Source organism: Bactrocera dorsalis, chromosome 5 (genome assembly GCF_023373825.1).
Source record: "Bactrocera dorsalis isolate Fly_Bdor chromosome 5, ASM2337382v1, whole genome shotgun sequence".
Lineage (NCBI taxonomy): Eukaryota > Metazoa > Arthropoda > Insecta > Diptera > Tephritidae > Bactrocera > Bactrocera dorsalis.
The window spans coordinates 61,406,511-61,478,599 of NC_064307.1; the positions used below are offsets into that span (position 1 = coordinate 61,406,511).

At 35.2% G+C, this 72,089-nt stretch overlaps 1 protein-coding gene across 1 annotated transcript; it reads left to right on the forward strand.

The window, feature by feature from the left end:
• Nucleotides 1-1,083: 1,083 nt before the first annotated feature.
• LOC105222120 (somatostatin receptor type 5) lies at nucleotides 1,084-43,509 on the forward strand. The gene is made up of 2 exons (XM_049457891.1): nucleotides 1,084-1,198; nucleotides 41,139-43,509. Exon 2 carries the CDS (start codon nucleotides 41,342-41,344, stop codon nucleotides 42,890-42,892), a length of 1,551 nt encoding a protein of 516 aa, XP_049313848.1. The 5' UTR covers nucleotides 1,084-1,198; nucleotides 41,139-41,341; the 3' UTR covers nucleotides 42,893-43,509.
• The last annotated feature ends 28,580 nt before the right edge of the window (nucleotides 43,510-72,089 follow it).

The window sequence follows — 72,089 nt, forward strand, 5'->3', positions numbered from 1 at the left end:
GCGAAAAAAAATGCAAAAAAATTACAAATTATTAAAATTATTATTATAAATTATTATAAATTATTATAAATTAAAAATTATTATAAATTACAACAACAAAAGCAACATTTAAAATAAATATTTTCCAAAGTCATTTTAAAATAAATAACATTCATAATTTTAGGTCCAAGAAACTATTAAAAATTATTATAAATTACAACAACAAAAGCAACATTTAAAATAAATATTTTCCAAAATCATTTTAAAATAAATAACATTCATAATTTTAGGTCAAAGAAACTAAGAATATATTAACTCAAATATATGAAATCTTCTTCTTACATCTTGTCAACAATTACAGTTAAAATAATTTGTTAATACATTTTTAAACTAAATGTATAAATTTAAAAAAGTCGTGTTACTATAGAAAATATCTCACAAAAGTTGCAATTAAAGTACGACCTAAAAGGAAAAAAACAAAAAATATAAACTTCGAAATTTTAATTAAGTGTTTAAAGTCTACATTAAATGTAAAAAACTGCGAAAGAAAAAAATTAAAATTAAAAAAAAATATTCAAAAGTAAAAAATTAATTTAAGAAAATAAAAAATTAAAATTAAAAAAAAATATTCAAAAGTAAAAAATTAATTTAAGAAAATAAAATATTAAAATTAAAAAAATATTCAAAAGTAAAATAATTAATTTAAGAAAATAAATAAAAAAATTAAAAAAAATAAGAAATTAAAAAAAAAATTATAAATTTAAAAAAGATCAAAAAATAGCTATTAAAGCTTCAATTATCGTCGACTTTAAAAATCAAAAAGGAAAAATAATAGTAATCAAAAACTATGCTGATTGTGTCAAAATCCCAGTGTTAAAAAATCATAATTATTTATACAATTTCGTTGCAAAAAATTTCTTGTCAAAAATTACTGTTTTATATATTTTATTAGAATTAAAGCAATTCGCACACAACGTTAGACAAATTTACAACAGTGTTGGCAGTTGTTTTAAACTTGAAAAGTTTGTAACTAAGTATTACAAAATACCTTGTTCTATTTGAACTTCAAAACTTTATTAAAAATAAACAAAAACAAAAAGCGAAAGAGAAATTAACGTAAATAGCAGATTCTTCATTTCTTTACCTTTGATCTTAACCATAAATATACGGACGCCTATATGTATGGTACATAAAGCATCAGCGCGGCAAACCATATAAAGTGAGTACCTAGAAAGGAAACAATTTTAAATTAAAATAAATCTAAACAAGAAAAACTGTTAGCTTAATTGCACCGAAGCTTGCATAATTTTCACAAAAAAATAAGTTTCTATACAAGAACAAGATTTTCATCAAACGGTTTGTATGGCAGTTATACGCTATACTAGGTAGACCTGAAAAATTTCTTCAGTTATTGTAGCTTTGATTTAGTAAATAATATAATGCAAATTTCATCAAGAAATAAAATGAAAAAGTTTTCCATACAAGTTCTTGAGTGGGATCAGTAATTTGTATGGCATCTACTACTATGAACAAAATGTAGTTAGACTTGACTAATAATTTAAAAATACTTAACATATTTTTCAAAATTTATGTGGTTACCTTTAAAGTAATCAACCTTGGCCCCAATACTCCTCTGCCAACATTTTTCTCAATCCTCCAAACAGTTTCTAAAGTCAACTTCCGGAATAGCCTTCAATGCGCGTGCGATTCACGTTTAATACTGAATAGTCCGAAGTCACGCCGAGCCAAATCTGATTTATACGGTGGGTGCGGCAAGATTTTTGTTGAAAATTTGGCGAGAAACTTATAAAGATTCAATGCAGTATGCGACATTGCATTATCGTGGTGAAAAAACCAGGAGTGATCGGCCCATTTTTCCAACCACTTTTTAGGAATACTTTCACGGAAATGGCGCATAACGCTCAAATAGTATTCCTTGTTGACAGGAAGGAATTCGTGGTGCAGCACACCACGCTAATCAAAGAAAACTTTCAAGATAGATAACTTTGATTTTTGACCTACTTTGACGTGTTCTTTTCGGCTTCGGTTCACTTTTGCCACGATATTGCGCCGATTGATCATCTTCTTCGCCGTCGTATGCCTAGATACAAGACTCATTGCCAGTAATCATACGTTTCATGACATTCTAGTAGTCGGGGAGCATTGTCTTAAAGACGTTAACGCGACGCTGTTTTTCGGAAAAAATTTAGTGATTTTGCAACCAATTGTTCTTTCACTTTTTTTAGACCAAGTTGATCTTGCAAAATAGTTTTCACTAATCCTTCTGATATTCCAGTGATGCCAGTAAGATCTCTAAGTGTTAATAGTCGACTCTCCAGCAGCAATTCCTTTATTTTTTTGACGTGTTGATCATCAATAAAAGTAGATGGCCGTCCTGGACGTGGTTTGTCGCCAACGCCTTCTTGAACCTCTTTGAATAATTTTAACCAATCAAAATACATTGAACCGGCGCAAAAGGCGGTTTTCGTCAGGACTGATGGTCAGAAATGTTTTGTGGTACGTTTGGTAGGATTTACAGGGTATCATATTCTATATATCCCTTTATTATGCCTTAACTCTTAATTGCGGCTTGTACAAACAACAATTAGACCTTCCGAAAGAAGTAATTGGTCAGAAGCGACCAGCCATGGCCAGAAGCAAAGATATTGTGTTCCATCGAGATCTTTAGTGACTTGCCAGAATCTCTGCTATCAAGTCTAAGCCAAATGATTTTGCGTACAAAAAGATTGTCTCAAGAGAAACTTATGAAAATCGACTGTAAGAGTTTTTTTCCAATAAGTACGAGCAAATATTTTTATTAGGAAAAACATTAAAAGGGCTAAGTTCGGGTGTCACCGAACATTTTATACTCTCGCATGATAAAGTGATAATCGAGATTTCATTATCCGTCATTTACATATTTTTTTATTTTGCTGTAAAATTAATTACAAATAAATTCTGGGAGATTTACCGATATTTTCGGTGAAAAATTAGGTTAGTTAGGTCAGGCACTGAGTTCTTCGTGTTCAATATCAGGGACCTTGAAAAGTTATAGTCCGATCACGACAATTTTTCCACAAGGGATACCTCAGCTCAAATACCGTATTTGTGTAAAGTTTTATTATTGGAAAGGCGTGGTTGTGAACCGATTTCACCCATATTTCGTACATGTCATCAGGGTGTTAAGAAAATATATACCGAATTTCATTGAAATCGGTCGAGCGGTTCCTGAGATATGCTTTTTGGTCCATAAGTGGGCGACGCCACGCCCATTTTCAATTTTTAAAAAAAGTCTGGGTGCAGCTTCCTTCTGCCATTTTTTCCGTAAAATTTTGTGTTTCTGACGTTTTTTGTTAGTCGGTTAACGCACTTTTAGTGATTTTCAACATAACCTTTGTATGGGAGGTGGGCGTGGTTATTACCGGATTTTTTCCATTTTTGAACTGTATATGGAAATGTCTAAAGGAAACGATTATGTAGAGTTTGGTTGACATAGCTATAGTAGTTTCCGAGATATTTACAAAAAACTTAATAGGGGGCGGGGCCACGCCCACTTTTCCAAAAAAATTACTTCCAAATATGCTCCTCCCTAATGTGATCCTTTGTGCCAAATTTCACTTTAATATCTTTATTTATGGCTTAGTTATGACACTTTATAGGTTTTCGGTTTCCGCCATTTTGTGGGCGTGGCAGTGGACCGATTTTGCCCATCTTCGAACTTAACCTTCTTATGGAGCCAAGAAATGCGTGTACCAAGTTTCATTATGATATCTCAATTTTTACTCAAGTTACAGCTTGCACGGACGGACGGACAGACAGACATCCGGATTTCAACTCTACTCGTCACCCTGATCACTTTGGTATATATAACCCTATATCTGACTCTTTTAGTTTTAGGACTTACAAACAACCGTTATGTGAACAAAACTATAATACTCTCTTTAGCAACTTTGTTGCGAGAGTATAAAAACATTAAAATCACAATTTTTACTCAAGTTATCGCTTTTATGGATGGACGAACAGATAGTCTCTCGGATTTGAACTCGTCTCGTCATTCTGATCAGATGTATGTATATACAATAACTCCATATCTACCTCGATTAGTTGTAGGTGACACAGAGAAATCGCTGTGACATGTTCTTTTTACAAGCAAACAACATACCACAAACATTTTATTACAAACTTAGAATATTGCTATCCAACTGTTGATGTCGATCGGTTACTGTTGTTGAGGGTCAAGTTTCTATTATTCTAACGATCAAAAAAAATTCGGAGTCCTGCTTATTTTAGTCCTTGAAGGTCAACTAAAGTAATATTTTCCTTCAGTTTCCTAAAAAAATTCTGACAAGTCAAAGAACCTGCAAGTTTAAGTATGAATACGCCAATTTTATGTTTACTTCACTTATTCCTATTTCTTTGATTCCTTTCGGCGCTTCGCCCGAGCTTCACTTTGGAATTCATTTTTAATTTTTCACTTGTAATATTTCCAAAAAAAAAACAGGAATTTAATTTACCTGACAATCTTTATAGTACTGAATTGTTGGTATTGTTCAGCCAATCGCTACTCACAGCTCAAATTTCATTGCGTTGTCAAGTTGAAGCGATTTGCCTAAAATTTTCCTTCACTGATTTCGATTTTACATACTTGACTCGCAACCTAAAACTCAGTTGGTTACCAAGGCGGCCGACGACACACCCATCGGGCCAAATGTTGAACGAAATTGGCAAACAACTACAAAGTAAACCAAAGTCAATTGCAAACGAAGTCGCCGATCAGCGAGCGAACAAAGAAGCAGCGGCTGGCTAACGCCTTAACGCCGCTTTCGGTCTGAGACAGGCAACTGCCAAACGTCACGCATACATACACACATATGTATATAATACATATACACTTATTTAATATAACAACCAAACAGTATGCACAGCACACCACAAAACGCCTTTCTAGACAGTCAAATTCCTTGCGAGTCCTTTGCGCCCTCCCACTGCCGCGCACTCACCTTGAGCTGAGCGCGCAATTTACTTACACCGTTAGCTGCTTGCTGCTTTCTCATTATATTCCCTGACAGTGCGGTGTTTATTACCGTTGCAGCTGTCACCACAGAGTCATCAGCGCTGAAGTTGTTGTCATTTGAGAGCTCTTACCAGCCAAGCACTCGTGAAAGCACACACACAAAGCACTCTTCGCATCGACACCACTCACCCAGCTTTCACCGATTCGCTCACCAACTCACTTAGAAATCGTTTATAAAGTTTACGTGCAACGCTGCGCAAACCTGTTGCCCATAATTGCGTACAGTGGTGTGGCAAGTATTACGACTGAGCGAGTGGAAGACATAAAAAGAGGCACGCAAGCGAAATATTATTTAAACGCGCGCGAGTTACGAGCGCATTAATGTGGAAATTCGTATGTATTTATGAATATGGATGTACTGCGTTCCATTTTTTCGATAATGACAGACTTAGCCACCGACAGAGCATGAAATGAGCCGCCACACCTGGTGATAGACGTGTTAAGCCGTTGCCGTTGTCCAAGGCTATAGTGGCAGCCATTGTCATTGTCAATGTCAATGCGTTACTAAGCTGTCATACTTTACGCCACATGCTACACGCTTTCGCTCTATGATATTATAGTTGCGATTTCATTCAGCTATAACCACATAACGACACAAATAAAGACATCAAGGAGTTTTAATGTAGATTTCAATTCAAATGTTTATCTGTGTCATTAGGAAACTAAACAAATAATGGAGATATCTGATATTCATTTCAAGCATAATAAACATAAACATATGAATAATCTTCGATGAACGTCAGCTATAGAATTTAATGAATATTTATGTATTATAACCATGGTATCTACAGATAATAACTCTTATCCTTTCGTTTGGCCATGTTTCACAATTTCGAGTTGTATAAGTATTTCTTTGATCCCAGTGAACCGTAATTACTTGCTACTTATCTGTCTAAACATGGTATGATTGACACTGATGAGCCCAAACTATAACTACAGTGAGGTAAACAATGTGATCTATTGATTTGAAAAAAGGGTGTTTTTTATTTAAGTGTAGATTTCTATAAGCCAATAATTTTCTAAGAGTTGGTCCTTTTGATAGCTATTATATGATTTAAAGGCCAGACCTGCAAGAGCGATGTAATGATAAAATTAAATATAATTCTCAAATTTATTCAAAATGTGTTCTGTTTTTTTTTTTTTTTTTTTGAGAAAATAATTTTATGCCATTTATGATTTGTCGGCCAAATGACCTCCACTGCTCCGTTTACATTTTTTCATCAGTTTACGCCAATTTTTTTTATACTAGGTGGGAGCATCGAAATCCGGAGGCAGAACGTTAAACCGCTAAAAGTAACCTACTTTAACTCATGACTCTACCACGGAACATGCGTTTAAGTTTTACTCAGTGGAAAGGACAAGCGTTTAAGTCTCCTCTATTGTGCAAACTGACGGACGTCTAATCTGCTGAAAAAGTCTCAGTTTTGTCATTATGAATGTTGCCGCGTCGATAACAGCTTTCCATTCCTCAGTCGATTGACATACGAGTGTCGTTACGACCGTAAAACTACCACCGAGTGTTATTTTTATACTCTCGCAACAAAGTTGCTAAAGAGAGTATTATAGTTTTGTTCACATAACGGTTGCTTGTAAGTCCTAAAACTAAAAGAGTCAGATATAGGGTTATATATACCAAAGTGGACAGGGTGACGAGTAGAGGTGAAATCCGGGTGTCTGTCTGTCCGTCCGTCCGAATGTCCGTCCGTCCGTGCAAGCTGTAACTTGAGTAAAAATTGAGATATCATGATGAAACTTGGTACACGTATTTCTTGGCTCCATAAGAAGGTTAAGTTCGAAGATGGGCAAAATCGGCCCACTGCCACGCCCACAAAATGGCGGAAACCGAAATCCTATAAAGTGTCATAACTAAGCCATAAATAAAGATATTAAAGTGAAAATTGGCACAAAGGATCGCATTAGGGAGGGGCATATTTGGACGTAATTTTTTTGGAAAAGTGGGCGTGGCCCCGCCCCCTACTAAGTTTTTTGTACATATCTCGGAAACTACTATAGCTATGACTACCAAACTCTATAGAGTCGTTTCTTTCAGGTATTTCCATATACAGTTCAAGAATGGAAGAAATCGGATAATAACCACGCCCATCTCCCATACAACGGTTATGTTGAAAATCACTAAAAGTGCGTTAACCGACTAACAAAAAACGTCCGAAACACAAAATTTTACGGAAGAAATGGCAGAAGGAAGCTGCACCCAGGCTTTTTTTTTAAATTCAAAATGGGCGTGGCGCCGCCCACTTATGGACCAAAAACCATATCTCAGGAACTACTCAACCGAAATTCGGTATATAATATTTTCTTAGCACCTTGATGACATGTACGAAATATGGGTGAAATCGGTTCGCAACCTCGCCTTCTTCCAATATATCGCTACTTCTCTGTATAATATATACATTAGGAACCAATGATGATAGCGGAACAAAACTTTACAGAAATACGGTATTTGAGCTGAGGTATTCCTTGTGGAAAAATTGTCGTAATCGGGCTATAACTTCACAACTTCAAGGTCCCTGATATCGAACACGAAGAACTCAGTGCCTAACCTAACCTAACGTAATTTTTCACCCAAAATATCGGTAAATCTCTCAGAATGTAATTCTAATTAATTTTACAGCAAAATGAAAATCTCGATTATCACTTTATCATGCGGGAGTATAAAATGTTCGGTGACACCCGAACTTAGCCCTTCCTTACTTGTTAGTTTTTACCTTGTGTTTCAAAAGCGAAGGCAATAAGATGATAGAGTTGTTTTATATACTCTATACATGTCGGACAATTCGAACTAATGCCATTGTGGAATATGTAAAGATAGCTTCTAAAGCATGCCCACTAAGTATTTGGGTCAAATGGAAATCCAGGTCCGCATGTCGCCTATTTATCCACAAATGGATGTGCGGCATAGTTCTGTGGGTCCAGCGCCTTTGGATGAGGAATGCCACCACTGCTGCCACATTTTGTTGTTCTTTTTCCTCCCCTCTATCTTTGCCGCTTCTACTTTAGGCGCTGAAAGCTGATTTAATCGCTCGAGTTCATCTTCCAGGATGTAATATTATGGTAAGATGCAGCATTTCGGCTATTCTGTGTTGAATGTTGTTTTCGTGCACCTCGAGCGTTGCTGACACATTAAATTGAATGATCTTCTCGACTTTTTGACCGTTGCATGCAGGAGCAATCAGTGGTCTATATTTATTCAAAAATCAAGCCGGGCATAACGTTACAGGCAATTTGTTACAATATAGATATATCATTAACGACTCTTTCGTATCTGAATTGGCGGATGTTGATTATTCGCTATACAGCAATTTATTGAAGAATACTTTTGGTGAGCGCATCATATCGCGTGGGGAGACTGTGGCGTGGTCTCCAAGATCTTGCGATTTAACCCCGCTGAACTATAATTTGTGAGGAGTGTGTAAAGTCGCTGTCTACATAGAGAAACACGAGATGAATGTTGCCTTGGGAGTGGCTTTTCGACGCTATTGCTGACATACAGCCTCAATTACTATACAAAGTGGTCGAAATTGGTACTCTCTGGTGGAACTTATACCATCCAGTTGCGTGGCTTGTTTGCCCGAAATTATTTATAAAACATAACATTTTATGAAAAAGTTTAGACCTTGGCCATAATATTAAATTATACGTTTTTTATATCTTCTTGAAAACCACATTTCTAAAAAAACACGCTTTACTTAGTCCAAAATGTGTGCAGCTCTATTAAAAACGATAATTTTCTAATAGCTAAGAGCTTTTAGCTATAATTTCGAATTAAATTAAAACAAAGATAAACATTTAACACATTTTCTTATTAGCCATAAATTTACGCAACACAAATAACAGTAAAATAAGTTCTCATAAAAAAGGATTACAAATCTTGCGCAAAGAAAAACTTGCGGCTTGCTGATACTTGATAAATTCGTTTAACTTTCCACAATCAAAATGCAGTTATATAGCAAAGTATATATAGCTTGGTGCATATAGTATATACGTACCAAAAATAAGCTGCGCTTGTCGACCATTAACTGTAGATACAAGCTAAAAGCTGCAGCTGCAACATTTTAAAATTTAGCTTTTCAGCACACCATTGAGACGGAAAAAGCAGAAGAAAATCTTGCCGGCGACGCTACTGCAAGCCAGCAACACAACTACACCTACTACATTTGCTGCTGTTAATTTGGCAATTTATAGCCAAACTCTGAAGCTGCAGAAAAAAATGTGGATTTTGTGAAAGGAAGTATAAAGTTGCCACCAATAACGTGTTGTTGTTGTTGTTCTTGCTTTTGTTGTAGCGTATTTTAAATGGCAATTTTTAGTGGCCACCGGCGAGTTGCCGAAATCTGTGTGCAACACAAACAAAGCGGTACTCGTTAACTAAGCAAACCACAATGGCTTGCAGCAGGACGCCGGGGCGTATGAGTGATAGCGTTTTTAATCACAATGAACGAAGAACGCTTTGTTGTGGTGAGTGAGTAATATAAAACGCGCTGAAAAGAAAAAAAAGTAAATAATATACAACCAGAGTATACAACGCAGCAGATGAAGCACAAACATTGTCGGCAACCACACGTTTGCACGCACTGCGTTGCACCAATAACACATTGCTTGCCAGTACAAGCCACACGGCGTTGCCAGTTTCTCACAACTACCCATGCTACGTGTATTTGCAACGCCTTTCAGTTATTTTCATTCTTTGCACCAAATACCCCCTTTGGCCTTTGGTCTGTCTGCACTCGTGTTGCCCTTCTAGTTGTTGTTATTGTGTTTTTGCATTACAGTGTTTTCCCTTTTGTAGGTCACTTAGCACCAGTGCAATAATGTGGCCGCCAGTGCGCACCCGCTTTCTTTGCATTATGTTGCATTGGTTGCTAGTTGGTAATAATGTGGCAAGTTGTAGCTGCAGTCGAGTTTATCTGCTGTTCAAGTTAGTTGGGTAAATTGCTTGCCTTTCCTAATGCAATTTAATGTTGTGGCAAAATTGCTTCACTTTGAGGGCAGAAAGGCTAACAAGGTTTAAGATTTCAAAATGGGTTAAGGGTTAGAAAAATATTTTATTTATTTTATTAAAATATTTTATGTAACAAAAATTATTTCCCATTGAGGCGAAGTAACCATTAAATAGCCATAGCTTACAGCCTTAGCTATCTATGGTTGTTACTCAATCCTTAGGGGAATACACTGAACCCTCAAATGTCTTGGTGAAAAAACTAATTCCAATACCAGTTAATTTCCCTGAATGTCGGAACACTTGATAGCATTTCCACTCTCTCTGCTTGATAACACTGATTGAACCATACTGCAAAGTCGCAGTAGGCATTTTGTAGGTCTTCAAGTACCTTTCTCTCACTCGAATAAATATTATCAAGATAGAAAAATTGCACTTTTTTCGTCTTTTTCTTGCCCAACGCTTATTTAAGATTTTTATAAAGATATGCAATATAGCTTTGAAGATATTTTCCACAAAACTCTTGCTTCGATATATAGTTATATGCTCAAATCAGCCTAATTTAACTCTAACTTAGTATCGATCAAAGAGCTAGAAATTAAATTTTATTTACAGGTCAACTGGAAAGTTAGCGACCTGACACATACATGGCGCTACTAGAATTAAGTACATATAATTTTTTGTTAGCCCTAACCTTCAAAAGACATGTGTATAAATTTAACAGTTGTCATTAGTTTATAAATTATACCTCAAAGAATGATCCCTGAAATAAAATCGCCGAAAGTGACGCCTCTTTTGAACCAAAAGAAGAAAGCAGCTTGCAAGAGTCAAACCCAGAAAAATACGTCAAGGTGTGAAACGTCAACCAAAGGGTCGGAATCCACACAGTTATATATACAGATGAACTTCCCTAACTCGAATCACCAAAATACTCCAAAAATACTTCGAGCTAGATAACTTCGAGTTACGGAAGGAAATTTGTACGGTTCTTCGATAGTGCCGGCCGTTTTTAACGGATGTTCACACGCAAGCGCCTCAATACGATCAAATAGAACTCCATGATGCATCAAACCACGAATATAGAGAAAACAATGCGCCTCACCTTGCTTTTATAGCGGCTTTGGCCTTCTTTTTTTGGTTTTCATCATGTTTTTCCCCTCCATCTCGATGATTATTGACTTGTTTGTATCGACAGTCATAACGCTCTTTATGAATGTAGGATTGGAGGTCGCTGAAGATGTCGAAGGTCGTCCAGAACGAACCATATTTTCAACCATCTCTCGACCGTCTTTGAAGACTTTGTACCACTCGTAAGCTAGTGTTTTTGATAAAATTGAATCGCCGTAACCCTTTTCCAACATTTGCAACGATTCCACACACGTAATTCGGTTAGGAATACAAAATTTGGGACAAATTCTTGCTTCGATATTTTTATCCTTTGTAAAAATCGCAACGCACTACTGAGGTGTACCGATTTAAGAAGCAAGTGTAAACAAAAATGTTGACAAATCGCGCTCATATTGGCATAGAATCAAGGACAATCCTATCAACTTAGCAAAATACTTTTCTGTTTGAAATATCATTTACCCAGGGAATAATTAATTTTCCGTGTACTTTTTTGTCGCAACAAATATAATCCTATATCTATCTCGATTAGTTTTAGGTGATACATACAACCATTAACGTGAACAAAACTATTGTACTCTGTAGCAACATGTTGCAAGAGTATAAAATGTATTTTGCTATAGTAGACCGGCGACTTAATTTACTCGTACTTTTACCTGAATAGAAGAATGCCACAACAAGTCACATAAACTTGAAGCAGTTTTAGAGTATACTGAAGATCCTTTTCAATTCATCAGCCGAATTTTTCATGAAGATTCACATCTCCGTAGCTCTTTACATTCAATAAGAATGCTGGGTCGCTAACCACAATTGTACACAGCTTTAAAAAAAAGCTAAATATTTAAGAAAAATATATTAATCTTCTTTTGAAACTCGGGATATACCAAACCAAAGCTACGCTACTTCTTTCAAGGTTCTTCAAAATTGTGCAGTAAGTTGCCACCAACCTGTTAAAATTATAAAAATAATTATTATTCATTAAAAGCAGCATGACCATAAACCAATAACGCTGTAATTAAACTAATAACTAAATATTAGTCCAAGGTCTTCATCCGGCGGAAAGCGGATCACCGTATGCACATACATATACATGTTAGAATGTAATTATACCTATAACACAATAGCTCCATAATAAGTACATTTACGTATAAAACATGTAGATATGTATGTGCTTGCACATATTAACACTGAATTGTTTGTTGTTTTAGCAGCACACTTCGCCCACTGTGAACTTTGTTTGCCTTAGTTCAGTCAGTTCAGCGGAAGTTTGTTAACAACCGGATATGGGTTTGGTGTATACAATAACACTTTCTCTTCTATTGTAGACTTGTCTGTGTTTACTAAACTCTTGTTAACATTTATTAGCTACATAATTAAAATTCCACGAACACTCAGCCATCGGGTGATACGCTGAAGCGTCAGAAGTGAAGCGAAGTATCTCATGGGCATACGCAAACATGTGTGAAGACTTGGTGTATTATTCTAGCTGGCGACTTTTAGATGTCGACGTAAATATATACGTCTAATACATGCTTTTTTCTCCTCATCTTGCAAAATTTCATTTAATTTGCAAAGCCGAAAATGAGTTAAGTGTATACTTAAGCAACACTTATTAGGTTTGCCAAAGGCTGGCGGCAATTTCATCAAGATAAATAAAATGTGAATAAAGTGCATATGTCGTTTAATGATGGCTTAATCATACAAACAACAACGCCAGAGGGATGTCTGTATTTAATTACAGTATATGCCAAAGTTGGCTCTAGACTATACAGGGTCTCTACTCGTATTTTATAACACGTATTGGCAAAAAATTTTGAGAAAGATGGTGCTAAGAAAACCCTCCAATTTTACTTGGTTCGCGGTTCGCGTAACTTTACTTTAGAATTTCCCAAAAGAGAGTGAAATAATATTTCTGCGCCAAATTCGTAAAACGAGTTCGGTTGGATGAAGCTCCTCAGCTTGATTGTACGATGATGTGGCTGCAGATAAATTGAATGATGCTGTTCAAGTTTCCTTGATAAATTGAGAAAGGAACAGAGCACGAGAGACAGATATACATAGATAGGGATACTACTAAATAAAGAAAACGGACAGACAAAGAAATATGCTGTTCACGTTTCATTGATAAAGAGAGAAATAGACAGAGATTCACAGATACATATGCTACTGGACGGTTTTTATAAACAAAAGAGACAGACAGAGAAAAATAAAGAAACATATACAAGTAAAGAAAGTAAAAAGCAAGTGAGAGCAAAAATGAGAAGGAAAATATGTTAATTAGTGCAGAAAGTTCAATATGTTCTATTATTATTCATTTTAACCATAAAAGTGAATAGCTCAGCGGTTTCTCTCAAAAACCCACTCGCACCTATAGATATTTTTAGGTCAAGATTTAGCAGAAATCGAAAAAGTACTGGTAGTGAGAACCATGAGCTTTGTTTAGCGTCACAAATAAGTTGCGAATCGGAATTGATTATTTTTTAGTCTTCCGCATTGAGTTCTAGAACGCTTTCACTCCAAAAAATAGTGAAATATTATATACGAAGAGTTACAAAATTAGCATTATATTGACATTTATGGTATATAACTGGCACTTACATCTCTGACGTATGCTTGACCAATCTATTGTCTTCAGTTTAGCTGCTAAGGAGTAGACTTATCATTTGTGATTTAGAAGTTTGACAGTTATTACTAAAGGTCAAGCTTGAAAGTAATATCTCAAGCGAAAGTTTAAATTTTAATGTGAAAACTATAGTATATAAACTTACTGACGAATATATATTTGCTTGCCACTTAATTAAGTTCAGTTAAACTTAGATCTTTAATGATAATTCTAAGAGATATAGCCTTTACAGTCGGCGAGTCTCTTCACTATTGTCCAGTAGGTTAATGGCGTTTATGTTGGGGTATAGCCTGGGCGATTAAGATATCTTGAACTGAGTTTCTGAATCTCGCACTTCACCATATCTGATGTACCACGGAACAATTGCGATCAACCTACATGAGTGTTTTCGGCTGATATTTTGTTCCACATTCGATTTGCTTGCAGTTTTTCAGTATTGTATTCCATATGTACAAATCGTTCTAAAATGCTTTTATATAAGATCAACTTATTTTTATACTCTCGCAACAAAGTTGCTAAGGAGAGTATTATAGTTTTGTTCACATAACGGTTGTTTGTAAGTCCTAAAACTAAAAGAGTCAGATATAGGGTTATACATATCGTCCCCTCAATATAACAATAGCGTATAATTTTTTTTGGGTTTTGAGAAAATCGAGTTTAAAGTTTTTTTCAAATCAGATGTCTATACACTTATTGAAGGAAATTTTTGAAAATGAAATTATACAACCATTTCTTCTAATGACATTTTGACCCACTTTGTGGAAGTAGAATTTGACGAAATTTTGACCAGACATAGAATCAATGATGGAGATTCTAAATATGCAATAAAACAAATAATGGCGTATCAGCACATACGCTATTGTTATATTGAGGGAACGATATATAACAAAGTGATCAGGGTGACGAGAAGAGTTGAAATCCGGATGTCTGTCTGTCCGTCCGTCCGTCTGTCCGTCCGTCTGTCCGTGCAAGCTGTAACTTGAGTAAAAATTGAGATATTTTTGTACATTTCTTGGCTCCATAAGAAGGTTAAGTTCGAAGATGGGCAAAATCGGCCCACTGCCACGCCCACAAAATGGCGGAAATCAAAAACCTATAAAGTGTCATAACTAAGCCATAAATAAAGATATTAAAGGGAAATTTGACACAAGGGATCGCATTAGGGAGGGCATATTTGGACGTAATTTTTTTTGGAAAAGTGGGCGTGGCCCCGCCCCTATTAAGTTTTTTGTACATATCTCGGAAACTACTATAGCTATGTCAACCAAACTCTACAGAATCGTTTCCTTCAGGCACCTCCATATACAGTTCAAAAATAGAAGAAATCGGATAATAACCACGCCCACCTCCCATACAAAGGTTATGTTGAAAATCACTAAAAGTGCGTTAACCGACTAACAAAAAACGTTAGAAACACAAAATTTTACGGAAGGAATGGCAGAAGGTAGCTGTACCCAGTCTTTTTTTAAAAATTGAAAATGGGCGTGGCGTCGCCCACTTATGGACCAAAAACCATATCTCAGGAACTACTGGACCGATTTCAGTGAAATTCGGTTTATAATATTTTTTTAACACTCTGATGACATGTACGAAATATGGGTGAAATCGGTTCACAACCACGCCTTCTTCCAATATAACGCTATTTTGAAATCCATCTGATGCCTTCTCTGTATAATACGAGTATGTATATACATTAGGAAAAAAAATAAAAAAAAATACGTAACTGACGGATAATGAAATCTCGCGTCTCACCATATCATGCGAGAGTATAAAATGTTCGGGGACACCCGAACTTAGCCCTACCTTACTTGTTAAGACTAAGTTTCGATTTAGGATCCACTAACCAATACATTTTTTCTCGTCCTTTTGCCAGAAGTTGCCAGAAACCAAATTAATGGTTCAGGATAACGGATTAGAATTTCAGAACTGGCAGTAATCGACGAAGAAATGTTCTTTTCAATATTTTGGAGAATGTTTTCAGCAAATTTATTGGTCTGTAAGAGGATATTTCGTTCTCGGGCTTGTTTGGCTTCGGACATAAGGCTTTAAATTGTTCAATCGGTTTCACACGACAATATTGATAAAATGTAACCGAGCGAATACGAATAAAATGATACGAATATTGGCAGCTAACCGACCGTAAATGAAGAAAAGCTTAGAAAGCTAATAACTGGTTCAATAATTCTTAGTATTTATACATCTGAATAATATGAACAAAGTCATTATTCCATACAGCCTTAACACTGAACTTAAATTTCCATATGATTTTGATTTGAAGTAACTATACTGCTTAACATTTGTGAATCCTTCTTTGAGTTGCACCCGTCAGAAGAAGTTGTTTACGTTTTATGTGCTACTTTGTTAATAAACAAACTTAAATTCTTTGCTAGCCTATGGCCCACCTATCAACACATTATGTCCATAATTATGGCATCTCCCACAAAAGCTCCGCTCGTACAACTATCTTCCATACCAACAACATAAAGGCGGAAGAAAACAATTATACGCGCCCTTAAAGCCGCCGATAAGTACAGCAACTAAATGACCTAATGCAAGGCATAAAATATCTACAATATCTACAAACATAGCCTGACATAACCGAGCATAGCATAGCATTTTGCGTTAGCAACCATCCAATCACAAGCAGCCGAATTCCATGCAATTTGAAATTACAAAGATAAACAATAAATGGACAAAGGAGAAGCGACAAAAACGAATTTAAATAAATATCAACATTAAATCGAACGAAAACACACAAGCATAGCAGCAAAAACATGGATTTGTGGGTGCGTTGGTTGAGGCAAAACTGCTTTTGCATGTCGCAAGAGCACTTGGCTAGCGGCGTTGACTACATAGCACCAGCATTATAGCATAAATACAATTGCTTCTTGTTGTTGCCGACGTTTTTCTTTTTTACGCGATTTATATGCAAACTTCTTTGTTTGTATTTGTCCAATTCGAAAGTAAATTGAATGCAGTGAAATTCCGAAATTTCTTTATGCCGTTTACTTAGTGACGCCTGCGGCAACAAGAGCTTCGGCGCAACGCATAGAAATTGAAAGATAGCAAGGCAGTGCTGAAAAATAAAGCAACAAATATATAAATGTTGCCAATGGCTAAGTGGCGGACAATTGAAACAAACCGACAGACACTTCGCGTCACTTCAAATGATACACGCGGAAATAAAGCCAGCATTTTATTTCCTTTCAGAAAGAAGAAATTCAATTTTTTTTGCGTCGAGAAAAATATTGAAAATTTATTTTTTATATTTTTTTTTCTCCGAAGCAAACAAAGATTTGAATTTTAGATGCATTTGATATTGTGCGAAAAGTATTTTATATTCAAGGTTGCGTTAGTGAAATTGCCAACAAAAAGCAGAAGCAAGTTAAAATAATAATAAAAAATAATAAACAAGTAAATAAGCTAAGTTCGGGTGCAACCGAAGATTTTATATTTTTGGAGCTTACAAGAATCAAAACCACGGAAATGCCTTATAGTGCGGAAAGTCAACTCGAGGATCGGACTCCATGCATAACTCTTTCATTACTGACATATTCGACAAAGAAAACAGAAAACATATATATTTATGTATATTAGAGTTGGGGTAGTCTCATACTAATAAACTGTTCTCTGTGATATCTTAATGAATCTCACCTCACATCATATGGAGTAAAGTCAGCCGGATATGATATGTTTGTCATGTGAAGGCTAGGTTAAGTTTCCCACCATTTTATCCATTTTAGGCACAAAAAAACACGGTTATGTCCTCTCATTTTCGTTGAGATAACTCATAATTAGCCGATATATGCGTACAAAGTAACCCAAAAGGTCAAAAATCGTTATATTAGGTATATGGAGGCTAAGGGAAGTAGTGGTCCGATTCAACCCACTTTTTAACATACCATTATCAGAAAAGAATTATCCAAAAATATTAATTATATATCTTACACATTGACTGATATTTTCGGTCAAAAATCAACCATTTATACTGCAGTTAACATATTCGGTACCTAGCGGCTCGAACAATTTGTTTTAGATTTGAACAAATTTTGCTCAAAAGGTGGTAAACACTAAATGCAATATTCGTACAAAGTTTTATTCCGTTATATTGGTTGCTTCTTGATTTGTGTACTGCAAATTTATATCAAGTGAAATTTAAAAGTTGCTATGTGAGAGGTAAGCGTGTCTATTGTCCAATTCCTCTATTTTCACACTGTAGCACAGAAATGTCACGTACCGAATTTGGTTGAAATCGGCAGGTGGGTCTCGAAATACATGATTCCACAAAAGTGAGCGGGTCCTTTTTGTCCAATTTTCAGCCCGGCTCCCATAAAACCCTCTCATATGATCTGGAGGTAAAAATTTAATGTCTCTGGCGTATTTAGTTATTGATTTGTTTACGCTCTTAGTCGTTTTTAACATTACCGTTATATGGGAGGGAGCAAGGTTATTACGCGATTTCATCTATATTAACACTGTCGATAGGAGTTCTTATAATATTACTGCCTTGCAAATTTGGGTTTTGTAGCTTTAACGGCTTAGGAGCTAGTACATTTAACTTATTGATGGCGGACACACGCCACTTTTTTCAAAATTTTCACCCACAGCTCGCTCTTGCTCCTTATATTTCTTTATTTAGTGGCAAGTTATGGACTTTATAAATTTACGACTAATGGCATTTTTTGGGCGTGGTAGTAGGTCAATTACACATCTACGAAGTCGTAAGTCTTCCGAATGTCGACTCGTCGCGTCATCCTGATCATTTATACATATATAACCCTATAATTATCTCGCTTAGTTTTTGGTGTTACGAATAGTCGTTAGATGAACTAAATTTTATAATTTGTAGCAACATTTTGCCAGAACATAAATATGTAAAATTTAAGATCAAAAATATAACTTAATAAAAAATAAAAATAATAAAACACGATTCACACACTTATTTGACATATGCTAATCAGCTGTTTTGCGATAATATATTCCTTTGAAGTGCAAATAAACCTATCTGCATATTCAAACAACATTTTAAGTAAAGCATTTTTTCCTAAAAAACACATGAATAAATAAAGTTTTTCAAAAAAAATTTGAAATTGTTTGAAGTGCGTGCATGTTTGCACAGAAAGTGGTTGAATATAAAAACCAAATATGAATTTAATTATATCTAAAGTTTTTTTTTTCAGATTTTCCAAACATGTTTAGTCGAAATATATTTTAGTATTGATTTTAACACTAAATTTCGCCGACACTTTCAAAAACTGCTTTACAAAATGTTAAACACAAATATTCGACTTGATAAATAATTTCATTAAAATAATTTACATTATGGTGAGTTATCAATAATGCTGCACTTAAATTATAATTATCATTTAATATTATTATCATTACTATCATAAATCTTCATAGCAATTCAACAATTTACCATTGCAGGCCAGTCCATGGTATTGCAAGGGACGACATGTCATCTGTTTCTTCAAGAAGTTGTCACCTCTGCTGGAGAAAGCTCTAAACTCAGACAAATATTCTAGCCAATTATTCATTGTAGTCTACTCAGTGAATAAAATATGCTAAAATAATTTATGGTTCCCTTTTGTAGGCTCTCATAGGCTAACTTCATGCATTACTTTTTGCAAATTGAAAATTTTGTAGAGAGAATATCCATATATGTTCTATGATTTTCTAAGAATACGTTAAGGATTCATCACAAAAGTTATAGAAACTAATCAAACACTAATAATATAGTGTGAATATCTTTTTATCGATATTTATTAAAGGGTGATCCATTGCGAGGTTCCGTAATATTTGAAAGAAAAAACAAAGAAACTTCAATTTGAATGGAAGATGTTAATTATCATTAAAAAGAACATTATTTGGCATTTATTTTTTGAAGATCTCTTTCAAACATTATCCTAAGCTACGCCTCAGTCCAATTTTCGATGACTCGTTCGACCATTTGAACTGGTAACTAACGAATAAGAAGCGAGATGGTTAGCTCAAGGTGTGAATTGAAGCGGTTGTCCGCATAAACTTTAAATTTTACATCTCCCCATGGGTTCCTTTGCATTCACCCGAAAGGCCCAAAATGTCACTAAATATATGAGAAAGTCGAAGGCATTTGTACAGAAGTAGATACAGCGATTATGTAGTGGCTTAAAAATGTCGATGATTTACCAGAACGTGGTTCGATAGGAAAAGTGAACAAAGAAGATGAAAAAAAATAATAGTGAATCCGTTTTGCGGAAACCTGCTTAAACACTGCGACAAGGACAAGCAAAATTAATGGAAAAAAAGATTTAGATATATCCTACGAAACTATCCAAACCCTTCTTCATACGCATGATCTGAAATGGCGCAACACAATGAAGAAGCTTCTGTTGACTGAAAAACTAGTGACAAAGCGACTCGCTTGGGCGCATGAGAATATTGATAGAGATTTTGAAAATGTCATTTTTTACTGATGAATGTTCTATATGGGCACGTTCTGTCCTCAAGCGAGCCTGGTCAACTTTCACCCAATAGGCTTGTTCAGCGGACCGTAAAAACATGGAAAAAAGGCGCATATCTTTGGGACGGCTTCTCAAAGCAGGGATTCGACATTTTGTACCTCTTTACTAACAACTAAATGCCGAGAAAATGATAAAAAAAATCTACAAAAAGGCTTTACTGCTATCTGCCAGACGATGGTTCATCAGAAAAAAATTAAGATTGGATTCTGCAGGAGGACAACGATCCTAAACACCGCAGCAAGCTCTGTACTCAGTGGAAAACTCAATCTGGCATCGTTACACTGGATTGGCCATCGCAGCCGCCCGTTGCAAGCCCCATTGAAAATGTGTGGGAATATATTAAACAGAAGCTTCGTGGAAGACGCACTTACACTTTGAAGCAGTTGTCTTACGATATTCGTCGGATCTGGAGATCCTTCCCTTGCTTCCTGGAAAGATCAAGAGAAGACTTAGCTGTTCTTTTTCTCACATGGGAAACCAAGAAACCACATTTTTAGGAATCAAATTAGGATCAAATAATAATAAATTATAAATTATCTTGGCAACAGGGGTATCAAGTCTGGAAAACAGAACAAAATCGGATTTATAGCCTGTAAAGGACTGTGCTACACATAGTATTTAAGGAATGCTCTCTCGCAAAGAAACAAAAAAAGTCAAAAGTAAACGCTAAACATTTCTTTGACTATCTGTTTCAAAAACTACCAAATCAGTTTACCAAATTAATAATCTTCAACGAACTCTTCAAATTAATTGGAAATGCGATAAATTTGTGCAGGAGTTCATACTAAATCTAGACAAAAATTAATAAAAAAAATCCGGTTACTGCCTAAACAGTTCGAAAATGTGTGTTTTTGAAACTCTGGGAAATTAATTAGTCTGTACTTCTGATATTTTCTGAAAGGAGAACCAATTTACATTATATACATATTCACAAAATTAGAAACTTAACTCCAGAAACTATTTAGTCATTTAAATCCATTCATAGTATAAGTATTATAATAACAAAAACATGATAAAGCAGCAGCTAAAAACAAAGCTGCAAACAAATCACTTTGACTTCCTGTTAAGCTTGCGAAAAAACCGCACACTAAGCGCCTTTCAAATCTCAAACATCATTACGCTTTAATCAACTCGACATTGAGCCATTGGAATTAATTTAGACTCATTTAGCTGAGTTTAAAGTCAATTTCCACAACGAGCTGTTAATGAATATTAATTAGTTCATTACATTTAAAGTGTGGTAGCGCCTAAAAGTGGGCTACGTTAAAACAAAACAAAGCGCGCTTAGTGTGTTTACGCACACAACGCAAATGCTTTGGCTACACATGCACATAAGAATGGCGTGAAGGATTATAACGGGTGATTTTTTTGAGGTTAGGATTTTCATGCATTAGTATTTGACAGATCACGTGGGATTTCAGACATGGTGTCAAAGAGTAAAGATGCTCAGTAGCTTTGACATTTCATCATGAATAGACTTACTAACGAGCAAACGCTTGCAAATCATTGAATTTTTATTACCAAAATCAGTGTTTCGGTTCGAAATGTGTTTATCGACAAATTTTGTTCAGCGATGAGGCTCATTTCTGGTTGAATGGCTACGTAAATAAGCAAAATTGCCGCATTTGGTGAAGAGCAAACCAGAAGCCGTTCAAGAAACTGCCCAACGCTATCGTTCGATGCTAACAAAACTTTTTGTTGCCAAAAAATGGAAGAACTGAACTTGGTTGGACATGTGGTTTCAACAAGATGGCGCTACATGCCACACAGCTCGCGATTCCTATGGCCATTTTGAGGGAAAACTTCGGACAACAATTCATCTCAAGAAATGGGACCCGTAAGTTGGCCACCAAGATCATGCGATTTAACGCCCTTTAGACTATTTTTTGTGGGGCTACGTCAAGTCTAAGTCTACAGAAATAAGCCAGCAACTATTCCAGCTTTGGAAGACAACATTTCCGAAGAAATTCGGGGCTATTCCGGCCGAAATGCTCGAAAAAAGTGCCCAAAATTGGACTTTCCGAATGGACCACCTAGACGCAGCCCGCGGTCAAAACATTTAAATGAAATTATCTTCAAAAAGTAAATGTCATGAACCAATCTAAACGTTTCAAATAAAGAACCGATGAGATTTTGCAAATTTTATGCGTTTTTTTTTTTAAAAAAAAGTTATCAAGCTCTTAAAAAAATCACACTTTATATACGTATACTGAAAGTTGTTTATGTATATTGAACGTGTAAATACATATATAGATGAGTATAAACAACTTTCATTAGAACTTTTGAACCCTGATAAGGATATATTAAGTTTCTAATGAGGTCTGTGACAGCTAAAGGAAACAGCGGAGAGCATATAAAATATATGAAATAGCGGCAGAAAACATTTCTGAAGTAATTTCAAAGCATGGTGTCGGGTTGACAGTCCTTGGCCGTATAAAAATCCAGGTCCGTTAAGGTTACCCGACTGTCGTGTGAGCGGAAAAACGAACTTGATAATGTGCATCTGTTTGTCCGCCTGTAAACACGTGAAGTTTAATGTCAGTTTTTGAGATAACGATCTAGACTTTTACATACGTCTATTTCTAGCCAAAAAACTGTTCACTTATCGGATGCGCTAATATCGGAATGTCATATATTTATAGCTGCCACTCAAACCAACTGATCCATATCAACTTCTTGTATGGAAAATTTTTGATTTGTAAATGGTATTATTATATTCTTTCTTCTCTTTATAAAAATTAAGCTTCTGATTCGGTCAAAGCAATTAAAGCAAACTATTTTCCAGTATTTTTATTGTTTTTTTTTTTTTTGTTTATGTTTGCCACTATCCTTCATTTTCAACACTTCATATCCTCAGAGTAGGATTTGCATAAAGTCAACTAACAACAGGGATCAAAGCAATAATCCTATTAGCAAAGAGACCTTGAGCTTTAAGTATGCGCTGCGCTTCCTCAAAGCTACCGAAAACTATCAAGAAACTTATTTTGCTTTCACTCACTACTCTACTTTTTCTCAACTCTCCTTTTACTCACTACTTCCGCTTCGCTACTTAAATTCTCTGACACGAACAATTTTTTTCCCCGAGTTGCCTATTCCACTTTCATACAATGTTTCCTATAACAAAACTTGTCTTAAATTCACTACTCTATATACAAACTTGTTTCCATCTTCGCGCTTTAGTCATTCTCGCTTCACTTTTCGCTCTTATCTTAGTCGTTTGCTCATCCGCATGGTAAATGCACACATTTGCAACACTTATTATAACCAACACTCACACATACATTTTAAGTGTGGCATATTTTCTTTAAGCACGCTTACATTTAGCACCAACATTACCGCATACCCACACACATACACTCGGAGACATGGTTAAACGAATACATGTAATCTCAACCGAACACATAGACACAAACTAACCATCCACTTGAGAACGTTTCGCTGCACTCCATTGCTCGCCAAAATTAATGGGCAATTGGTTCAGTTTGCGCCACTTGAGCGTGGCAAGGAAGCGGAAAAAACTTTCTGGATATTTTTGTTTATAATACAAGTACCTAATTGGAATCAAGCGTCGTAAAAATTAACTTACATATTTTAAGAAGATAAAATTGCGTTTAACTCTTAGATTCGGATCACAAAAGTCGACTATTCCATTAACCCAATATGACTCTTTTTAAAGGTGCTATATACAGTTAGAAGGCTGAAAAAACGAATTTTCCAGATTTTTTTCGTCAAAGAAGAGTTTTAGCGGCTGATTCACCGACCAGACTGCTGAGCTGCAGTGAAAGTGTAACAATCCGTGGATTGCTCGTCGAGCTATTCAAATACGGCGGAGAACAAACAAGGTGCATGCGTCGGCATATTCGCAAAACATAAATACTCGTATGAATGATCAGAAAAAAGCATGCCGGATCCACGAATATGAGAACTCCTCACTCTGCCCCAACTATCGTCGCATAAGCACCCCAAAATCGCATATAAGGTACTATCGAGCGTACTGCGTGAAAAACAAAAGCCGGCCCTCAACAAACCTATTGGGCTTTATTAGTGTGGCTTCAGACTTGAGAAGTCTACCATTGCTCAAATAGTCACCAAGCGCCAAGAGTTGGAAAGAACCCGTGAAAGTATTTCACCACACACCACCACTTGGAGGAGTTAACAACAGATGGGCTTTGCGGAAATTTTATGGCCAATGACAATGACGAAGTTCAACGAATCTAGAGACACCGGCTACGCTGTCTCGCACATATTAACTGGAACTATGAGAATGCTCTTGTTCTAAAACACAAATACTGTAGGTAGAAAGGGAGGAAGAGAGGGACCTCCACTGCGTACTTAACATTCAAGATTGGCTCGCTGTTGGTAACTCGACTATAATCGTGTAAGCGGTGTCTGCAGCAGTAAAGAAGAAATAAAATAAAAAATCCTACTGTCTTCAAATTTGACCATAATTAATGAAATTATATTTCAAGCCACGGAGCTGGCTTCCAATGCAACTGCAGTCAATTTCAGAGTCAACATCTGGAGTCTCCATAGAATGATATACTAGAGGAAGTATTGATAGTGAGGTCACAGAATCTGTTAAAATTTGCGTCAATCACAGGCATCCTCCTAATAGACCTGGTAACTGAACTCCATCTTGTATCGCATAGGACCAGATCTAGTCTATGCGTGGCTTATTGGCCTACCAGGTTAGCCTTACCTAACGTGCCTCAGAATATTCAAAATTATCTTATATTCAAAACGATTAATTAATTGAGTCAATTAAGAGCTCAATTGAGTCGTCATGCTCAATGTTCATGCACATCCACTTCACTATTGATATCTTAATTCACTACTTCATAACAAAACTATTAAATACTGGATATTTACATCACTTTCAACATTTCTTAAAAGCTTACTGAAACAAATTTTTAATTATTTCACAAAGTCAGTTCAATTTAATAAATATCTTTGAATGGAACTAGAATCAATATACTTATTATTGTTTTTTTTTTTTTGTTTGACTTCCTCCATTTCCATTCAGTTCTTTACAATATTCATGGAAAGATTTTCATGCGCTGCATAGTCTTTCCCTGATAGGCAAATCATATGTGATTTTAAGCTAGTCTTAAGCAAATCAATACTGTTGTTCGATTCGTCACTGCTCTCGTTATGTCTATCTCTCTTGTTAACATATTTGTATAAGAAAATAGGCGGTTTAAATTTTTACATGTTGATGGCTCATGAGACTATAATATCATCTTTCTCTTCTCTTTCTAACTATTTGCTAAAGATAGTCTACAACTTATATTAATTAGTTATATGTAAATTTCGTCATTATCGGAATTTTGACGGCATGAAAACAATTCAATTCAATTATTTCTTCTATAAAAGTTACTTCAGCAGCTAGTTCCGGGGTAATATAAAACTTAACACTGGGAGAAAAGTAGTTGATGTACATATTTATAGTCTTAACAGGGTATATTAAATCTGCTACGAAGTTTGTAACAGTCACAAAGCATCGTTTGAGGCCCTATAAAATATACATAATGCAAATTATCAACGTGAAGAGCTGAGTCGAGTGCCTCAGTTTTTGAGAAAGCGATCGGAAACTTTTAACACCTACTTCTCTCCTTCAAGCAACTGCTGATTTGTCGAAATTTCCAGCATGGTATCTCTACAGAATATAGTTGCCATACAAACTGAATAATCAGAACCAAGTTTTTGTATGAAAAACTATTTTAATTGACGAGATATTGTCATGAAACTCGAGATAGATTAGTTCCTAACCCAACGCTACAATATAAAAAAAAAAACTTTTAAGATCGGATTACGATGGCATTATGCCATACAAACTGAGAATTGCGACAATTCGCTAAAATTCTTATGCTTCAGAATCAGAGTCGTATATGTGACACCAATTCAGAATTTCTCGACAGGTCACATGCATATGTGTATATCTTGCTTCATATTTGCTTAAGTACAAAAAATACACAATAAATTCGCTGCTATTCGTTCACTAAACATAATAATGTGACATATAAATCTATTTAGCTTATTTATTTGCGCAAAGACAATAATTTATATGTACATACATTAGTAAAATGGCACCAGCGCCAATGACTCAAACGCCTTACCATTTATACCAGTTTGCGTACAATTCCATGTTTATTGTCTTTCGCATATTTATGTATGTGTAAAGGCATTTATTTCCGTATTGTATATGTGCCACACGCAATTGTTTGCCTGTTGTGAGTGTTTTATACACTTCAATCAAACAAGAGAAATTTATAGAGCTCTACGCACAAGCAAACAACTTGGCTATAAAGTGCTTTACAAAGCCAAATATTTGCTTTACTCCACAGAAATACATATAATATCATATAAAGTATATATGTATGTATATATGGTATATATCTATCTCATATTTATTTGCACCATTGCTCATTTCAGCACACACTGATATGTTGCATGGTGTAACCCTTGCCTAATGCATGTATGAAGGTTTATGTGTGGTATTTGTACATTACTGCAGCACTTATTTGACGCTAAATCGCACTTTTACGTGTTCGAACGTCTCTGTTGCCAGATGAGTGGCACGCAATTTCCTTGTCATTGTTGCAATTTTTGTTACATTATAACCTTCCGTTGTGCTTCTCTGGCGCTTTATATTGTTTACTAGTTTAGAAAAAGAGTGGGAAATGATTCGTAGAAATAGTTGTATTAGTTATGTATTTATGAAACCTGTTGGAAATCACCTTTATTCTTATAAGAAAATTCGAATTGATATTAAATGCGATAGAACGTACCACAAGAAAGAGTCTGAATATCTGCTTGAAGCAATATCATAACAAAAGAGATGACAAGGTTTTATAGTGCATACACAGAGCACTCAATAAGTTACGCAAAAAATGGAAAAATAGCTTCAGCATAAACATTCCGAGCAAATAGAACCCGACAGTCATTAGGTTTCAAAGAAAAAACAGTTGAAGCTATGAAGATTAATGCCAGAATCGGCTTAAAAATAAGTGTAGAACATCAATCACGTATGGGTGTGTATCTATAAGAATCTAGATCACAATTTATGGCTATGTAATATCCAAAATAGATCACACCTTTGCTATATGAGACAGTGAAACAGTCAAATGCTTAAGCAACGAGTGAAGAAATATTTAGAATCGAAACGGTCATGTCCATCAACCGGACTCTGACAGTAATTGATTCTCAAGGGAGAAATTTTCTCAGATTTCTCAAATTTTTTCAATGGAAACGTCGGCTTTACGTTAAGGGTAGTGTATCAATCAAACTGACCCTAGAACTCAAACTTGAAAGAAGCAACAGAAAAACTGTGAAAAAATATCGGAGACTTAAGGAGTGTTTATGAACCATGGGTAATAAAAATGTTTAGCTTCTTTCGACAGATTAAGGTGAAGAAATTATACACAAAAGAAAAGTTTACCGAAAATGAAAAAGAGGTCCGAAATCTATACCTATTTTGAGATCTTTACTTAAACTATTATGTCGCTACTTTGGAAGAAATGCTTAATAAGAAAAGAGTAAAGTAACTGAAGCCAGTATTAAATACGGAACCGCCTTTTTAACCTTCGGGAATTAAAACTTCATACTTATTAAAATTTTAGAATTTTCAAGAGTAAATTTCGCCGATGAGTTCGATCTTTAGGTATCATTGTGGTTTTAAAAGTTCAATACTCAAAGCTAACCTAATTTTACTGTAGCTAACACAACCAAATACAACTTAAACATACCCTGTAAATTTATTTATCCTAATTAAACATACTAACTTGAGCACACCTAGCCAAAGCTAAGCTAACTTGACTTGACCTGATTCAATAAGACGTAACCTAACGTATGTAACCTAACTTAACCGTATCTAACTGAATATAACCTAAAGTTAATACATTCATTAACTAAAAATGCTTAATAATTTTGAACAAATCTCGCCTGAATAACAATTTTCTCTTTTATAAAAAATACACCATATAAAGCCAAAAAACTCAGAATTGCTTGAATCAAAGTCACATTAAGTTTTATATTTCCCAGCACATTACTAACAAGCAATAATTATATTAATTGTTTGATAGCCACGTGTCATTAACCTATTCCAAGTCATTCACTACGTATACTAAGAGAGTATGTGGCGCAGTGTGTATTGTCTACAAGTGCTTAAGCCTCGATTGAGTCACGCGATTCGCGCGTGTTTTCAATTAATTTTCTTAGTAATATGGCTTGTGTGAGTGCTGAGTAATTAAATTAATAGCTTTTGTTTTATTAGAAGTTTACTAAAGTAATAACACTTTATTTGATTTATTTGATTTAATTTAAAGAGATAAGCTATATAAGTAAACTTGCATAAACATATACTTATATACACTCATACGAATCGTAAAGACATACGAGAAGGAGATGTCTGTAAAAAGAGAAGTTAAAGTATTATGTGCGCTCAACTAGTTCGCTAAGTTCGAACAGGCTTGACAAAAATAAGGAATATTTACATATGTATATATTTATATAAAAATATTAGCTTTCTTATCACCTGACTCGAAATATTTCCTAAAATATTCGTTGCTAATGAGACCAAAATAATAAGTTTAGTTATCTGTTTGTTTAAAAAAGAGGATCCTGGTTTGCTTGGTTTACAAATATTTTTGTTGCAATGTCGTAGTTTAACCTTTCCTGGAGCATCGTTGTTCAGAGCCAAGTCTTGATTCGGCGCAAAGAAGAAAATAATCGTTCAGCGCTAGAATTTGTAGCTGACAAAGTGCAAAGTACATGAAGCAGAGTATGAATCGTCCGATATATACCTTATCGCCAAAGCTGAGGGTTTCTAAAGCAGAGCGCATTTTTGTTCTCCTAGTCATTTGTATCCTCCATTGTTGTTGCCAAGGCGCTACTTCTGTTTTAAACTTCGATTCTTGCTTACAAAAACAAAAACTTATAAAAATTTATAAGAAATTTAGGAATCGTAAGGCATAAGTATATTCCTTTCTCGCTTAATCAGCAATACTCCTTGATTGATCATGATAACAAAGCTGTTATTCTACAGATTTCTTTCTGTTCAAATTAAAACAGTGTTAATATTGCACGGGGTGAATTCCATCGTTGTGAGAGTAGTTCCCCGGTTGAAATTTTTCAAATGTTCGCTGTCGAACCTGCACTTTCTCATTTTTTATGTACCCTGGCTCAGCGCTGTAGTTTTAATGCGCGTAAGAGAGAGGTAATAGAGAATACTAGGGAGAGAGAGAGGTAATACGCTTATTCTGAATTGAATCCTCATAGGGTAAATAAAATATATACTAGCAACTCAAGGTCCTTTTCTTCGCGGAGCGTCACCTATGATGGAAAAGCGGTTACTTATAAAATATACTATTATTACTAAATTGATTATGTTGTTATTAAAAACTTTGGAGAGAATTTTCGGAGTGGTTTATCAAACAACTTTTTAGAGTATGAGGTAAAAAAAAAATTTTTTTTTTAAAAAATAAAAAATTTTCTTTTACTCAGATGACAGTATTAGTGAAACTTGATAAAAACTCATGACAATTGATTTCACAATATTTCAAGTTAATTTTTTTTTACTTTCGAAATTCAGAACTCAGTCTATGCTCTCCCATAAAGTTGTATGCGGCGCCTTTTACTATTAAATTCTCTCCTTGCTTTCGTGAGAGCTGATTTTGCTGCGGTATGATGTACCATCGATTCTATTAACGATTCACCCAACTGAATTCTATATATTAGAGGGGAAATCATGCAGTAATATTAATGACTGCTTGGACTTCGCTACTCTGATCTTTAAATAATGACCGTAAAACTTGTTAAATGATCTTTAACGAAATCGATTTTTGTTCTGTCACAGACAGGTGTTCCAAAAACAGCTACTATTATAACATGAAGAAAGTCCGCATGAATAAATGCGGAAAAACTAAGACAGCATGACAGAGGTATCTCAAGAGACCACGTTTGTCATATGTTTACTAAAATTTTGGGCATGAGAAAGCTCTCGGAACTACCCACTTCGAAGAACAAGTGCAACCTTGCGACTATTTCATAGCAATGCTTGACACTGTTTTAGCGCATACCGGAATGAGTTCCTAAATCATTTCGTGATCCCCGATGAAATATGATACACACAAACAAAAAAAAAAAACAGTCGATGTGATCTTCACTTGGCGAGGCTGATCCGAAGAAGAGTCTATTGCCACGAAAGGGGATGGCAACAATTTGCTGGAATTCACGAACTGAATTCGACATTGAATATATTCTTCTTCTTTATTGGCATAGATACCACTCTCGAGGTTATAGCCGAGTTTACAACAGCGCGCCCGTCGTTCTGCTAATTGAAGACTCCAAGTGTAGCCAGGTCTTTCTTCACCTGATCTTTCCAACCGAGTTGAGGTCTTCCAAAATATCTAGAGAAGTGCAAGAAATCACAGAGCTTTACTATGTCGCATTATTTTGCGGTTCTGTCGCTGATACGCCACATTGCAATGATATTGGACGAAGAAAAAAGTACTTTCCATCATGATCCTCCAGATGTGGTCACAAGTGACTTATGTTTTCCAAATTAAATAATCATTTGAGGAGTGGGAGTTAGAGTCAAATGTGAAGCTTATGTTCATTGTGGAGGCCTACTTTGTGAACCGCCAAATTACGTATTTTCTACATGATATGTCAGTTAAAGAAGTTGGATAATCACTAAAATAAGTTTGTTGAGTTAAAAGAAGACTATCTTCAAAAAAAAATTTCCATTTTCCCAACTACTCCAGGCTCACCCACCTTCTCCACCTATTCACTCACACACTTGCCTTCAATAATGTTCTCATAACACAATTTATGCTGCGAAATTAATAATTATCTTAACTAACACTTCCAACCATAGAAATTATTACCACCATTTAGCATGCAACGAGGCAACGCACTCGCCGCCTTTCGTTGAGTCAACACAATTGAGCAATTAAACTCAACCATCCCAGCGGTAATGGAACTATTTGGCTTGCTTCATTACAGCAGCGCTGTTGGCGACGCAGTTGGCGAGTTTATTACGCTTAAGTGCGGCTATTTTCGGCGCTCGCTTGGCGCTATAAATGTATTTGATTAGGACAATGAAAAGTTTTATTAGTCAACCGGCATGCCAAGTAAATGGCAAGCGCGTTAACTTGATTATATACATGTTGACGGGCGTCAAGAAATTTTACTAGTTGAATATGGAGATAGATTTCGGGTTATTATACCCAGCTGTGTTGATAAGTAGCATTAACGGGAGAATGCATAGAGAAATTGTTTTCTAATAAAATTTTTTTCTTATGCTTATGATAAGTATGATTTCCGCCCGCAACATGTTAAACTGCGCGTTATCGATTCTAACGGTTTTTTTAATATCTTAAACTAAGTGTTATAAAAATAATCAGAATTTAGACATCAGTTAGGTTCAGTACTCTCTCTGGTATTGCCAATGAAGAAAACTGTACTATGGCCACGCCCACCAAACAAGTACATATGGTTCAGCAGCTCACGACTTCCGGTCTTGGACCAAGTATCCCCCAATGAAAAGTATAAAAAAGCCTCGAGTGAGAGATCAAGATGCCTCTATCCGGCTGGTTGATGTTTTCGCAAAATAAAGGCAGGCATCACTTCCGTGCAGAAGTGCAATGGACGGCACAATGACTGAGACGAGAAGATACTTGTGGCATTTATTACAGTGGCCATATAAAAGGATTCGTGGTAGGAGAGAGACTGCGTCGCCGATTCTTGAAATTCAGTGGACAATACATTCAGGCTTCCTCATAAAATAGCCCCAATTAGTTTGAAGCTGATAGACTTCGCCGGGGTCCGAAATATAGGTATCTGTATAATTATTTCACTTGATATTTTATGACTAAAGTTTGGACAACAGCTTAAACTATTTCCCCACCTTTGATCCATTCTAATTATAAAAGTATACAATATATGGCTGCACCCGAACTCAATCTTTCCATGCTTATTTCTTAATCGACTCTTCTTTAACCCTGCACAGTAGTTAAGTCAATGTCATTTTTTCACGTGACATACATATCACCTGCAATAAATTTAATTCAATTTCTCACTTAAAAACTGAATTTATCCCGTTAATTCCCTCTCGCTGGTTGCATTTTGCACATATTAAATTTACAACCACTTAAACCGGCTACGAAAGCCCTCCCTTCCGCTTGATTGCATTTAAACACACCGTCGTTTTATTATCCGCCTCTTTAATATCCACGCCATGCACGCGCCACTACACCAACTCCACTTCATGCTACTGTCGCGCTTACTCTCTCTCTCCACGTCGTCTGTATTTTCAAGTACATCAAACGAATGGCTGAGTCTTGAATTGCAATGAAATTTTGCAATTTACATGCAAAATTATGCCAAAGTGGAGTGAAGCGAGCGTTTCGCAACGACAAAGCAACAGCTAGAGACAACAACAAACCGCTGTTCACGTTTATATACTACATACTATACATTATGGTATATATATTTATGTACATATATGTAAGTATGACAATGTCAACAGCAACCGCAAGTGTTGGCTTCAACAACACTCAAACACATTCTTGCACAGGTACAAACAAACAGCCAAGCACAATATGTTTACGTCTGCCGTCGCCGTTATTATGTAAATATGACCGTCGACTACTCATCATCATTGTTATCATGTCCTTTTTGTCGTTGGTCACCTTAGTGGCCACTCAAGGTTTGGTCCTTGTTTGCGTGTTGCTCTCGTGCATACCTGCGTGTGAATGCTTTTAGCTTCCGGAATGTGTTTTAAATTTGCTGGCGATTTAACGGTTTTTATGGCAAAAAATAGTATTTTTTTTTGTATTTAAATCTTGTGCTGTAATCAGTTAGGTATTGGCACTTCGCAAGAGCTTTTATGCGTGCTTCCTTTTCATACTTTAAAAAGAGAGCATAAATATTATGAGGTATTCAACAAAGATTACGTTAAGTAGAGAAGATTGAGATAATAATATTATTTCTATAATTCTATAAATGTCCCTCACTCTACTACTGATGGGCAGCACTATCCAGTGGTACACTGACGGCTCCAAAGCACCGGAAGGCATTGAAGCAGGACCACTATTCATATCAATAGAACGTTTTTCGAACATCTTTCAAGCAGAAGTCTTTGCATAAGTTAGTGTACAGAAATCAATTAACCTCGCAACCAGCGTATCCCTATATTCAGCAGTAGTCAAGCGGCTCTAAAAGCGATCTCAGCTTATGAGGTCGAATCGCGTTTAGTGAAGGAGTGTATAGGAAGGCTGAACCGCCTATCGGTTTGCAATGAGCTGGGCGACGTACTAGCCCACTCTGCGGCAGCGTCCTGAATGATAAGCCCAGAACCGAACACTGCGGTGGGGCCCGTACCATAAAAGAGTTGCTCCTTGTCGCGGTCTATACAGGGTACTGTCGGCTCAAGAATCACTTGTCCAACATAGGCAAAATCTCTTGCGCAAACTGCTGGTTTTGCGACAAAGGACAGGAAACTCCAGAACAGCTGACTCTAGATTGTCCAGTAAATTGTAAAAGCAGAATCGAGGCCCTAGGTTCCATCTACGTGAGCAGGGATCACATCATCTAAGTCGCGCCCAACATGCTAGTGGAACTAAACAGAGTACTAAACCTTTGTGACCATCTGTGATATAAGGCACAATATACCATAGGTGGCAGTACAAAACTTCGAATATGACATTGAAACTGTCTAACAATCTCGTGAATGGCGCCAATAGTGAGCCAACACGAGTTCGACAACTTGAGTCGAATAAATCCCTTCCCTTTCATATCACTTGCCAACACCTTGCAAGCTTCATGTTAGCGGTGCAAAAAATAATATTTTCGATAATTTCAAATTGCAAACAAGAACACAGATCGTGCACCAAGCACTTATCTCCTTCTTGGTCGTCCTCTAAGAACTCGGTTTAGACGACAGAAGCGTCCGTGTGTGAACCGACACTTATAACGGGTGATTTTTTTTGAGGTTAGGATTTTCATGCATTAGTATTTGACAGATCACGTGGGATTTCAGACATGGTGTCAAAGAGAAAGATGCTCAGTATGCTTTGACATTTCATCATGAATAGACTTACTAACGAGCAACGCTTGCAAATCATTGAATTTTATTACCAAAATCAGTGTTTCGGTTCGAAATGTGTTTCGCGCGACAAATTTTGTTCAGCGATGAGGCTCATTTCTGGTTGAATGGCTACGTAAATAAGCAAAATTGCCGCATTTGGGTGAAGAGCAACCAGAAGCCGTTCAAGAACTGCCCATGCATCCCGAAAAATGCACTGTTTGGTGTGGTTTGTACGCTGGTGGAATCATTGGACCGTATTTTTTCAAAGATGCTGTTGGACGCAACGTTACGGTGAATGGCGATCGCTATCGTTCGATGCTAACAAACTTTTTGTTGCCAAAAATGGAAGAACTGAACTTGGTTGACATGTGGTTTCAACAAGATGGCGCTACATGCCACACAGCTCGCGATTCTATGGCCATTTTGAGGGAAAACTTCGGACAACAATTCATCTCAAGAAATGGACCGTAAGTTGGCCACCAAGATCATGCAATTTAACGCCTTTAGACTATTTTTTGTGGGGCTACGTCAAGTCTAAAGTCTACAGAAATAAGCCAGCAACTATTCCAGCTTTGGAAGACAACATTTCCGAAGAAATTCGGGCTATTCCGGCCGAAATGCTCGAAAAAGTTGCCCAAAATTGGACTTTCCGAATGGACCACCTAAGACGCAGCCGCGGTCAACATTTAAATGAAATTATCTTCAAAAAGTAAATGTCATGAACCAATCTAACGTTTCAAATAAAGAACCGATGAGATTTTGCAAATTTTATGCGTTTTTTTTAAAAAGTTATCAAGCTCTTAAAAAATCACACTTTATAAATTAAAAGAAAGTAATCACTAAACTAATTAATTTTCCAGCCTCTAAAGAGTTTTCAGTAGCACAAAAACAACTTTTGTTTTAAATTTTTATAAGCATCACTTTAGGCAGACATTTTATTACACAAAATTAGATGAGTTAAATAATGATTAGCATCAGTACAACCACAAAGGTTAATTGTCGGTTATATTTACGGTAGTGCTTTAGGGTACATTTTTCAGCAAAAGAGAACCCGCTTCCATTATTCTATGCATTTATGTATTATTAAAAATTTTCGCTCTTCGAAATGTCTTTACATTCAGCTTCATTCACTTAACGTCTCATCAAAAAATCCCTTTGAAGGCCACATTATTTATTGAATACCATTACACCATAACCGTTAAAGTGGCATTTATTAACGCCGCATTAAGAAAGTATGACTACCCCGACACCCGCAACGCAAGAGTTACATAAAATGCGCAAAAGACAAGGTTATTGACCCAGATTACATAACATGAAAGATACGACTATGAGTTATTAATGGACAGAAACAAAAAATAACTCACTAAAAGCAAATTTATCATTAGAGACATTTAATATTAACGAAACGCACATCAAATACTTATAATGCTTAAGCAAGGCTCGTTAACGCGCCCAACACAATGAATGCATAAAAGTCTTCGACGCCCAACCACCAGTGCTGCCAATCAGTTGTGATGTTTGCTAAATAAAAACGAGACGAAAGCCATTCAGGTCAGCTGCGTGTGTCTCAAAAGATGCGCGCAAAGTGAAGGAGATATAGTTGCATATATATACATGTATTGATATTATATATGTATATAAATTCACATTAGGGCGAGCCAAAAAAATAGTTATTATTTTCAAATTTTGAATGGAAAAAATTAACTTGAAATAGACCTTTCTATTTTATGCTAAACAATCTTATTCTTTATTGGCATAGGTAAGGCTTACGCGGTTACACGGAGTTTACAACAGCAGCCCATCGTTCTTCGTCTTCGCGGTTTGACGCCAATTGGAGATTTTAGGTGAAACCAGGTCCTTCTCCATCTGATCTTTCCAACGGAGTGAAGATTTTCTCTTCCTCTGCTTCCCTCGGCGGGTACTGCATGGAATACTCTCAGAGGTAGAGTATTCATTCGGACAACATGACCTAGCCTCTTAACATCGACTTAACAGATGTTGTCTTCATCCATGTCACTGCACCATAAAACAGGACGGGGTGATGAGATAGAGGAAATTATCTTGATGACAGGAGATATTTCGCCACACAGTACGCTCGGCATAACCTTATTTGCGATGTTGAGAATTCTTATCCCACTTTAGCTGTAGCGGATTGTATTTCTGCTGCCGTATTTGAATAGCTCGGTCGGTAATCCATCGGTTTATTATCGCCGTCAGTCACTGGATCACCTTGGGGGTTCTACAATATTATGCTCCGGTCTTGAAATCTTCTATTAGTAGCCACATTTTTACGTAGAATTTTCGAGCACTAACCCTGTCGGCCAGCTTTTTAAGCTCTTCGTACTGACGCATTTCGGCCTCTCTCGTTTTTTGTTTGTAAATGCGTCTCGCTTCCCTCTTCAGCTCTCGGTATCTAACCCATTCCGCACATGTTGTGGTCGACTGTAAGGTTTTTTCTGTATACGAAGTTCATTTCAACCCATAAATTCGATATCAGTTTTTTGGGTCACCCTAATCCTACTAAATATAAATAAATACAATTTGATGTGTAAGAAAAATAGGAAATGTGGCATAAAATGCCTTTCAATCACACGTAAGGCGTACGCGTTCATTACGTTTATCACTTGCCATATTTCTTTTGCTTTCACTTTTATCTAAATGTGCTTTGTTTTCAGTTTTATCTACTGTGGGTCACATTTATATGTATGCCCCAGCAAGCGCCAGCATAAATCGTTTCACTGAACAATTTCATGCGCGCCAAAGTGTGTCGATAATCGGCAGATACACAAACAAACAAATAGACGTATATATTTTCATATATACATATATATATATATGTATATACATATATAACACACTTATGCACCAGCGCAAAGTAAATGAAAGCTATTGTTATGCAGAGCCTATGACAATGCTGGCGATTCCGTGCTAATATTTGCAAAGATTTCATTTTTCTTCCAACCAAATAACGCCTAAATATATACAAGCGTAAATATGTGTCTATATTTATGTAAATATACATGTGCACATACATATATATATATTTGTATATCTGCATAGATATGTAGCTTGGATTTTATCGCTGCCGACATATTGGCGCGTGCGAATGAAGTAAACAATTGCTTGGTGTTGAAAGTTGCCAAATTCCTTTTGCCTACACAAATACATATGTACGTACATATGTTTTGAGTATATGTCTACGCCTAGTGTTGAAACCTCCTATGCCACAGTCAAAAACAGCTGTGCGACATTGCCAACAACAAGTAGGTGCGGCATTGCGCCCTTATAAAGCTGCGATTTGCATAATACTCCTATCTAATTTATATATTATTGTCGGCAGGAAGCTTTACGGACATACAGTTATTTGATTTTGATGAATATATTACGGAGTTCAGCCCAAGTAAGTATCAAGGTCTAAATATTCGGGGTAGAAGTTATTTGCATGTATGAAGAGCAGGAAGAAAGAAACTCATCTACTTATATGTACTCGTATACCTACATATGTGCGAAGAGAAACTGTTGGAAATACAAAAGATGTGCATCGAATTGTTTCTGTGCTAATAGTCGAGAATCTTAAAGTTTTAACTAAACATGTTTTTCACATTAGATGATTCTATGAGGAGTTATCCTTATGCGGACGCATCTTTTCTTCCGAAGTATCACCGGAAATGCTGTCGCAATGACCGAGTTTAAAATATTTTTTTCAAAAATTTTAGAATTTCTTTATTAATAGTGTATGTTTATAACAATAAAAAATTCTAATAAAATATTTCATTTTTTATATGAGAAAAAATTGTTGAAAAAAGGCAATTTTTTACCCGAGGAAACCTATGTACCCTCTTAAGGTTATTATTTGAAGACCTTTAAACTCAATTTATCTATATTGCCTACTATAACTAATCATATAAAGTTTTTGCGTCTAAACACAAATTTTAAACTCTTCATTATTATAGACTCTTCCTTCCAACTTCCAACCACGTTTCTGGTACAGCATTTGAAAACCTTTCCACCGACTCTCTTTTAACCTTCCTTAGCTACAAGAGCAATACTAAATAGACCAAACAACAAAACGTTCTAAGTAAATGAAATTTAAGCTCCATCCAACTTTTTTTTTAAATACCCATATCAGAATAATATTGCATAACTTCCGTATCTATTGAATTGCGGTAAAGGCAACGCCACCAAATGCCCGCAGTCCTTCTTGCCAACTGACTAACGTGACAGCTGAGACAAGCCTTTACAGATGATTGCTGCATGTTAATGTGCTGTCACTTTCAATGAAGCGCATGCCCAACGAACCATTAGAAACCCGCAAAGTAGTAAAAGTATGAAAACGCTCACAACAAAAATGTTTTAGTACATACCAACAAGATACCAACAAGGATTAAAAATTAGTCTTGGGTTGAAGCGAGCTGAACGAAGGTGCTTCTGTTTAAACATGTATGGTTGTATATACTTGTATACTGTTTTCTCGTGAACTACACATATACCAACTATAAATGTAAATATATATATTATGTATATATATTATTAGCCTGTAGCCTACTTAACCATGTAGCTGCCAGTTTCCTTATTTACACTTGAACAAAATAATTTTACATATGGATCCTTAAATTTATGGATTATACTTGGGTGAACTGAACCATATGACTATTAATTCTAAAAACACTAAACCAAATAATCCTTTTAAATATTTATGTATGTACATATTGAAGAGTTGCCATCTGTCTGAAAATTTGTTTTAATATTTCCCTTTATTTAGCTATGAAATTGTAAATTTTAGAGTGAGACTGCTAAGTATCAAAAAAAAAATTATAAACATAGTTGCCACCTTTTGAAAAAAATATTGCAATATGGATTTCAAACTAGAAGTGTTTTCTCGAATACTATTATAATGCACACTGAACTAACTAACACCTTGAAATACTTTTCTATGTACATTGAAGGTGTTGCCATCTGTCTAAAAATTAATTTTTTTTTTAATTTTTCTTTATTTAGCTAAGAAACTATATATTTTTGAGTACTTAAAAGCTATTTTTAAGACTACTAATGTCCAAAAATATTTTAAACAGAGTTGCCACGTGTTTGAAAAAAATATTAAATTATAGATTTCAAACAAGAAATATTTTTACGAATAAAAATGCACAAAAAATTTTCAAGCAGAGTTGCCACCTTTTTGAAAGAATGTTGCATAATAGATTTCAAACAGGAGGTAATTTTACGAATACTAATGCACACAAATTTGTTAAACAGAGTTGCCACCTTTTGAAAAATATTGCATTTTCGATATAAACCAGAAGGAACTTATGAACACTAATGCACAAAAATATGGTAAACAGAGTTGCCACCTTTTTGAAAAAAATATTACAATGTAAATGCAAAACAACCTTTTAAGTGAGACTTATGCCAAACAACTTCAAGACAGAGTTTAAACCATTTGTAAAAATAAAATGAAGCTAAATAAGGTTGCCATCTAACTCGTAAAAGTCTGCAAATTTAAGACTAAAAAGCTTTAAAATTAAAATTGTGTTCGTAATTTGAAAGCCGCTATCATTGTTAATTTTTGCTACGTAAATATAATAAAATATTTTTATAATTTTTTTCAATTAATCCTTCTCAAAATTCGAACAGTGTTTCTCTGAAGTTTGAAACCGATAATCGTAACTCTCGGTAGATTATCCTCATATCATAGCTTTTGAAATTTTTTTCTGTAGCTGGGTGGTTTGAGATCTCGAAGCTTAAAACACGTTCTTGCTTTCATGAGTCGGCTGATTCCGCACTTATGCGGTTGAGCCCTATTTCTTATTATTCTGTATAAGGAGTGTAAACGTAGAGTTAATAACAATGATAAGAAGGCTAAAGGAGAAGTCCGAGCCAAATGCAGACAGACCCTTATGCACTTGGTACCTCCGTTTATACATATATGAACGCTCTTGCTATCCTTTTCCACGCATGCATCTTGAATCGAAACAGCTGTTCAATGGAGCATCTGCTTCCACCCATACAACATGATATACTATATCCATGTCATTACAAGGCTCAAACAGTTCAGTTGGATCCATCTTCTTTTCTACTCAACAACCACGCGGACGGCATCAAAGGCCTTTCAGAGAACAATTCTTTCGAAATTAATTTCTTTCTAAAACCTTTCGCATCCCGGTTCAACATCGTCCATGTTTCAGCACTTCATTTAATTGTCTACCAACTGTTGGCAAGAGATATTCTAAGCTTGACCTCCACGCTTTGATTTATATATTTTTATCGTAGGAACATGCGCTTTTCTCATCGAATCCGGTCCACAATCAGATTCTCTTCCGCTATAACAAAGTTTTTGTCCCTATACGTCACACTGATTATTAATATCTGCTTGCTGTCCCAAACATACCTTCTTTTTTGTATTTGCTTCCTTTTCCACTTTCTGTCTCTTTCGATATTCCTTTCCACCGCTACATATTGTAGTAACACTCATATTTCCACAGCGCACCACCCATAACCACCTATCTGTCTAAACTTTTTACTTTTTGCAGGCTATTTGTGTTGTATTATGATTTATGAGAACCCATCAATGTGACGTGTTGACTTTATTGAGTAGCCTTAAAGGTATTGTGTGTCGAAGCAATGGTAAACAAGTAGAAAAAGAAAAGTAGTTAGGCAAGAAATTTATAAAGCGAAAAATGGGCAATTAAGCTCGTACTCATCTGTCATATATGTCAACCGTTAACAACAAATATTACTCATACTCAACTAACCAATTAACTATTTCTTATTATTTTGCACTTCACTTGCAGAAATGACAACTTAATGGACGGCTGATGATGGACGCTAAGTAAAAATCGGTGTTTAAAATAAAGTTTAAGAAGAAGTCAAATCCAAATTCGTCTAGAAAAGAGCATTTCTCTCAGCATCAAAACTAAAGCAGCTCACTCTCTTCGAATCCAGCGCTCTTACGATCAACTCAATAGCAACTAAGGTGCACTATAGGCTATACAATATGTCACACAACATTGTTGCAAACGCTTACCCCGAAGAACCGCAGATCCCGACTTTGGCGCTCTTCCCGCTCGAAGAGGCTATCGACTCGCCGTTGCTACACAATCTCAGCTCAACGATGGCTGTGAGCATAGAGAATGACACCTTCAATACAACCATGGAGTATTCATACTATGAGAATTGTCCAACAAATGGCGACTCTATTGGACATATTGTGAATTTTGTGCTCTATGTGATTGTTTGTGTTATTGGCCTATTCGGCAATACGCTTGTGATCTATGTCGTGTTGCGTTATTCGAAAATGCAAACCATCACTAATGTCTACATACTCAATTTGGCAGTGGCTGATGAGTGTTTCCTCATTGGCATACCCTTCCTGCTGCATACCATAGTTAGCGGTAGTTGGCAATTCGGCAATTTCATGTGTAAAGCTTATATGGTCAGCACGTCAATTACACAATTCACTTCGTCGATCTTCTTGTTGATCATGTCAGCAGATCGTTACATTGCCGTCTGCCATCCAATATCTTCGACGCAATACCGCACGCCACTCATTTCGAAATTAGTATCCGGCTTCGCTTGGCTGGCTTCGGCTCTGCTGATGTTGCCTGTTATCATATTCGCCAACACGGTGGAACAGAATGGACACATTTCCTGTCACATCAAGTGGCCTGAGTTGGGACATCATGAAACAGGTTTCACTTTCATTATGTATGTCTTCACGCTCGGTTTTGCCACACCGCTCGTCTTCATACTCTGCTTTTACTATCTCGTCATACGGAAATTGCGCACTGTCGGCCCACAGAATAAGTCGAAAGAGAAGAAACGTTCTCACCGCAAGGTAACACGTTTAGTATTGACCGTCATCACGGTTTATATACTTTGTTGGTTGCCCTTCTGGATCTCACAACTAATACTCATCACCACTACACCCAGTCCGTGTGCTACACGCCTGGAAATTGCCCTCTTTCTGCTTGTCGGCTGTCTCGGTTACTCCAACTCGGCGATGAATCCCTTTCTCTATGCTTTTCTAAGCGAAAACTTTAAAAAGAGTTTCCGCAAAGCATTCGCCGCCATAACCGCATTAAACGCGAAGGACACCACGTTCACGGCCAGCGGCACCGGCACTGTGCCTACAGCTGAGCTGCATAGCAAGGATATTAGTATGTTCAGCAAGTTAGGTAAGAAGGGTCGCAAATTAGCGGCTATACGACAACAACGGCAAAAGCAAAAGGAGGCGCTGCTAGGTGTGGATAGTAATACAACAACTTTGCTTACAAATACCACATACGGCACGGCTACAACCGCGACAACAATGACCGTGGCCGAAACGTCCGAGACATTGCCGACGGAAATTACAAATGCCAATCCCACGCTCGTTGCGTGCTGTGACAATGGTCAGCTGATTAAAGGCGACAATACAACAGCTGATTCTTCGGCGTTAAGCGCTGTCAGTGTGGTGAACACGGCGGCAGACTTGCAAGCCAATGGCGCTGTGGCACATGCAAATGCGGCAACGGAGCGACCGCCGGTGTTGCGCACAGATTTATAAGAGAATTGAAGCGGAATGGTTATGTGGGTGTGAAAAGTGAGTTTAGAAAAGTTAGAGGAGAAACGTAAGGCGAACTCATCTGTATGCTCTGTGTCGTACTGCTAGAGTGCTTAGCGCTTAAGTTTAAGTTTAAGTAATTAATCTACGGCTGTTCAAACTGTTTAAGATGAAAGAGTACTTACATAATATTAATAATGACTACTGTTAATTATCTCAATTTATTTTTGCAAAAATATAATACATAAATAATTCGTTATATGTCTGTCACTGTAAAAACTCTGCATAAACCTTATTAGTTATGGATAAATATGTATATAATTGCTCAGCAAACCACTTACAAAGTTATAAATATAAGCTTATAATTTAATAATAGCAACTACTGAAATAATTATTAATAATTCCTAGGCTGAAATGCAAAAAAAAAATATTTTCTACCATAGTATTCAATGTCTTCTGGGTAGTATGTGTTAAGCCCCTTACATAATGTATAAGGTATTAAATAGTCTGTTAAGTATATATTTGTGTACCTGTACATATCAGTGATTGTATGTAAATTAATGTTCAAATGTAATTCAATGGTATAATAAATAATAAATTATATATGAATATGTACTACTGAAAAAGTTATCAAAACTAATTTCTCTGACGGAACTGACGTGAGTATATAACATGTTAACTAAAAGTTTTGGGTTTAATTAAATGAATTGGCGACTCCACCGAGCTGTCATATCCGATGTACACTAATACTTATTGTAAAAGAGATTTTTCTTCCCCTTTTCAGTTCTCTAATAAATTATTAAAACTATATGAATAGGCTTAATTGAGTCAATTAATCTTAATTTCATTAGTAAGTCGAATTTTATACTCACTATTAGCTTTACAGCAAAAACATAGCTGAAACATCCGCTCAAACCTTAAAAAAATTTGAAAAAAAAGTATTTAAATGAGTTAATTAGTCGAATTTTATATTGACTAATACTTATTTTCAGATAAGAACTAATTTGTCTGATAGAACTGAATGGCTACTTAGCATGTTTGATACTATTTTTGGCATAATTAGTGGATTACCGATTTCATCCATTTATCGCATCCGATGTACAGTAATTATTATTCTAAGAGAGATTTTTCTATATCATTTCTAACCTTATAGTGGTTACTAACAAGTGGAAGCAGAAATCTAAAGTCCTTTAAATTCTCTAATAAATTATTTAAACTATATAAAATGGCTCAATTGAGTGAATTAAGTTTAATTATGTTCATTAGTCAAATGCTAAATTCACAAGTATTGGGAGAAAGAGTTTTTTTGCAGACAATTTGTTGAAACATTGACTTTAATCGAGTTCATTATAGTTAGATAAAGTAATTTTATTTACATGCAATAAAAAAATAGTCGGAGAAATGTTGAAAGTCCGCTGAAATCTTTAAGACAATCAGAAAAAAGTTTCTTAATTGAGTAAATTAAGCTTAATTGAGTTAACTAGTCCATTTTTATATTGACTAATATGCTTTTTGCAGATCACATCTATAACAAAATATTAAATCATTTATCGGAATTGAGTTAATTAAACTTAATTGAGTTGTTGTTGTTGTTGTTATTGATGTTGTTGTTGTAGCGGCAGAATTCTGCCGAGTTGACAGTCCTTGGTCGGGTAAAAATCCAGGTCTGTTCCGGTTACGTAAACCCGAGTAGGTAATACTGTCGTGGGAATGGTCTTACTTGAGTTAGTTGATTTGGGTATGTAAATTATTGAAACTATAATAAAGTTGCTTAATTGAATCAATTATGTTCAATTGAGTTAATTCATTAATTTGTCGAATTTGATATTGCCTTGTACTCTTTTACAGATCAAAAATCACTAATAAAATATTCAATAATTTAATTCAACTGACTCAATTAAGTTTAAATGAGTTAATTGATTTCGAATTTTATATTCACTAATCCTCATTTGAAGAAAACACTTTTGAGTAGGTAAATAATTAAAAGAGTAATTATTGAAACTGTAACAAATTTTCTTAATTGAGTAAATTAAGCTTAATTGAGTTAGTTAGTCGAATTATATATTTTCTATTGCAGATGAAATCACTAATATAATATCAAATAATTTAGCTCAATTGAGTCAATTAAACATAATTGAGTTCGCTGATTAGTCGAATTTTATATTCACTAATTCTCATTTGAAGAAAAAACTTGTGAGTAGGTAAATTATTAAAAGATTAATTATTTAAACTGTAGCAAATTTTCTTAATTGAGTAAATTAAGCTTAATTGAGTTAGTTAGTGGAACTTTATATAGACTTTTACTCTTTTTCAAATCAAATCACTAGTATAATATAACATAATTTAGCTAAATTGAGTCAATTAAACCTAATTGAGTTAGTTGATTAGTCGAAGTTTATATTCATTAAATCTGATTTGAAGAAAAGGGTTTTTGACGGGTAAATAATTGAAACAGAAACCTTAATTGAGACCATTATATTTAAAAATTAAATAACTATTTTCACTACTTTAAGAAGAAAGCAGTTTTGCAGCTAATCAGCGGAAAAACAAAGTACGCAAATAAATATATATATTGACCTTAATTGGCTTGAATAAATTTCTAAACGAGTTAACGAAGTTGATGTCAACGAATCACAATTTAAGTTTTTACTTTCTTTCACCAACCTGACAAATCATTATTTCCATTTTGATAAACTCGAAAAAATTAAAGCTGACACTTATTTGAAAAATATAATAAAATTTAGTTCAGCAAAATATGAGTTGAAGGCCAAAATAGTAAATTGAACTCAATTAACCACTACACTAATGAAATAGTTACCTACTTGAGCAGTAAATTTATACTTGAGGACGTAAATTATATCAAATACTTACCATCAATATGGTACTCAAAAGCTTTTAGTTGCTTAGGAGAGTGTTTGGACTTCAACAAAGAAAATGCACACTTTATACATACAAATTGTTTTAATCAATTTGTATTAAAATTAAGAATATTTACAATTTTTATTCCCATGCAACATTTAAGTACAGAGTATAATAGTTTTGTTCACCGTACAGTTGTATTTAGTCGACCAAAATGGTACATATATGTTTATTTTTTTATTAGTATAAATATAAAAAAATAATTTGAAGTTTGATTAAAAATACGAAAAGACTTTTTCAACTACCCATATTTAAATGAAAACTCGTTTTGGAATTTGTTCTACATAATTAGGAGTTACCTTCGAATCCAACACAACCAGACTAGTATACAACTACGAGTACTCGTATTAGTTTTGAGCGTGGTGAACACTTCTATTAATGTCAAATCAATCAGAAAGCACAATATTAAATGAGACTTCCTAGGCACTATGTCACTAACGCTGGTTTACGCTTTAAAATACGTATATGTATATATTCAAAGGAAATTTGAGCCAGCCTTAAAATATATTACTCATTCTTCAAGTGCTTCCAGTGATAGAGGTTAAAATATTTGCCGACTTTTTTCTCTTACTCAAATTCACCGATTTCAATCACTTCATCAAATAACAAATAAAACAGTCCTCCTCTCCGCATTCTAGTAACCAAAATCAATGATTTTATTGCCTGCAATGAAAGTCAGCTCGCATTAATTACACAAAGAAAGTTATGCGATAGAATTCCAGGAATCCATTTCAATTGACATCAATCAACAGCCAACAAGGAGAGACTTTTTTAACGCCAAAAGCGGAGGCAAAATAAAGCGATTAATTTTCTGTAAAAATAAATTAGCAATAGAAAGAACATTGACGGTGCAAATTAAGATAATTAAATGTGTAGTCAAGTGCAGAAAGTCAGTAAAAAGTACAGTGAAGGATCAAGTATAAAGCCAAAATTTAGACTAAATTTATGAAAACTTATAGCTTTGGTAAACGCAGTGAAAATACGGTCTATTACTAATAGGAAAATTTATGCTTATATATATATTATATATTTAACCAAAGAGTGCTTTTACTTAAGAAATCTTAGAACCAGATAGTTGGTGCCGTAAAAGTGAGGTTAGATTGTAAAAGTTTCCAATGCTTCAGAATATGCTTAGGTTCTAGAGAAAAATGCATTTATTTTTTTAAAGATGAACACTGTATACGATAAGGAGGCGGAAAAACGCTAAGAAAGCAAATATTAAAACTCACGAGTTTAACAGTTATCCAATTTACAACTATGAATGTTATTAAAATATTTAGGCGTTACTTTAATTCACATACAGAGAGAAAAAATTCAAATTTCTTCAATGATTTCTATTTAAAAAAAAGGCAAGGCAAAGAGCTCTATTATAATTTCATTCTTTCTACCTGTACATCTCGCTTTCACACTTTATTTTTACCTCTATTTCTCTTGTATGCTCTTTTCCTCTCCAAAACGTTTTCTCTCACACACACTCTTTATCTCCTTCATGTTTGATCTTCACATAGATACATAGGGTTATTTTATGACTTCGTAAGTGTAAAAAAGCAAAGAGGTCATTAGAGAGCTATTCTATTTCAAAATGGGTAAATAGTCGCAGATGAAGAAATAGTCGGTTAGATCATTTCAAGTAGCCAAAAAAGGTACCAATTCTCTGAGCAGTAGTAATGCTATGCTATTTTACAGTCATTTGGAGAAAGTTTTCTAAAACGTGTTTCTGGCATAAGTAGAGGCAATCTTATTTTTCCATAGATCTAGTTCAAGTATCATAACTTTGCTCAGCAACGCGACTAACATCCAGTCTTCAATTTATTAGCAAGTATACATGCAATAATTTCTTCTCATTTTAAATCGCGTGCGATAAAATTTGCAAAGTAGTAAACATTTTCATTGCCCGAGCAAGAATTTGTATTAAAGAAAATTGAGACATTCACTGTGTTTCTCAATTTTATACACAAATATTTTTATGATACTTTGCAGCTTGCCGTTGAGCCATCAATTGAGTTTAATTTGTCATATAAAATGATTTGAAATGACAAAGAAGCGCGCTTGTATGCTTGTCAGTTGCTAATACCACGGCTTTACACGCACAATTCATGTCGAGCTCAGTTCCGTTAAGTGATTTTACGTACATACATACATACATACAACGTTTTATACTTGTGTTAGCGCGTGCTCATTAATCCCAAGTATTTGGAGGCCTTTAAAAAGAGATAAATCGCTTGACATCGAGATATTGATGTGCCAAATTAAGTATACGGTAAAAGCAGTGACGCATTCGTGACAGCTTGTAAGCTTATAAAAACCTTCGTTCTCGTCAAACATTCTTCATTTAATTAAGTGATTTCTTCTGTACAGATCGGTAGGTGTATGTTAGGCTTTATGTTTGCGTAGATACGTATCGCGACGTCAACTGGATAAGGCATTGAATTTTTGCTTGTTTGCCTTCTGGAAAATTTTGTTCATTGAAGCAACACTTGCATAAATTAGTTTGGAAATGAAATACAGTTTAGTTTAGCGATAATTAATATGACTCGAATATTTTGTTTGTATTTTTGTTTGTATTATCTTTAATTATTCATTGCAATAATTTTATTTAAGGAATTATACTGGCAAATATCGAAGACTTTGCAAGTTAAATGTAGAAATAACTCATAAAATTATTGCACTTGTATGCTTGTTCTACAGTTACATATTTATGATAAAAAGCTATATAAATATTAACCAGTTTTCTAGCTCTTTTATATAATAATATTTCTTAATATTTAACTAATATTAAGTACTTACTCGTATACCCGAATCCTTAGAAAAATTCCACACCAGTTAAGCTGTATAGAATATATTTTCAATAAGAGAAATATTTTCTAAAGCTGCCTTTTTTAAATATTTTTTGTGTCCCAAGTATATCATATTCTCATACTGATAACTATTCTTACTTTTTGAGCTTCTGTCGCAGAATTGAGAACCACAATACTTGCGATCATAAACAAGCTTTTATCTATCATCTGCTACACAAGCACTGACTTCAGTTCTTTGACTTTCTAACTAAATAATTTAAATACCTATTTATTTTGTTGGGATCTAAGGTCAAGTAGATTTTGATAGAGAAATATATTAAGACAGAAAATATCCCCGTACCCGCCCACTGAGAATCATTCGAGATTCGAAACGTCAACACAGAAAAGATAACTATTTAATGTCGCTTTATGCCTTATAATAACCATCCGTATGATTATTCGCGATAGATTGGGTTTTATAGTTTAGAAAGCATTTACGAGGATTGCGTTATATTGCGGGATTAGGAAAACAAAAACAAATATTAACCATCGGAAATCGCTTCATTTATATTTTTTCGAACATTCTATATCAAGATGTTACACTTTTGCATGGGATTGACTTTTGCCACTCTGAAAAACCTTGACTTCTTAGTTTATTTTTTAATTATGGAAATAAAAAGAAGTCATTTGCCGCCAACTAAAAACTATCCACTCATCAAATCGTTGTTTGGAGTGCTCAAAAATTCAGTTGTTTCAGTCGCTGTGTGAGAGCTCGTATTGGCGTTGTGATCCAACTTCGGCAGATTTCCTGATTTTTCAATAGACAACTGCTACATAAAGAGCTTTATGGTTGCGTTATATCCATTTGTTCCAAAAAAAAACCGGCAACCATTTTCCCTAACAGTTTTTGTTGGATTCGCATTATCTGAAAACACTCATAAAGTCGACAGCTGTTTAGTTTTAAGCATAAGTCCAAGCTTCATCATCTCAAAGACATGTTTCGACCGTTGTAAGTCAGATGACTATCTTACAATATCTGTTTGCGTACAGCATCAATAATTTAGGAAACAACAACTGATTTTGAACAGGCTTCACGAAATGCATCTTGGTGTGATCTACGACTTTGACTGAATTTACTACACCAAATACTGGTTATTAATGGAGCTTCATCGATTCACTGTTCCTGAGATAACTTATGTCGAAAATTGTAAAAAAAACAAACGCTTAAAAATGTTCGCTATTTAATGGCACTCGTATGTCAAAAAGTTGTTTGAGTATGAGCAAAAAGTAGTAAGACTATGTTAATTATTTAAAATTATTAATTTATTCTTAAAAATCTTTGCCGTCCTTCTCAGCTCCAATAAACTTGCGCCAAAGTTGTTTCTAATCCTCGAAACAGTTGTTAAAGTAAATTTCCGGAATAGTCAAATGATCTTTCAACTTGATTTTCATTGGTTCTACCGATATTCCAACGATGACAGCAATAACTCATACAGTTAATCGTCGATTTTCTAGCACCAATTCCTTTATATTTATGTTGTGTGGATCATCTGTTGATGTTTATGGCCGTTCTAGACGTTGTTCGTCGTCAACGGGCTCTTGACTCTCTTTTTACATATAATTTGTACCAACTAAAAACACTTGTTCGCGAGAAACAATTATCCCTTAAAGCTTTTTCCAACATGCTGAACGTTTCGGCACCAGAAACTTCATTCCGAAAATTTCATGTTACTTCTTTATTGAGTAATTTAACTCATCGTAAAAATCTCCAAAAGGACGATATTTACTCCAGAAAGACAAGCGTATACCAAACACTAATGACTATTCTCATGTGACATTTGGCACAGACGTCCCTGACTATCATACTAACCTAGAAAACAAAATATTTCAACGAATAAGTTTCCCGCGCAATTTAAATTAAAAAGTCTTGCTATTTTTTGCCCTTGGCGATGCAGTACTGTATATTTCTGTTTAAAGTGTCCTTACTATTGGCTTCCATTTTATATTTCTTTGCTAAATAGCTACAAAATATTTCACTTCGAACTGAGAATCACTCGAGCAGAAGTTATATCTTCAAAAACTTGTTTTGCATAGCAAAAAATATAAGGCATGGATTAACAAGGATAGTTTTGTATTTATAATAATTATATTTTATTCGTAAATATTATATATAAAGTGGAAAGTTCACACACATTTGGGGCTTAGCATGCAGGGACTAGGCACTTCACATATTTGCATATGATTAAAAAAACTAAAATTGCTTTCCGCACGCTTTATGCTTCCAAAGTACCACTAAATAGATAAACATACATACATTATATTATATCCCTAACAATTTGTGGCAGCCAAATAAATGGAGACATTTTGGCAAACGAGATATTTTCAAATATGTAATAGTATTATCTGTATACTTCATTTGTAGTCATATTTGTATATACTTGTAGTAAAGGGTATATATAATTATACATATGTATATACATCTGTATCTATACAATCATATATTTTTACATACATATCTGCAAATACATGTGGGATTATCCACAATTTTATTCATATCTCCAACTACCCATGAAATTGTGTGTTGCTATGTATGCTGGGTCATTTTCGCGTATTTGTTGTTAACGCACTGAACCGTTATTTATTGGCAGTTAAAATATTTTTCGCCAATTAAGTTTTTGAAAACTTTGTTCTAGGCATTTTTGGCTCAGATTAAGAAAGGAAACAAACAATTTGCTTGTTAGCAGATAACTGACCCTAATTTTATATGGAAACTTAAATATTTAGCGATAACAACAGTGAACTTTGCAGACAGTGTTAGGCGTATAAGTTGTTATTATTAATATTTGTTTAGAAATACGTATGGATATTACAAAATCAAGGCTCAAATCGTTATTTAGAAATACTAGCACGCATATTATAATCGAAGTAGTATAAAAGCCTAAAAATATGCTCAAAAGTAAAATAGCAAATAAAAAGTAATTAGCACTTAAGGGGTCAGTAAGGTACCATTCACGTACTTTTTACTAATAAATTGCGTTTTTGTGTTTCAGCTGTTCCAAACATAAGAAATCGTGTTCGCGAGTGAAAAAACTCATCTCATTCACCCAGCCTTTTCTTCAACAGATGTGATCAAAAAATTTCGAAAAAATTGTTTATACTTGTACACTCCACGATATACCTCATGATACGTGAAAAAAGTTCTATTGTAGAGTAAAAATTTCTATGAAAAAAAATGTCAAGAAACAGTCCAGATTACCCTACTGACCCCTTAATATAGAAAGAAATCTTGAAATTTTCACATTTTTTTAAAGAAAACTTTCTAATTTCAAACCTTTTTAATAAATAAGTGCAAAGTGGTCGCAAAGTTGCTAAATTATGAAAGTCTTAAGCTAAATATCAATAGTTTTTAAATTTAGTACTAAAAAACGGTCTGAAAGTTACTTAAAAGGCATTAGACTCAACGACATTTTTTTTAGTTTTCTGATATTGATATCGAAAATGAATTGAAATTTCTGCGATTGTTTTAAAAACGCCATCATGTATGCTAAATTAATCAAATTTATCTCAGCGCCTAAAAGTATGCTATGAAATGCGTTAACTAGCACTAAAGTCAAATCAATTGTGCAGCTGAGAAAAAATTTAGGATTGAAAGTATACACAGTTGAACTTCCACGACACGAACTTGCTAATTAAGGATCGGTTAAGCTAAATATCAACATTTTTCAAATCTAGTACTACGAAAAAGTTTAAAGTCAATGCATTAGATCCAGCGATTATTTTTATAGCTTTGGGAAATTGCTATCGAAAAGGAATAGGCATTGCTCCTATTAAAAAAAAAAAAACAAAACACCCCTCATGAATACTAAAATAATCCAATTTATGTCAGCCCCTAAAAGCATGCTATGAAATGCTTAAAGTGGCAGTAAAACTTTAAAACTAAATAAATTTGAAAGTTTTTTGAGAATTAAGTGAGAACTGGAAGTGTCTACAGTTGAGCTGGCATAACTTGAATCTATATAACTCGAAATTCTGCTCTTGAATTGGCAATAGAAGTCGAATTTCATATAAATTTCCTTACATAACATGAAATCTCTATAACTTGAAGTTTTTTGTGGATTATTGTAATAGAGTTAGGGAAGTTCAACTGTATATGAAAAAAGCAGTCATAATAAGCTTATATTGCTTTATAAACTTTCACTCTGAAATAATTTAACACCTAAATGTATGCTATGAATATTATTGCCTTACACTAAAAATTGAGAAAACTGCATAAATTTAAACATTTTCTGTGAAATATTTGAGCACAGGTCTGATTGATAAATTTTTACAATATTATCTTCTTAGCTTAAGCCAACTTTAAGGCGCAATCTCTGTTAACTGCACATTTTTTATGAACTGAATTTAAAGGAAAAAACTTTTAATGACATTTTCCAACTAGTTTAGCACTAATTTCAATTGTATACCTTATTTTGAATTTTTTTGAATAATTTTTTTATATACTTTATGTATTCCTTTATAATAAAGAAATATAAATGTAATCACAGAAATGAGCGCTGCATGATCCTACTCGCTTATCAGTTAAAAAATTAAAAAAAAAAATGAATTTCATTACAAAACACGATAACAGCGTTTAACCACAAATGCCATACTATAAAAACTAAAAACAATTATTTCTCCACCAATTGATTGGAGTCTGTGGCCTTTTAGGAAAAATAAAGAAAATGTTATGTGCGTTCGGGTAACTAGTAATATTTTCTGTCAATAAAAACTAAAGCAATTACAATTTTGTTATAAATTTTCAATGCATTTCTGTGTTTAATCAATTTTTTTGCTGAAAAACAATTTAAAACTTCATATAAATAACATTTATTTATTGCCTAGAAATAGCCTGAAAATTGATAGAAATAAATAAATTTCTGGTTCAAACAATTTCTGTTTTTATTTGGGCAAAAAAGGTGGCTTATCAGTGCAGACCACAATAAGAGTTATATATATTTCGTTATGGCATAATTCTCTTTAATCAAACAGCAGTTTTTCATGGAACTGACAGGCAATTTTAGTTTAATTTGACCGAAAATGTTTGTGCTGTAGTTGAGAAATCAAAGCAATAGAGTTTGCGATGGAAAATCGATGATTTCTATTATTATACGGAAGTGCTTGGATATTTTCTATGCATGAAAATTAGCTAGATTTTTGATATTTAGAACAACAAAGCTGTCAAAGCATATTTGTCATAAATGAAGAGTCGTTTTCCGAACCGTAAGAAGTGTTTATTAGGAAAAATGTTGTATATATATAAAAAAAAATATTTGGATTGCAAAGTTGTTGAAATTCGATATTTTATATTGTCTGTTAAAACATCAGATTTCACATAACTTCATCATTTCTTAACCAGTTAAGGGTGAAAATGAAATTTCTAGCCGTTTACAACTAGATTCTCTGCAACCCCACTCCATTTTAATATCCTATGCTTTTGCCATTTCTTATTTAGACTAAATTCTTCTTCTGCTTTATTGGCGTAGACACCGCTTAGGCGGTTATAGCCGAGTTTACAACAGGGTGAACTCACAGTCGGCAACTATATGAGCGTAAGAAGTAGGAAAACACATATGTTGAGTCAACTGAAAACTGTTATGTGCGGTCATAAATAAATTTTATCAACTAAATAGTGTTAAATGTAAAAAAGAAAATTTGTAGCAGCATTTTAGGCGTCAAAGACAATAAAACTATTTTAACAGCCGAACTCAGCACAATTTGACGAAATAGTAATTTTGGCAAAAATAGTTTCAAAGTAAAGTAATAATATAGTTATGCATAATGTGACCTCTCGCGCATATTAAAAACATGGTAAACGCCTAAAAGCATGCTATAGAATTTAAAAAATGATTCAAAGCAAAAATTCTCACATTTATTGTAAAAACAAGTGAAAATTACTAAGAAATTTTGTATAAAAGCCATAACTCTCTGGAAAATTACTATGAAAATTACCAGTCATCCTAAAAGTATGCAAATATGCGGACCTAAAAATCACTACCGATAAGTTAAAAATTGATTGTGTATATAACTAAGTATTCGATAGCCAGATATATTTATACAGCTATTTTAAATCCTTACACGCGCAATCTTAAACGTTTTGCGCCTAAAATAACACAGCACCAAAAGTCAAAATTTACAAAAATAGTTTCTTATAAAAAGCGTTTAATGTAAAAATAGCAAATATATGCAAATTCAACTTAAGCCGTCTTAGAGAGCCGCTATATATTCTAGCTTGCTAGCGGTTGACTTGACACGCATGTCTTTAATAGCCCAAAAGTATGCTAAAATTTGCGTTGAAACATTTTTATATACCCTTATAAATTTTTGGCATACATTAGACGCACGCAAAAGCCGGTCTCAAAAATCTCAGCGTCGCACAGCAGCAAGAAGCGTGTACACAGTTTGCCGTTAACATTAATCAACAACGCTTGGGCGCCTAAAAGGTTGCTTGCCTTTGCCACATACAACACTTGTTTGCTATGGCACACGTTTTTTAATTTTTCCTTTTGTTTTTTTTTCGTTTTTATTTTGTTTTTGTTTTTTTTTTTTGTTTTTAATTTTTTTTGTTTTTCTTTGTTTTCGCTGTGTCTTTTGCACTGTTTGCTCGTCCATTGCACACACTTTGCAAAGGCAACGGCCAGAAAAAATATTTACCTTTAAGAGATAATTTGAAATTTATTTGTTTAGTAACTAAGCCGGTTCTAGGCTTACATTTGCATGCTCGTGTACGTGGCATGTAGGTGAGTGAAAATACATATGTCAAACGCACGTGTCGAAATTTTTGCATAGTTTCCCTGATTCTTTTTTGCAAGAGAATTTCCATTGCACCCAAAAACAGTTTAAACTGCTCACTTTGCTGCCGCTTGCTTAAGTGCGTCTTCCTCTTCCTATTTTTGAGTCTCCAAAAAACGTTTTCCATAACTCTTAGCTTTGCTCGTGTGCATTTGTAAGCGGTTTCTTTAATTTTTTCCTCACGTACGTTTTCTGTACTTCCCTTTTAGTCAATTTGCTTTGAATTTGCGGTGCAAAAACTTCGTCTTCCGTTTGCTGTTTCCATACTTGTTTGTGGAAAACTTTGTCTAAAGACTTTATTGCTGTGTATACGTGGAATTTTGTTTATTGCTTTTCGTGCACACACACACAAGCGCTTACTTACGCGCTTATTGTTGCCCTCCCGAGCAGAATTGTCTTAAAAATTTTGCTCATATAACTTTAATAACGGTAAATAAGTGCGGTACTTTGTTAGTCAATTTCGAGCTACATAAGTACAAAGTGCTGTCTGCATATGTTTCGTAACTGTTTCCTAGTATTCGAAATGAATTGGAACAAGAAAGCGAAGACAAATAGAGAAACATATTTGCATATATAAAATTTTTTGTTTAACAGAAGCGCCAAAAATTTTTCTCAGGAGGGGTGAAAAATAAATATTGACAAACCGAATAATTTTCTTTTTTTTGTTCTTTTATTGAAACGTTCATTCGAATTGCAACTGGTGACAAATGAACTAACAAGCAATATCATAACTTATATACATACTTAAGGTAAAACAAAAGAAGCCCTATTAAGAAGCTTTTTTCAAAAACTAAATTTTGTATTAAAAACTAAATACTATAATATTTGTTATTTGCTTAGAAGGTCATGAAAAGTTGTTCTTTTCAATCTGCGCCTGCTATTTCTAGTCTCTCCTAGTTGTCGGGCTTCAGCGTTTACGTGGTTTTGCAACCTTGTGGCATATTTCGATGCCGTTTCGCGTATGACTTTCCGAACCATTTGTGTGTGAAGATCACGATGTAGATCTGAATTCCGTATGTACCACGGAGCATTTACAAAATCGCAGAACTTTATTTTGCAATCTTTGCACCATTTCGATGTATAGCTGTGCAGCTCATCCCCATAGTTGAATTCTGTATGTCCAAATGGGCTTTAACGTTTGATTGTATACTTAAATTTTTTTTGAGGTTGTTAGGGGCGATTTCTTGCCGATTAAGCAATCTATTTTGTTGTGTTTTAGTTTTAGTTCCGCAACTTTTCTTTGTATATGCTCCTTCCGCTTTAACTTTGCATCCAGAGTCAAACCAAGATATTTCGCCGAGGTGGAGTATAGACAATAGACAATAGAATAAATTGAGGTAAGCACTGCGACCTTGGGTCTATTGTGCCCTCTCCTAACTCACAGCAACTCACCAAGCCCCAACAATTCGATGAATTTTAGCATTTTGCTGGGAGCTAGTGAGTCGATGTGATCCCTATCCGGAAATGTAGTTCCAAGGGCCTTAGACCTGCGTCTGCAGACTGCAATGCAATCGATCAGCAGGTGCTCCGGGGTTTCAGGTTCCCTGTCGCAGAACCGGCAGTTAGAGCAAGAGGCAAGTCCTAAGTTGTACATATGCCTTTTCAACTTGCAGTGGCCGGTGTAGAATGCGACCAGGAGCCTGAGCTTGATCCTTGGGAGGTTGATTATTGATTTAAACTATTTGAGGTTGTACCCCCCTATCAGCAGCTTTGCATGCCGCATGCCATGCGGAGTATGAAATTACTTCATTTCCAATATATTAGGGGCTACGGCTTTATAGATATTTCATAGATGGTATGTAATAAAAAATCTATGAAAATCCCATACAGCCTTACTTAAAAAGCCGAATATCTCGAGAAGTATTAATGATAGCGATTTCGACCTTTGACCCTTTTTATAGCAAATAAAATTTTCTACAAATTTGTCATGAACATTTTCTCTATAGCTTGAGTCATTTACGAGATATATACAAAAAAATGCGAATTTCGTGAAAAAACCAAGTTTAGAGCACTGTACTACCTCGCCGGTGTGAGTTACGACTTTGTTGCACTGAGCACTTTTGTAAAGTGAACAATTCTGAGAAACATGCGTCTAAAGTGGAAGCGATGCCATAACTCTACCTCTAGCTGTAGGGATTTAAAGATAAAACGTCACGATTGTAGTGTATTTTCCATGGAAAATTTTTACATGCTTTGGTACAGTTCTTAATGTTAATATTGAAAGCTAAAATTTTCAGCTATTTTCAAGGAAATTTCGTCACGGGACTGAAAAAAAATAATAGCTAAAAAAAAATTAAAGTATAGTATATTTATATGGCACAATTAAGTGGAGAGTGTGCAATGAGACAATATTATATTACATTACGTCACTCATACGCACCCACGTACGTAGAAACACTTTAATGCATAGCAAGATGTTGCTCATACGCACAGACGAACAACTGCCTTAAAATAGCTAATCGAAAAAAGCAAGCGGTTTTAGTTTTGTAGTAAGTTAGCTTTATAATGTGTTTTTTTTTATTATAATAAAATCTGAGCAAGAAAGCTGAGAGAAATCATAAGTATAGTCTACAAGGGGTTTGAAGGTCAGCGAAGCCAAAATGTTCTATCAGTAATGACTTTTTTGGACTTTATAACATTTTCTAATAAAATACAACGATTTATTTCAGTGATTTAGGTTTAATCTATATTTCATTGCGATTGTGACTTCCGGAATCTTCTTATCCAGTTAGTCTTCAATTAGAACTTCCCTTCCAGACCTCATATTAAATTTTTCTAAAATTAAAGAAAATATTATTATACATTATAAAAGTAGTACTGAGTAAAATGGTATAAAAATCAATGATTTTTTCGCTCGAAGTCAATATAATAACTTTTACCAAGCCTCATATTCATAAAATAACCGGTATAAACACAGGTTAAAACTAAAAAATAATGGCATATTTTAACGTTACATGGTAAAAACTATTAAAGTTCTTCCAGATGAATCGTTAATGTATTTTTTTTTTTAATCTGTAGACTACCACTTCGTATAGAAAATTAGATAGATGCATCCTGGTACCTTGAACACTCTACAAATCGCTGGGCAATCCAGGATCAGGTGTTCTAGAGTTTCCGTTTCCATGTCGCAAAAACCGGCAGTTTGCGCTAAAGACCATGCCAATATTTGAGAAGTGTTTCTTGAGCCAGTATATAACGCGACAAGGTGACAGAATTTGTCTCGGGAGAGGTTGATCATATCTCTTAACCTTGCTAGTTTGTAATATGGCAATAGTAATTTGGTGTGGCGCATTCCTGTTGCCTGCTGCCAGTGCATTCTCTCCCTACTTTCTCCTTCGTACGGAGCAACTTCTTTGTGCTGTTGGACCGCACCGCAATTCATGCTTTTGACTCCATCATCCAAGAAACCGTGGCTAATTCGTCGGCCAGCTCATTGGTACACAGATCAGGTGTATGCAGTTGAAAACTGATGGACGATTCAGGCTTCCTATACACTTTTCCACTAATAGCTATTTGACTTCGTGAGCTGAGATCGCTTATGAGTGCCGCTTGACTAACGCTGAATATAGCGACATTGACTTACCTGTACGAGTATAGCACAGAACTCTGCTTAGAAGATGCTCGGAAAACATTGCATATGTGTGGATAGTTTGGTATGTGGTCCCGCAATGCCTGTCTTCCGTTGTTTTTGTGACATCAATATACCACGGAAGAGTGCTGCTCCTCAATAGTAAGTAGGTCGAACGTGAAATCAATACTACGTGCCTTATCCACCGTATGCTTGAGTCCAATGTGAGCATTTAACCTCTTTAGACACCACCAACTCAAGCCCGGAAGAGATTTTCGCTTTTTGAAAGGGACGACGGTTGTTTTTTACGGGTTGATGTTTAACCCTACTGTAATCGTCTAAAAATAGGATTTCGTTTTAAGTAAACGCAATCCAAATGCTTCAAGATTTAAACAGCTGAGAGTTTTCAAAATGCTGACACTGACGTCATACCTCCAGGCAAAAATCTTACACACTACATACATCAAAAACTTTTATCTTAAACATAATTTTTGCATCAAATATTTTCCACAAAATTTAATTTTATGCCAATCTCAACAGTTTTTTAAACTAAATCATTAATCTTTTTACCCACACTACTACGTGCGCATTAATCAAATTTATTGGAGCATATGAAGGCAAACAACTATGCCTCTTAATGGTGATAAATTGCTGAGCCAGACCAGAGTTATAAATAAATCATGAATTTAGCGCCACAGCGGGCGGAGCACAAACAGAATTTGTAAGGTGTTTTATTTATTTTTTTTTTATTTGATGCACGTGTTTTATGCCTAAATTATTAATTTATTAAAACAATTAGTGTTAATGATTCCTTAAACACATTAAAACAATTTGGTATGCCTTTCAACTTTTATTATTTGTTTTAAGAGCGATTTTTGGCGCTTTGATTTTAAATGATTTCTAGCACAAATATTTCAAATAATTTTTTCTGCGCGTTGTTATATTTTTTTTTTAATTATGTTAATTATTACACTTTTATTTTCATATTTTCCAAACATTGAAAGACATACAAAATAATTGTGCTTATTTATATTTTTACAAAAAACTGAAAAATGTTCAAAATTTATTTCCAGTCATAAAATTAGTTGAATAAACAAGCTCGCTTGATCAAAGCAACTATTGTTTATGAAATTGTTTTTTTATTTTCGTAATTTTTAACAAATTTATGTCGATTTAATGCCCACAACTGCGCGTGTTTTCAGTCATATTATTTATAGCAGCATGAATATCTGAGTATTTGTATGCATGTTTGGGCGCCATTTACTTGCTAACCTGCCACTTTCACTAGTTTTGAATTAACATAAAAAAGTGCTTATGAAAATTGCTTTGAATTATGCCCAGCATAAGCAATTACCTGCTTACTCACACACCGCAGCAGGTTGTCAACTTAAGAGACCATATCTTACACATGCTGCTGTCACGAAATTTACTACACACTTGCGCATAATCAAATAATCAAGAGAATTTTGTTTTTAGTGCGTTCTTTTAGCGACTTCAACGCCTGCGGTAGACAAAAAGCCAGTCAATAACATGTTGCAACAAATAAATTTGGCCTACCAGACGCTTAATAGCTACAAATAAATGATGTATGCATGTATGTGTGCGGATTAGTGCGCTTTTATTTAAATGAATTTGCTGTTACGTGCGGCCAAAAAGGTCGACGATTTAAAAATTGTCGTCTGTATTGCAAATATTTGCATGCAATAAATTTATGTCGCATAATAAAAATGCCATAAATATTGGAGAGCAAATAGAACGAATGCACGTAATTTATATAGAATTTTATTGCTGTAAAGCTAGAGATTGTTGCTTGTGAGAGACATGAAAAGTTGATGTACTATTTGTAGAAATAATAATATAATTTTTATGTAGGAAAATTACTGGTGACTTACTGAAAAGTTTTGAGAAACCAACAAAAAAAACAATCCTTAAAATTCCGTAAAATTATTAATTTTTAAAAAATATATATTTATTTATTTAAAAAAAAAATTAAATACGAGTAAGTATATTTATTTATTTATATATTTAAAAAAAATTTGTCTGCCACCATCTACTCTCTTATTACTCAACTAATAATAGCTCAGCTCCTCACTTTTATTTGCAATAAAATAAAAACGTTCATCATACGCCACGTGCTACCCCTAGCTGTTAAGCAAGCCTAGATAGAGGCGTCTCATTTTTCGATTGTTCATGTCAACAGCTGATATGATAGATGTTGTGGACATTTTTGGCAGCAATTTTTGATTGTCATACATGCTTGTCTACTGTCATAATTTACATTCTCTCCGAGATTATTATATATATATATATACATCTAATTGTATATAGTTATATTAGGGTGTTTTTTTTATTGAACTATTAATTTTTTTCAGTCCCGTCACGAAATTTCCTTGGAAATACCCTAAAAAAAATTCCCTGAAAATTTTACCTCTTATTAGTAACATTAAGAACTGGAGCAAGACCTGTTAAAATTTTCCATAGAAAATACACTACAATCGTGAGTTTTTATCTTTAAATTCCTACAGATCAGAGGTATTTTATGGCATCGCTTGGACTTTAGACGCATTTTTCTCAGAATTGTTCACTCTACAAAAGTGCCCAGTGCATCAAAGGCGTAACTCACACCGGCGAGGTAGTACGGTGCTCTAAACCCGATTTTTCCAAGAATTTCGCATTTTTTTGTATATATCTCGTAAATGACAGGAGCTATAGAAAAAATTTTTATGACAAATTTGTAGGAAATTTTATTTGCTATAAAAGGGGTCCGAGGTCGAAATTGCTTTTATTAATACTGCTCGAGTTATTCAGCTTACTACCAAAATAAATAAATATTCTACAGGTCAGATATGCGTCGATGCAAGGCTGCTGACGCACTACTCTCGCAAATGGTGATAGAAAACGGCTACGACTAAATCCCCATAAGTTACTATAACTATAAAATGAAAGAAATAGATACCTGGCTGGAAGATAGCAGCTCAAGCACCGCTATATGGCTACTACTAGGGAGTAACGCGGTGACCATAAATAAAGGGAACGGCAATAATTTCGTTTGTCCAGATGCGGCCTATACACAGCTTGCAAGAGCTTAAAGAAAAGCTCGACAATAACGAAGATACAGTCAGATCTATGGAAAGTGAACTAACTCTCTCCTGACACCTACATTCGAAGGCCGTAGAGTGGAGTATGTCCAATAAAAACTCGATAGGAAAGAGCATTCTAAAAATAGCTGCTCGGCTTAGTCCAATAGTGCATAATAAAGGAAATGCAATCACCTTTAGAACAACAGGATGCGAGGAAATCAGATCAGATATTACCCTACCATCAATAAAAAGATGGAGAGTTCTATAAAATTACGCTGGTAACGATCATCAGTACATTTCTTTCACGATCGAGACCGGAACAAGCGCAACGCAACAGCACAGGAAAAATATTGAAACTCAACATTAAGTGGAGGGTTTTTTTAATGACCTGCAAGTGGAACATACCGTTGCTAAAACGACAGCATTGATGATGCGATAGGCATTTTGCACTCTCTCACCCAAAATAAAAAAAAATGTTATAATCAACGTCACGTGAGATGGTTCGTAAAGTGAAGAAGCGACTTGAACGAACTCCACGGCGCAGTGCCAATGAAATGGCTAAAGAACTGAAAATATCCGACCGCAGCATCCGACGCATATTGAAAAATGAGCTCAAGGTCAAGCCTTACAAGTTCCAAAAGGCCCATGATCTCACACCGAAGCAGCAACAAGTAAGACTTGAGAGAGCGAAGCAGTTGCTTCGCTTGGCCGAAAGCGATAAAATACCAAACATTGTGTTTTCTGACAAAAAAAATTTCCAATTGAGCAATTCGTAAACTCTCAAAACGATAGGGTTTACTTGACCGACCGTTCATACGAGAATCTAAGTCATCGGTTGGCCACCAGGAGGCAGCACCCGCCACAAATAATGGTTTGGGCCGCTGTCACCGCAGATGGGCGCTCTCCAATTGTTTTCATTGAGCCTGGCGTCAAAGTAAATGTGACATATTAACGGGACAGTGTTCTGGAGGCTGCTTTGAAGCCGTGGGAAAACAAACATTTCGATCGCAAACCATGGACGTTTCAGAAAGGCTCAGCACCGTCTTACAAAGCGCGAGTGAACCAAGAATGCCTGAAAAACAACGTTCCGAACTTCATTACGACCACACAATGACTGTCGAATTCACCAGATGCGAATCCAATGGATTATTCTTTCTGAGCCAGTTTGGGTCTGCAGTAAAAAATACACCAGTCTCGAGATGCTGAAGAAAGCCATTGTCCGCGAGTGGGCCAAAATACCGGCAAGTCACATTCGGGCAGCTTGCGTTTCATTTTTTGACCGTCTCACGGTCATAGTTAATGCAAAAGGTGGTCATATCGAGCAAAAGTGAATTGGTCCTGAATTTATGATTATTTTCACACATTTTGTAGTTTAAAATAAATAAAAATATTTTTCCCAACCGAATTTATGGCGTTTTTAATTGGTTACACTTCCTGTGCCGGATATTTTGGACGATTATAAAAGCAAACAAAGAGACACATGAGCTTAAAAACAAAATGATTTTCGCTAAAAACTGATCTCTTTCCTCACGCAATTTTAAACCGTACAGACACTACGAGTATTTAAATAAGTAGAAAGGTAGAAGTTTACACCGATTGTGGTACTCATCCAAAAAAAAGGTAAATATTTAACAACTTGAAAGACAAGTGTAACCACGCATTTCGCAACTTCACATACCCAACTCAATAAATTCTACATTATTCGCCGCCTACACTAGTAATACACAGCTTACGATGAAATTTGCATAGGTATCTCAATCCGAAATGATTGCATAAATCAGCTGTTCGCCAAGCTGTGCCTTCATTTTAATTTCCGCCCATCAATGGTCTATGTTATTTTCACTTGTCAAACGACTTTATCGCACGCATATTGCCAACGGCGCCAACATATCTTTCACTGACAATTAAAGCGTACGCAGCAGAACATGAAATACGCAGAAATGCGTATAAACTGAGCGATAAGCGGTCGTTCGGCATGGTCTAGCAATTTACTTAGCGTTTGTGTAATTGCAGATGAGCCAATTACGGCGAACTGTTGACTGTCATAAATACGACACAGCTTTATACTATAAGAACTTCACATACAAATGTATGTGTGGTATGTGTGTGAGCTATATTTTCCAACGAAATGTCAGCATTCGGCGTAGAATAAGGGGAAATGAGGAAATTCTGCAGCTCGTGAATGCAAGAAAGCCGTTACTTTAAAGGAAATGAAATTGCTACTATTATATTGATATGTGCAACAACAATAACAATATGCATGATATATGCAACAACAATATGCATGATATATGCAACAACAACAGCAAATGTATGTAAATCCATTTATTACGAATCTGCTCGTGTGCAAATGCAGCGTTGCGTATACGCACTGTTTCACATGGCGCCTTTATAGTATGGAGACCATATGAAAAGGAAATTGCCACAAATTTGCAACAACCGTTGAAAAGAAAAGTGCTGCTCTAAGTGCAATGCGTATGTGGTTTATGTGCAGGTTGAAAGCACAATATTGTATGTACCTCACACATTCACATGCACCTTTCAACCCGCTTTGTCGTATTTCTTTGTGCGTTATTTCATGGGAATTTCTTTGCTTTCGCGCTTTTCGTTACTTTATTCCAACTTACAATACGAATTTTGGCTTTTACATATGTGTGTGTAAGCAAGCACTTGATTGCTTTGTGAGCGCAGGTAATCTTTTTCGGATTTCGCGCGCACCATGTATGTGTAAATGTAAATAAAGGTGTGGGATGTAAGAATTATTCTGTACTTTTGTTTACGTTTTTCGTTTGATTGCTTCGTCTTGATAACATACTGGTGTGGAATATGTGAAATAAGCCCAGAGAAAGCTCATGCAAAGAGAATGATACAGTTTGTTTGATGACATACTCCGAACGAGCTGGCATAAACGTCGCAATACTGCTTTAAAATGTTGATGAAGTGTAATAAACTTTGATAGGATGATATAGTAGTTTCCTTTAGATACTTAAATTTTAATTTTTCTGGTAAATATTGATTTCTTGAAAACTAATCTAAAAATGCTTAATTGAGGAAAACTCCTAACGCATTACTATTCATTAGCTTCTCGTTCCTAATGGTTCAACCAAGTAGCAAAAATATTAAAAAAACAAAAAAATGTGATTGCAATGAAGCTAGAATACCCTTCACAAAAAAAGTTTCCACACAGGAACTTATTTCAGATCGCTCAGTTTGTGCGGTAGCTATATGCCACTCTGGCCTGATCTAAACAATTTTTCTGTATATCCTACTTTTACTTTTGGAATTAATCTAGGTGAAATTTCGTGAAGATATCTTTTTAAATAAAAACGTTTTCCATACAATAGCTTGATTATCATAGTTCACTTAGAATCGCAGATATGTGCTATAGTTGTCCGATATCGGCAGTTCTGACAAATAAGCTGCTTACTGGGCAGAAAAGGCATATTTCTAGTAGATATTTCAAAAACTGGCTAAGTAGTTCACACATATGGTATACGGAACATATACATATATGGTATATAGGGGTAAATCGACTCAGCTCATCACGCTGATCATTTATATCTTTATATACATATATGTACAGGGTTTTCTGATAAAAGTAATATAGTTTCTTTAAAAACCAAAAATACACTAATTGTTAAGAAAATTTATATGTCTTTTATTTAGTATGAAGTACAATCGATAAAATTAAGTTCTGAATATACTCTGGTGCCCACGCAAACCTTACCAGTGGATTTTCTTATAAAAATATGCAATTTAGCTGAAACTATTATAGCTATGTTCAGAATTGAATATATTTCTGTTGTGATCTGTGCAAGAACCTTTATTTGACATTAAAATGTGAAATGTTGACAAATATATTGCTTAGTTTATGAGAAATCATACAGTGAGCAGAACTTCTTTAAATATGTGCTCTAAATAATTGCTTTTACATTAAACAAAGAAGGAATGTCGGTTCGTGAGTTAATTTAAAGCGTCACAATAGAGTTGGGACTAGAAGAAAAACATCTCCTCGGACAGATGGTGTTATCCATAGCATCTCTTTAAAGGATTACTTTAAAACCTCAATAGAGGAAAAACTGAACTTAGAAGGGCATGACATTGTAGCAATAAGTGTGAAACCGGTAAGGAGGAGGTTGCAGGAGTATGGTTTAGATGCGCGTAATGCGGCTAAACCGCTTTTAATGAAGAAAATGAGGCTTGATCATTTGGAATAGGCGAAAACGCACCGTAACTTCTCTTTGGAGTAGTGGAAAACGGTAATATGGTCGAATGAAAGATATTTTGCACTGCATCGACCAATTATAATTTGACCGTGGATTTTCGGGGTAAAGTTTTGCCGAAAATTGTGCGACGAAAACGGTTAAGTATCCTAAAAGCCAAATGTTTTGGGCGTGTTTTTCATGTCATTGAGTTATATACGGAGCCATAGTTTTATATGCTATTTAATCACCGATAAATCATCATGTTTATCATCTGTCTACATTTTCTCTTTTTGCTGGTTCAAAAAATGTTTGAGCAGAAAATTTCCACCGTATGTCCTGAAAACCTCGTTGTTTCAATGCTTGCCCGGGTCCAAGCAGTTATAGCCGCCAAAGTTGGTTCAATTGCATATTAAACCATTTAATTAAATATTTATTCATTTTTCATATAAAAAACGCAAAAGCAGAAACTACTCGAATATTAAATAATAAGAACACAAAATAAAAATTCTTATTTTAATTTAAGACAAATCATTTTCATAATTTCCTTATATCAAATAGTATAAAAATTAAAATTATTTCCTGACGAAACTGCTCACGTATTGTGCCCTATATTCTATTCTTTATATATTTTAATTTTTAGAAAGGTTTGATAAGTTAAATCGCGGTAATTGTAAAAAAAAACTGAAAAAAGAGGTGGTAAGCTTTACGTGGCCATCGTCATTCATATGGTCTCCACAACTTCTTTTGCAGGAACGAATTCGATGAACCCATTTTTCGAGTACTTTTTCTACTAAATCTAAAGCTTGAAGTGAGTCTGGTTTATGGCTTAAGACCAATGACCCCAAATAAACCTACAAGAAGTGGTCTTATGGTGTAAAATCACAACTTCTTGGAGGCCGTTCTATGTCACAATTTCTTGAAGTAATCGAATCTTCAAACGTTTCTCGCAATAATTCGGTTGTTTTACGTGTTGTGTTGCTTGTAATCCCGTCTTTTTGAAAAAGATGTTGTCAAGATCAACTTCTTCCAATTGCAGCCATTAAAAATTGGTTATCATCGATCTACACTGCTAGTACGGACAAGGGCAAAACCCATACCAAGCTGTCAACTTAAGTGAATGTGGTGATTGTTGAAGGACAACTTATGAGTTTTCTTCGCTTCAAACTCGATAGTTTTGCTTATTTACTACACCACTCAAATTAAAGTGCGCCTAATCGGAGAAACGATTTTCTTAAAAAAATTGTTATTCTTTACAAAGTTGTTCCAAAGCAAAATTAGTAAATTCATGTCATTTATGGTGGTCCATTATTTTCAGTTCTTGAGTGAGAACTATTTCATGTGGTTGCAAGCCGAAACGCTTTCTCAAAATCTGCCAATTTATGGTTGGGATAGTCTTTATTCTTAAGAACGTCTTGGAATGGAAAAATTGTGGTCTTGTGCAATACTTGTCTGAACGGCAACAAAATTTTCATTACCTCGAATGCTGCTTTGTCTTATTGCCACTTGAACATTATCTAAAAAAATATACCCACGAAGTTTCAACAATTTCACCAATAGCGAGCACAAGTGGACGATGATTACGACTATTGTCACCTGTTATAAGCCAACAATCGTCCAGCAGTCCTTTCGAGAGCGAATGAGTAAAAGCATGCTTATTTTCTTCGATCCAGCATTCCCTGTCACAAATATCATTCCCGTCACATTTACTGGCTTCTTGCTTCTAAGGATCTGATGAGGGAAAAGTTGTCTGCTTGTGAGACCTTAAATTCTCTGCTTTCCCTTTTATGTCACATAACGCCTTTTTAAGTCTTCCGATTTGCTACATTACACACCTTAAACAAATAAATGCTTTCGCAAATTACTATTCTTGCATAATTTCCAAACCTATTAACATAACTTGCAACTTCTTGCCATTTTATGCGGAAATATTCTAGATTTACGGCGTCTACGTATTTACATAGTACGCCGTGACAAAGCTTATTATGCAGCCACAGTAGTGCAACCGCAAGTCTGCCACACACGCATTGTGCACCAAAACAGTGGTGCAACAAAGTTGCTTGCATGTGCTAACGATGTCAACATGTTGCACACAAACACCGAGTTGGCACGCACGCATAACGGAAACCGCCATTTAATGTATTACTGTGGGTAAACACACATTTTGTAGGTGTGGTTATGCTTGAGCGGGTGGCAACGCCAGGCAAACGTGTAAATATGTTTGCTTTTCCGTCAAATTTGCCGCACTATGGCATATTTATGTGGCATACACAAATATTTTTCTGCGCTTTTGACTTCTGTTTATGTTGTTAGTAACTTACAAATGCGCACACACATACAATTTGTTGCACTTGCAGTGCATGCAAAAATACTTCAAGCAAATTTGTCCTCCATTGTATTTGACTGCAACTTTGCGCGCTGCTATAGCGCCGTTATACGCGCAAGTTGCTGTTTTATAAAGCAAAATCTTCAAAGCAAGTATATTTATGTATTCCTTGTCGCACGCTCCACACGTATTTCGGCTGCCGTAAATTAATGCATAATTACCCTAATTAAAGAGAAAATACCCCGAGGGTTCGCTGCGAAGTTCTAAGGTTGCAGCTTAACACATTTTTCGGGCAATAAAGGTTTGTATAGAAAGTTCAACCATTAATCAGCGGTCGGGTTGAGGCTCTAAGCAAAATATTTATCCTATACCTTTCTCGCTTTCTGTAATCAATTATCCCATGTTCACCTTTTGCGCTGAGAGAAGGTTACACGAGAATTTTGTTTGAAAAAATCATTGAACAAATTTAATTTTTGCGTCAAAAATATTAAAGCAGTTTTAAAAGTTTCTATTTTCAAATCAGTCATTGCGCTAAAAGCGATTTCTCAATACGGTATGTGTCTTTATTAATATATAGTAAATTCAAAACAAAGTTCCAATGCCATATTCAAGAACTGTAAAGCATTCAGAATTTTATATCATTTGTTTTAATTATACACCATTAAAGCACCAAAAGTGTTCAAAGCATAGATAGATGATAAATGAGGTAATGCACCGCGACCTAGGGTTTATTGTGCCCTCTCCTATATCACATGCCTTCCCAGAGTTCCAGCAGCCTGAATAGTTCCAGGAGTTTGCTGGGCGCTACTGTGATGATTTGGTCCCTGCTGATGTAAATGGAATCTAGGGCCTTAAGCCTTCTTCCACAAATTGCTGTACAATCCAGGATTAGGTGTGCTGGTGTTTCCTGTTCCAGGTCGCAGAACCGGCAGTTAGCACAGGAGACTATGCCCATGTTGGACAGGTGTTTCCTGAGCTTGCAGTGCCCTGTGTAGATCACGACGAGGAGACGGAATTTTTCACGGGGGAAGTGAATTAGTTCTTTGAACCTGCATAGGTTGCACCCTCCTAGAAGCACCTTCATAATGTGAGCTCACTTACATATTTTCATATTGCATGATCAATCAAATTTCTGGTACCGAAATGTCTAGAATATTGGAAAGGGTCTTCGGTGATAACTATTTGTAGAGAGCAAATATTTTTGATGAGTACAAATCGAGAACGCATTGATGATAAACCGCCTATAGGACGGTCATCAACCTCAATGATCAGCAATGAAATAAAGGATTGAGAAACGCCGATTTACAGTCAGAGATCTTACGGGCATACTTGAAATAACGCAAGAATCAGCGAAAACTACTTTGAATGATCATTTGAACTTAAGAAAAGTGAAACCCGTATTGTTTCCAAAATCACTCAATTTTTTCAAAACACAGCGTCGAGTTAACGTCTGTGAAACAATGCTTTCCGACTACCAGGAAGTCATGAAACGTACTGCTAATGACGATGAGTCTTGCATCAATGCTTACGAACCAGATGCAGACGATCACTCGGCAGAATAACGTGGCAAAGGTAAGCTGAAGCCAAAAAACCACATCAAACCAGGTCAAAACTAAAGGTTGACAGTCTTCTTCCATTAGCGAGCGCTATGCGTCCTTTGCCGCAGCTTTTCGTAAAAAGAGGCTGAATTATGGGCCGACAACCTTTTGCGACACTATAATACACCGTCATGTACTGCTTTGATTCAATGTGAGTTTTTTTTTATTTTTAACCAATATCGTGCCGAAACCACAGTATTCTCTGGTTTAGCTTAGTATGTCTTAAACAAAGACATCAAACATGAATTACTAAACACATTGAAGGCTATTCCGGTAATTGACTTTTACAACTGTTTCGAGGCTTTGAAAAAACGTTTGCACAAGTGTATTGTGCCCGAGGGAGATTGCTTTAAGGAGACCGCATAGAGTTTGAACAATAAATTATACATTTTAAAATTATGATCAAAGTTTTATTGTCTTAGTAATTCTGTGTAAATTGAATAAATGAAATGTCGCGTATATGAAGAAGGTGTTTGTACGCTAACACCAGGTTGTTCAATAAGTTTTGTCGTTCGATAAGAGAGGTCGTTACTACTAGCCCAAATTTCTTTTTTATGTTTTGGTGATGCACTTTTCATTTGAACGTATGTATGTTTCATTTCAATCTGTCAATTCATTCTATGTTTACAAGCCATTTAGTGTCGCTGTGTTACAGTATTATTTTACAATGGAAAAATAGAATATCGTGCTGTGATAAAACTCTTATTTTTGGAAGGTGTAGGTATAAAAGAAATTCACGAGCAAATGTTAAAAGTGTATAAGTGTGATTGTTCACCGATAATTATAACAGTAGAAATACAAGTACAAGTACAAGTACAAGCCTTGAAGATGATCCACGTGAAGGACGTTCAAAAGCTTATCAACACCAGAAATCATAGCAAAAATACAGTACATGGTTTTGGAAGATCGTCGATTGACTGAAAGAGATTTAGTAGAGGCTCTACATGCCTCATTAGGCAGTGCGAGCCGTATTTTAAGTGAAATTTTGGGTTTTAGAAAGCTGTGACCCGCATTCGCCAACAATGAAACGAAAACTCATTCGAATGCGACGTTCTCAGCACCATTTGGAGCGTTTTAAAAGTAATAAAGTAGGTTTTGTGTGTCGGTTCATAACTATGGATGAGACTTGGGTCTATCACTATGATTCTGAATCAAACCAAGAGACTAAAGAGTGGTGTGAACCTGGTTGTATGGCTTCGAAACGTGTTCGTGTCAGGAAATCAGTCAAGAAGGTTATCGTAACAGTTTTTTGGGATGCAAGAGGAATTTTGTTTGTGGCTTACTTGCAAACTGCTAAAACAATTAATACGGAATATTAGTTACCTTTTTGACCAGTTGAATGAAAAAATTCGTGAAAAAGACCCGAAAGTACGAATTGTTGGAGCATGCACCGTATTCACCAAATTTGACCACCAGCGACATCCATTTGTTTCCAGAACTGAAAAAATGTATGCGTGGCAAGCGTTTTTCATCAAATGAAGAGGTCATAATGGCTGTTGAAACGTATTTTGCTGACCTTCCGGATCCATATATTGGAGAATCGTTAGAGCAAGTGCATTAACGTTTCGGGGCGATTATACTGAATAATAAAGTGTAATTTGAATGATAAAATTGTGTGTTTCTTATCAAACGACAACAGTTATTGAATAACGTGGTATGTTTTCATATCGAAATTTGCAAATTTGCATAATACAAGTTACCAGTCTCGTAGTATCTCATAACTAAACTGAAGCAATTGTTTTAAGATAAAAATATTTTTCTTGCAAGCTTGACTTACACCTGCAAAATTATGCCTCATTTAGAAATCATGCTGTGATATGAGGGCGCAAAAAAGGAGAACCCAACAGAGTTAACGATACTCATTGCATCCCTTTAACAACCAAAAATCAACAAGAAATCATC

Bases quoted from the DNA above. Each gene is read 5' to 3' on its own strand.
- LOC105222120 (XM_049457891.1), top strand. From the start codon at position 41,342: ATGTCACACAACATTGTTGCAAACGCTTACCCCGAAGAACCGCAGATC.